Source organism: Eubalaena glacialis, chromosome 13, assembly GCF_028564815.1.
Source record: "Eubalaena glacialis isolate mEubGla1 chromosome 13, mEubGla1.1.hap2.+ XY, whole genome shotgun sequence".
In the NCBI taxonomy this organism is placed as follows: Eukaryota; Metazoa; Chordata; class Mammalia; order Artiodactyla; family Balaenidae; genus Eubalaena; species Eubalaena glacialis.
Window position 1 is genome coordinate 34,235,963 of NC_083728.1, and position 71,149 is coordinate 34,307,111.

The following is a 71,149-nucleotide window of genomic DNA, read 5'->3' on the forward strand; positions in this document are numbered from 1 at the left end:
TGTCGAGCGATCCGGGCAGGGCTTTGCCATTACCGCTGCACATTCACAGCGTTAAAGCAAACGAACCCGTTTGCCTCCTGGGACTCAAAGGCAAGAGAAGAGTTGGCGGCGTTCAGTGCCCCTTCACAGATGTTACAAAGAACGTGAGTGCCCAACGAGTCGAAATATGTAACCGTGTTGCAGCTTTCCTTTAACACATGCTTCTTCGCTACTATGGCACAACTAAGCTTGCAATGGGAGAAATCTGGACTTTTCCATGAGGCCTGGGGTGCCATTTCTTTGGCTGGTAAGTTCCAGAGTGCTCCTGGAGGAGCTTCCAGCAAGGAACTGAGACAGCATGCCTCATACGAGTACACTCATAGTACTTTGGTGACGCCTTCAGGCAGCAAAGAGAAGATGGGCAGCAGGAGTGTTTTTCAGGCAGCTTTCAAACCGCAACTGTCTCGCCTACCGCGGAGGAAAATAAGGTTTTGCCAGGGTAGCCTGCTTTCAACCATGAGCTCCTATAGTTACCCTCAGTCGTTTCTGACTACCTCAAGGAAACACACGGAACTCACAGGGCCCTTCCATGGAGATCCTTTGACAACAGAGTCCTCTGCCTAGGCTGAACTGGGGAAGTATTTCAGTACCTTAGGTAGGCCTCGGTGACCATGGCTCTTGCACATCCCAACAGAGTTAAGTGTGAAAAGTGTACTCGTCTTCAGGCTGGACGCAGAGCTCAGCTTTCGCTTCTGCCTGCGTGCTGTCCTGAGTCCAGGCCTCAATCGTCAGCACACTGTGTATTAGCAGTGGAATTCCCTTTCAGTCACTGAGGCCAGTCGACTTGCAAACAGAGTCTGCCCAGCACTGCTTTCGCGAGGCTCTTTGACGACTGGGACACTCTTCCTTGGCAACCCAGAAAGCAGTACTTTTCCCTTGCTATGAATGGGAAGAGTGCTTCCCAGGGGCCTATTTCGCCTAGGGTTCCTCAGAAGCCAGAGGACGCTCTTCAGGCACACAGTGGTCATCATGCGAAATGGGTGCACGATCCACTGTCCTATGTGTCGCCAGGGGCATAGCAGAGTTAAGGCACTCCATTTCAGAGTATGGTTTCGTGGATACAATGCACACCCAGCTCTGCTGATATGAAACACTGGATCTTACCTTGTGGCCTTAGGTCACCTTTCATTGGCCGGAGCTGAATTTGGAGTGCAGTAGGATGAGTTTCTAGAAGGGAATTGTCAGCACATTTTTGGCATTGAGAGAACGCAGCCTTGGCCCACAGCGAAAGTCCTGCAGTGAAGAGAACGTGGGCCGCTAGTGCTGTTCAGGCAGCTTTGAAGCCAAAAGCAAGTCGCTTGCAAAGCGGGAAAATGTGATCTTTCCCATCAGTGTCCCACTTTCAAGCTCGATGACAAAGCATGTTTATCTGATGATTCTGCCTAGCTACCTAGTACAAGGGAAAGACTGCCTCCATCTGCTAAGAAAGGTTTTCACGTGGGGAATGCTGTACATGCACAAGAGCATTCCCCCGCCGTGCAAAAGTTAGGCCTTGGTGAATCTGGATGGTCCCAGAAGTCCAGCATTGTCACAGGGAAAGCTGTTCGTTGTTTTCAGGCTGGAACTCAACATCTAGCTTCCGACTGCCGTAGGGAGACGTCCGTTGGGAGTTCACAGGTTTCATTTGTGAGGCACAGTGGCGTTTCTCAGAACCCAAATTCCTCCTTGGGGCACACCAGCATGGAATGTAAGGCTGCTTAGAACGGCGTTCCTGAGGCCATTTGAATGCTGTACAAACGAGAGCTGTGGAGCGATCCGGGCAGGGCTTTGCCATTACCGCTGCACATTCACAGCGTTAAAGCAAACGAACCCTTTTGCCTCCTGGGACTCAAAGGCAACAAAAGAGTTGGCGGCGTTCAGTGCCCCTTCACAGATGTTACAACGAATGTGAGTGCACAACGCGTCGTGAAATACATAACAGAGTGGAAGCATTCCTTTAACACATGCTTCTTCGCTACTATGGCACACCTAAGCTAACAATGGGAGACATCTGGACTTTTACTTGATGCCTGGGGTGCCATTTCTTTGGCTGGTAATTTCCAGAGTGCTCCTGGAGGAGCTCCCAGCAAGGAACTGAGATAGCATGCCTCATACGAGTACACTCAGAGTACTTTCGTGACGCCTTCAGGCAGCAAAGAGAAGATGGGCAGCAGGAGTGTTTTTCAGGCAGCTTTCAAACCGCAACTGTCTCGCCTACCGCGGAGGAAAATAAGGTTTTGCCAGGGTAGCCTGCTTTCAACCATGAGCTCCTATAGTTACCCTCAGTCGTTTCTGACTCCCTCAAGGAAACACACGGAACCCACAGGGCCCTTCCATGGAGATCCTTTGGCAACAGAGTCCTCTGCCTAGGCTGAACTGGGGAAGTATTTCAGTACCTTAGGTAGGCCTCGGTGACCATGGCTCTTGCACATCCCAACAGAGTTAAGTGTGAAAAGTGAACTGGTCATCAGGCTGGACGCAGAGCTTAGCTTTCGCTTCTGCCTGCGTGCTGTCCTGAGTCCAGGCCTCAATCGTCAGCACACTGTGTATTAGCAGTGGAGTTCTCTTTCAGTCACTGAGGCCAGTCGACTTGCAAACAGAGTCTGCCCAGCACTGCTTTCGCGAGGCTCTTTGACGACTGGGACACTCTTCCTTGGCAACCCAGAAAGCAGTACTTTTCCCTTGCTATGAATGGGAAGAGTGCTTCCCAGGGGCCTATTTCGCCTAGGGTTCCTCAGAAGCCAGAGGACGCTCTTCAGGCACACAGTGGTCATCATGCGAAATGGGTGCATGATCCACTGTCCTATGTGTCCACAGGGGCATAGCAGAGTTAAGGCACTCCATTTCAGAGTATGGTTTCGTGGATACAATGCACACCCAGCTCTGCTGATATGAAACACTGGATCTTACCTTGTGGCCTTAGGTCACCTTTCATTGGCCGGAGCTGAATTTGGAGTGCAGTAGGATGAGTTTCTAGAAGGGAATTGTCAGCACATTTTTGGCATTGAGAGAACGCAACCTTGGCCCACAGCGAAAGTCCTGCAGTGAAGAGAAGGTGGGCCGCTAGTGCTGTTCAGGCAGCTTTGAAGCCAAAAGCAAGTCGCTTGCAAATGGGAAAATGTGAACTTTCCCATCAGTGTCCCACTTTCAAGCTCGATGACAAAGCATGTTTATCTGATGATTCTGCCTAGCTACCTAGTACAAGGGAAAGACTGCCTCCATCTGCTAAGAAAGGTTTTCACGTGGGGAATGCTGTACATGCACAAGAGCATTCCCCCGCCGTGCAAAAGTTAGGCCTTGTGAATCTGGATGGTCCCAGAATTCCAACAAAGACACAGGGAAAGCTGTCCGGTGTTTTCAGTCTGGAACTCAACATCTAGCTTCCGACTGCCGTAGGGAGAGGTCCTTTGGGTTTTCACAGGTTTCATTAGTGAGGCACAGTGGTGTTTCTCAGAAGAATCCAAATTCCTCCTTGGGCACACCAGCATGGAATGTAAGGCTGCTTAGAACGGCGTTCCTGAGGCCGTTTGAATGCTGTACAAACGAGAGCTGTCGAGCGATCCGGGCAGGGCTTTGCCATTACCGCTGCACATTCACAGCGTTAAAGCAAACGAACCCGTTTGCCTCCTGGGACTCAAAGGCAAGAGAAGAGTTGGCGGCGTTCAGTGCCCCTTCACAGATGTTACAAAGAACGTGAGTGCCCAACGAGTCGAAATATGTCACCGTGTTGCAGCTTTCCTTTAACACATGCTTCTTCGCTACTATGGCACAACTAAGCTTGCAATGGGAGAAATCTGGACTTTTCCATGAGGCCTGGGGTGCCATTTCTTTGGCTGGTAAGTTCCAGAGTGCTCCTGGAGGAGCTTCCAGCAAGGAACTGAGACAGCATGCCTCATACGAGTACACTCATAGTACTTTGGTGACGCCTTCAGGCAGCAAAGAGAAGATGGGCAGCAGGAGTGTTTTTCAGGCAGCTTTCAAACCGCAACTGTCTCGCCTACCGCGGAGGAAAATAAGGTTTTGCCAGGGTAGCCTGCTTTCAACCATGAGCTCCTATAGTTACCCTCAGTCGTTTCTGACTACCTCAAGGAAACACACGGAACTCACAGGGCCCTTCCATGGAGATCCTTTGACAACAGAGTCCTCTGCCTAGGCTGAACTGGGGAAGTATTTCAGTACCTTAGGTAGGCCTCGGTGACCATGGCTCTTGCACATCCCAACAGAGTTAAGTGTGAAAAGTGTACTGGTCTTCAGGCTGGACGCAGAGCTCAGCTTTCGCTTCTGCCTGCGTGCTGCCCTGAGTCCAGGCCTCAATCGTCAGCACACTGTGTATTAGCAGTGGAATTCCATTTCAGTCACTGAGGCCAGTCGACTTGCAAACAGAGTCTGCCCAGCACTGCTTTCGCGAGGCTCTTTGACGACTGGGACACTCTTCCTTGGCAACCCAGAAAGCAGTACTTTTCCCTTGCTATGAATGGGAAGAGTGCTTCCCAGGGGCCTATTTCGCCTAGGGTTCCTCAGAAGCCAGAGGACGCTCTTCAGGCACACAGTGGTCATCATGCGAAATGGGTGCACGATCCACTGTCCTATGTGTCGCCAGGGGCATAGCAGAGTTAAGGCACTCCATTTCAGAGTATGGTTTCGTGGATACAATGCACACCCAGCTCTGCTGATATGAAACACTGGATCTTACCTTGTGGCCTTAGGTCACCTTTCATTGGCCGGAGCTGAATTTGGAGTGCAGTAGGATGAGTTTCTAGAAGGGAATTGTCAGCACATTTTTGGCATTGAGAGAACGCAGCCTTGGCCCACAGCGAAACTCCTGCAGTGAAGAGAACGTGGGCCGCTAGTGCTGTTCAGGCAGCTTTGAAGCCAAAAGCAAGTCGCTTGCAAAGCGGGAAAATGTGATCTTTCCCATCAGTGTCCCACTTTCAAGCTCGATGACAAAGCATGTTTATCTGATGATTCTGCCTAGCTACCTAGTACAAGGGAAAGACTGCCTCCATCTGCTAAGAAAGGTTTTCACGTGGGGAATGCTGTACATGCACAAGAGCATTCCCCCGCCGTGCAAAAGTTAGGCCTTGTGAATCTGGATGGTCCCAGAATTCCAACAAAGACACAGGGAAAGCTGTCCGGTGTTTTCAGTCTGGAACTCAACATCTAGCTTCCGACTGCCGTAGGGAGAGGTCCTTTGGGTTTTCACAGGTTTCATTAGTGAGGCACAGTGGTGTTTCTCAGAAGAATCCAAATTCCTCCTTGGGCACACCAGCATGGAATGTAAGGCTGCTTAGAACGGCGTTCCTGAGGCCGTTTGAATGCTGTACAAACGAGAGCTGTCGAGCGATCCGGGCAGGGCTTTGCCATTACCGCTGCACATTCACAGCGTTAAAGCAAACGAACCCGTTTGCCTCCTGGGACTCAAAGGCAAGAGAAGAGTTGGCGGCGTTCAGTGCCCCTTCACAGATGTTACAAAGAACGTGAGTGCCCAACGAGTCGAAATATGTAACCGTGTTGCAGCTTTCCTTTAACACATGCTTCTTCGCTACTATGGCACAACTAAGCTTGCAATGGGAGAAATCTGGACTTTTCCATGAGGCCTGGGGTGCCATTTCTTTGGCTGGTAAGTTCCAGAGTGCTCCTGGAGGAGCTTCCAGCAAGGAACTGAGACAGCATGCCTCATACGAGTACACTCATAGTACTTTGGTGACGCCTTCAGGCAGCAAAGAGAAGATGGGCAGCAGGAGTGTTTTTCAGGCAGCTTTCAAACCGCAACTGTCTCGCCTACCGCGGAGGAAAATAAGGTTTTGCCAGGGTAGCCTGCTTTCAACCATGAGCTCCTATAGTTACCCTCAGTCGTTTCTGACTACCTCAAGGAAACACACGGAACTCACAGGGCCCTTCCATGGAGATCCTTTGACAACAGAGTCCTCTGCCTAGGCTGAACTGGGGAAGTATTTCAGTACCTTAGGTAGGCCTCGGTGACCATGGCTCTTGCACATCCCAACAGAGTTAAGTGTGAAAAGTGTACTGGTCTTCAGGCTGGACGCAGAGCTCAGCTTTCGCTTCTGCCTGCGTGCTGTCCTGAGTCCAGGCCTCAATCGTCAGCACACTGTGTATTAGCAGTGGAATTCCATTTCAGTCACTGAGGCCAGTCGACTTGCAAACAGAGTCTGCCCAGCACTGCTTTCGCGAGGCTCTTTGACGACTGGGACACTCTTCCTTGGCAACCCAGAAAGCAGTACTTTTCCCTTGCTATGAATGGGAAGAGTGCTTCCCAGGGGCCTATTTCGCCTAGGGTTCCTCAGAAGCCAGAGGACGCTCTTCAGGCACACAGTGGTCATCATGCGAAATGGGTGCACGATCCACTGTCCTATGTGTCGCCAGGGGCATAGCAGAGTTAAGGCACTCCATTTCAGAGTATGGTTTCGTGGATACAATGCACACCCAGCTCTGCTGATATGAAACACTGGATCTTACCTTGTGGCCTTAGGTCACCTTTCATTGGCCGGAGCTGAATTTGGAGTGCAGTAGGATGAGTTTCTAGAAGGGAATTGTCAGCACATTTTTGGCATTGAGAGAACGCAGCCTTGGCCCACAGCGACAGTCCTGCAGTGAAGAGAACGTGGGCCGCTAGTGCTGTTCAGGCAGCTTTGAAGCCAAAAGCAAGTCGCTTGCAAAGCGGGAAAATGTGATCTTTCCCATCAGTGTCCCACTTTCAAGCTCGATGACAAAGCATGTTTATCTGATGATTCTGCCTAGCTACCTAGTACAAGGGAAAGACTGCCTCCATCTGCTAAGAAAGGTTTTCACGTGGGGAATGCTGTACATGCACAAGAGCATTCCCCCGCCGTGCAAAAGTTAGGCCTTGTGAATCTGGATGGTCCCAGAATTCCAACAAAGACACAGGGAAAGCTGTCCGGTGTTTTCAGTCTGGAACTCAACATCTAGCTTCCGACTGCCGTAGGGAGAGGTCCTTTGGGTTTTCACAGGTTTCATTAGTGAGGCACAGTGGTGTTTCTCAGAAGAATCCAAATTCCTCCTTGGGCACACCAGCATGGAATGTAAGGCTGCTTAGAACGGCGTTCCTGAGGCCGTTTGAATGCTGTACAAACGAGAGCTGTCGAGCGATCCGGGCAGGGCTTTGCCATTACCGCTGCACATTCACAGCGTTAAAGCAAACGAACCCGTTTGCCTCCTGGGACTCAAAGGCAAGAGAAGAGTTGGCGGCGTTCAGTGCCCCTTCACAGATGTTACAAAGAACGTGAGTGCCCAACGAGTCGAAATATGTAACCGTGTTGCAGCTTTCCTTTAACACATGCTTCTTCGCTACTATGGCACAACTAAGCTTGCAATGGGAGAAATCTGGACTTTTCCATGAGGCCTGGGGTGCCATTTCTTTGGCTGGTAAGTTCCAGAGTGCTCCTGGAGGAGCTTCCAGCAAGGAACTGAGACAGCATGCCTCATACGAGTACACTCATAGTACTTTGGTGACGCCTTCAGGCAGCAAAGAGAAGATGGGCAGCAGGAGTGTTTTTCAGGCAGCTTTCAAACCGCAACTGTCTCGCCTACCGCGGAGGAAAATAAGGTTTTGCCAGGGTAGCCTGCTTTCAACCATGAGCTCCTATAGTTACCCTCAGTCGTTTCTGACTACCTCAAGGAAACACACGGAACTCACAGGGCCCTTCCATGGAGATCCTTTGGCAACAGAGTCCTCTGCCTAGGCTGAACTGGGGAAGTATTTCAGTACCTTAGGTAGGCCTCGGTGACCATGGCTCTTGCACATCCCAACAGAGTTAAGTGTGAAAAGTGTACTCGTCTTCAGGCTGGACGCAGAGCTCAGCTTTCGCTTCTGCCTGCGTGCTGCCCTGAGTCCAGGCCTCAATCGTCAGCACACTGTGTATTAGCAGTGGAATTCCATTTCAGTCACTGAGGCCAGTCGACTTGCAAACAGAGTCTGCCCAGCACTGCTTTCGCGAGGCTCTTTGACGACTGGGACACTCTTCCTTGGCAACCCAGAAAGCAGTACTTTTCCCTTGCTATGAATGGGAAGAGTGCTTCCCAGGGGCCTATTTCGCCTAGGGTTCCTCAGAAGCCAGAGGACGCTCTTCAGGCACACAGTGGTCATCATGCGAAATGGGTGCACGATCCACTGTCCTATGTGTCGCCAGGGGCATAGCAGAGTTAAGGCACTCCATTTCAGAGTATGGTTTCGTGGATACAATGCACACCCAGCTCTGCTGATATGAAACACTGGATCTTACCTTGTGGCCTTAGGTCACCTTTCATTGGCCGGAGCTGAATTTGGAGTGCAGTAGGATGAGTTTCTAGAAGGGAATTGTCAGCACATTTTTGGCATTGAGAGAACGCAGCCTTGGCCCACAGCGAAACTCCTGCAGTGAAGAGAACGTGGGCCGCTAGTGCTGTTCAGGCAGCTTTGAAGCCAAAAGCAAGTCGCTTGCAAAGCGGGAAAATGTGATCTTTCCCATCAGTGTCCCACTTTCAAGCTCGATGACAAAGCATGTTTATCTGATGATTCTGCCTAGCTACCTAGTACAAGGGAAAGACTGCCTCCATCTGCTAAGAAAGGTTTTCACGTGGGGAATGCTGTACATGCACAAGAGCATTCCCCCGCCGTGCAAAAGTTAGGCCTTGTGAATCTGGATGGTCCCAGAATTCCAACAAAGACACAGGGAAAGCTGTCCGGTGTTTTCAGTCTGGAACTCAACATCTAGCTTCCGACTGCCGTAGGGAGAGGTCCTTTGGGTTTTCACAGGTTTCATTAGTGAGGCACAGTGGTGTTTCTCAGAAGAATCCAAATTCCTCCTTGGGCACACCAGCATGGAATGTAAGGCTGCTTAGAACGGCGTTCCTGAGGCCGTTTGAATGCTGTACAAACGAGAGCTGTCGAGCGATCCGGGCAGGGCTTTGCCATTACCGCTGCACATTCACAGCGTTAAAGCAAACGAACCCGTTTGCCTCCTGGGACTCAAAGGCAAGAGAAGAGTTGGCGGCGTTCAGTGCCCCTTCACAGATGTTACAAAGAACGTGAGTGCCCAACGAGTCGAAATATGTAACCGTGTTGCAGCTTTCCTTTAACACATGCTTCTTCGCTACTATGGCACAACTAAGCTTGCAATGGGAGAAATCTGGACTTTTCCATGAGGCCTGGGGTGCCATTTCTTTGGCTGGTAAGTTCCAGAGTGCTCCTGGAGGAGCTTCCAGCAAGGAACTGAGACAGCATGCCTCATACGAGTACACTCATAGTACTTTGGTGACGCCTTCAGGCAGCAAAGAGAAGATGGGCAGCAGGAGTGTTTTTCAGGCAGCTTTCAAACCGCAACTGTCTCGCCTACCGCGGAGGAAAATAAGGTTTTGCCAGGGTAGCCTGCTTTCAACCATGAGCTCCTATAGTTACCCTCAGTCGTTTCTGACTACCTCAAGGAAACACACGGAACTCACAGGGCCCTTCCATGGAGATCCTTTGACAACAGAGTCCTCTGCCTAGGCTGAACTGGGGAAGTATTTCAGTACCTTAGGTAGGCCTCGGTGACCATGGCTCTTGCACATCCCAACAGAGTTAAGTGTGAAAAGTGTACTCGTCTTCAGGCTGGACGCAGAGCTCAGCTTTCGCTTCTGCCTGCGTGCTGTCCTGAGTCCAGGCCTCAATCGTCAGCACACTGTGTATTAGCAGTGGAATTCCATTTCAGTCACTGAGGCCAGTCGACTTGCAAACAGAGTCTGCCCAGCACTGCTTTCGCGAGGCTCTTTGACGACTGGGACACTCTTCCTTGGCAACCCAGAAAGCAGTACTTTTCCCTTGCTATGAATGGGAAGAGTGCTTCCCAGGGGCCTATTTCGCCTAGGGTTCCTCAGAAGCCAGAGGACGCTCTTCAGGCACACAGTGGTCATCATGCGAAATGGGTGCACGATCCACTGTCCTATGTGTCGCCAGGGGCATAGCAGAGTTAAGGCACTCCATTTCAGAGTATGGTTTCGTGGATACAATGCACACCCAGCTCTGCTGATATGAAACACTGGATCTTACCTTGTGGCCTTAGGTCACCTTTCATTGGCCGGAGCTGAATTTGGAGTGCAGTAGGATGAGTTTCTAGAAGGGAATTGTCAGCACATTTTTGGCATTGAGAGAACGCAGCCTTGGCCCACAGCGAAACTCCTGCAGTGAAGAGAACGTGGGCCGCTAGTGCTGTTCAGGCAGCTTTGAAGCCAAAAGCAAGTCGCTTGCAAAGCGGGAAAATGTGATCTTTCCCATCAGTGTCCCACTTTCAAGCTCGATGACAAAGCATGTTTATCTGATGATTCTGCCTAGCTACCTAGTACAAGGGAAAGACTGCCTCCATCTGCTAAGAAAGGTTTTCACGTGGGGAATGCTGTACATGCACAAGAGCATTCCCCCGCCGTGCAAAAGTTAGGCCTTGTGAATCTGGATGGTCCCAGAATTCCAACAAAGACACAGGGAAAGCTGTCCGGTGTTTTCAGTCTGGAACTCAACATCTAGCTTCCGACTGCCGTAGGGAGAGGTCCTTTGGGTTTTCACAGGTTTCATTAGTGAGGCACAGTGGTGTTTCTCAGAAGAATCCAAATTCCTCCTTGGGCACACCAGCATGGAATGTAAGGCTGCTTAGAACGGCGTTCCTGAGGCCGTTTGAATGCTGTACAAACGAGAGCTGTCGAGCGATCCGGGCAGGGCTTTGCCATTACCGCTGCACATTCACAGCGTTAAAGCAAACGAACCCGTTTGCCTCCTGGGACTCAAAGGCAAGAGAAGAGTTGGCGGCGTTCAGTGCCCCTTCACAGATGTTACAAAGAACGTGAGTGCCCAACGAGTCGAAATATGTAACCGTGTTGCAGCTTTCCTTTAACACATGCTTCTTCGCTACTATGGCACAACTAAGCTTGCAATGGGAGAAATCTGGACTTTTCCATGAGGCCTGGGGTGCCATTTCTTTGGCTGGTAAGTTCCAGAGTGCTCCTGGAGGAGCTTCCAGCAAGGAACTGAGACAGCATGCCTCATACGAGTACACTCATAGTACTTTGGTGACGCCTTCAGGCAGCAAAGAGAAGATGGGCAGCAGGAGTGTTTTTCAGGCAGCTTTCAAACCGCAACTGTCTCGCCTACCGCGGAGGAAAATAAGGTTTTGCCAGGGTAGCCTGCTTTCAACCATGAGCTCCTATAGTTACCCTCAGTCGTTTCTGACTACCTCAAGGAAACACACGGAACTCACAGGGCCCTTCCATGGAGATCCTTTGGCAACAGAGTCCTCTGCCTAGGCTGAACTGGGGAAGTATTTCAGTACCTTAGGTAGGCCTCGGTGACCATGGCTCTTGCACATCCCAACAGAGTTAAGTGTGAAAAGTGTACTCGTCTTCAGGCTGGACGCAGAGCTCAGCTTTCGCTTCTGCCTGCGTGCTGCCCTGAGTCCAGGCCTCAATCGTCAGCACACTGTGTATTAGCAGTGGAATTCCATTTCAGTCACTGAGGCCAGTCGACTTGCAAACAGAGTCTGCCCAGCACTGCTTTCGCGAGGCTCTTTGACGACTGGGACACTCTTCCTTGGCAACCCAGAAAGCAGTACTTTTCCCTTGCTATGAATGGGAAGAGTGCTTCCCAGGGGCCTATTTCGCCTAGGGTTCCTCAGAAGCCAGAGGACGCTCTTCAGGCACACAGTGGTCATCATGCGAAATGGGTGCACGATCCACTGTCCTATGTGTCGCCAGGGGCATAGCAGAGTTAAGGCACTCCATTTCAGAGTATGGTTTCGTGGATACAATGCACACCCAGCTCTGCTGATATGAAACACTGGATCTTACCTTGTGGCCTTAGGTCACCTTTCATTGGCCGGAGCTGAATTTGGAGTGCAGTAGGATGAGTTTCTAGAAGGGAATTGTCAGCACATTTTTGGCATTGAGAGAACGCAGCCTTGGCCCACAGCGAAACTCCTGCAGTGAAGAGAACGTGGGCCGCTAGTGCTGTTCAGGCAGCTTTGAAGCCAAAAGCAAGTCGCTTGCAAAGCGGGAAAATGTGATCTTTCCCATCAGTGTCCCACTTTCAAGCTCGATGACAAAGCATGTTTATCTGATGATTCTGCCTAGCTACCTAGTACAAGGGAAAGACTGCCTCCATCTGCTAAGAAAGGTTTTCACGTGGGGAATGCTGTACATGCACAAGAGCATTCCCCCGCCGTGCAAAAGTTAGGCCTTGTGAATCTGGATGGTCCCAGAATTCCAACAAAGACACAGGGAAAGCTGTCCGGTGTTTTCAGTCTGGAACTCAACATCTAGCTTCCGACTGCCGTAGGGAGAGGTCCTTTGGGTTTTCACAGGTTTCATTAGTGAGGCACAGTGGTGTTTCTCAGAAGAATCCAAATTCCTCCTTGGGCACACCAGCATGGAATGTAAGGCTGCTTAGAACGGCGTTCCTGAGGCCGTTTGAATGCTGTACAAACGAGAGCTGTCGAGCGATCCGGGCAGGGCTTTGCCATTACCGCTGCACATTCACAGCGTTAAAGCAAACGAACCCGTTTGCCTCCTGGGACTCAAAGGCAAGAGAAGAGTTGGCGGCGTTCAGTGCCCCTTCACAGATGTTACAAAGAACGTGAGTGCCCAACGAGTCGAAATATGTAACCGTGTTGCAGCTTTCCTTTAACACATGCTTCTTCGCTACTATGGCACAACTAAGCTTGCAATGGGAGAAATCTGGACTTTTCCATGAGGCCTGGGGTGCCATTTCTTTGGCTGGTAAGTTCCAGAGTGCTCCTGGAGGAGCTTCCAGCAAGGAACTGAGACAGCATGCCTCATACGAGTACACTCATAGTACTTTGGTGACGCCTTCAGGCAGCAAAGAGAAGATGGGCAGCAGGAGTGTTTTTCAGGCAGCTTTCAAACCGCAACTGTCTCGCCTACCGCGGAGGAAAATAAGGTTTTGCCAGGGTAGCCTGCTTTCAACCATGAGCTCCTATAGTTACCCTCAGTCGTTTCTGACTACCTCAAGGAAACACACGGAACTCACAGGGCCCTTCCATGGAGATCCTTTGACAACAGAGTCCTCTGCCTAGGCTGAACTGGGGAAGTATTTCAGTACCTTAGGTAGGCCTCGGTGACCATGGCTCTTGCACATCCCAACAGAGTTAAGTGTGAAAAGTGTACTCGTCTTCAGGCTGGACGCAGAGCTCAGCTTTCGCTTCTGCCTGCGTGCTGTCCTGAGTCCAGGCCTCAATCGTCAGCACACTGTGTATTAGCAGTGGAATTCCATTTCAGTCACTGAGGCCAGTCGACTTGCAAACAGAGTCTGCCCAGCACTGCTTTCGCGAGGCTCTTTGACGACTGGGACACTCTTCCTTGGCAACCCAGAAAGCAGTACTTTTCCCTTGCTATGAATGGGAAGAGTGCTTCCCAGGGGCCTATTTCGCCTAGGGTTCCTCAGAAGCCAGAGGACGCTCTTCAGGCACACAGTGGTCATCATGCGAAATGGGTGCACGATCCACTGTCCTATGTGTCGCCAGGGGCATAGCAGAGTTAAGGCACTCCATTTCAGAGTATGGTTTCGTGGATACAATGCACACCCAGCTCTGCTGATATGAAACACTGGATCTTACCTTGTGGCCTTAGGTCACCTTTCATTGGCCGGAGCTGAATTTGGAGTGCAGTAGGATGAGTTTCTAGAAGGGAATTGTCAGCACATTTTTGGCATTGAGAGAACGCAGCCTTGGCCCACAGCGAAACTCCTGCAGTGAAGAGAACGTGGGCCGCTAGTGCTGTTCAGGCAGCTTTGAAGCCAAAAGCAAGTCGCTTGCAAAGCGGGAAAATGTGATCTTTCCCATCAGTGTCCCACTTTCAAGCTCGATGACAAAGCATGTTTATCTGATGATTCTGCCTAGCTACCTAGTACAAGGGAAAGACTGCCTCCATCTGCTAAGAAAGGTTTTCACGTGGGGAATGCTGTACATGCACAAGAGCATTCCCCCGCCGTGCAAAAGTTAGGCCTTGTGAATCTGGATGGTCCCAGAATTCCAACAAAGACACAGGGAAAGCTGTCCGGTGTTTTCAGTCTGGAACTCAACATCTAGCTTCCGACTGCCGTAGGGAGAGGTCCTTTGGGTTTTCACAGGTTTCATTAGTGAGGCACAGTGGTGTTTCTCAGAAGAATCCAAATTCCTCCTTGGGCACACCAGCATGGAATGTAAGGCTGCTTAGAACGGCGTTCCTGAGGCCGTTTGAATGCTGTACAAACGAGAGCTGTCGAGCGATCCGGGCAGGGCTTTGCCATTACCGCTGCACATTCACAGCGTTAAAGCAAACGAACCCGTTTGCCTCCTGGGACTCAAAGGCAAGAGAAGAGTTGGCGGCGTTCAGTGCCCCTTCACAGATGTTACAAAGAACGTGAGTGCCCAACGAGTCGAAATATGTAACCGTGTTGCAGCTTTCCTTTAACACATGCTTCTTCGCTACTATGGCACAACTAAGCTTGCAATGGGAGAAATCTGGACTTTTCCATGAGGCCTGGGGTGCCATTTCTTTGGCTGGTAAGTTCCAGAGTGCTCCTGGAGGAGCTTCCAGCAAGGAACTGAGACAGCATGCCTCATACGAGTACACTCATAGTACTTTGGTGACGCCTTCAGGCAGCAAAGAGAAGATGGGCAGCAGGAGTGTTTTTCAGGCAGCTTTCAAACCGCAACTGTCTCGCCTACCGCGGAGGAAAATAAGGTTTTGCCAGGGTAGCCTGCTTTCAACCATGAGCTCCTATAGTTACCCTCAGTCGTTTCTGACTACCTCAAGGAAACACACGGAACTCACAGGGCCCTTCCATGGAGATCCTTTGGCAACAGAGTCCTCTGCCTAGGCTGAACTGGGGAAGTATTTCAGTACCTTAGGTAGGCCTCGGTGACCATGGCTCTTGCACATCCCAACAGAGTTAAGTGTGAAAAGTGTACTCGTCTTCAGGCTGGACGCAGAGCTCAGCTTTCGCTTCTGCCTGCGTGCTGCCCTGAGTCCAGGCCTCAATCGTCAGCACACTGTGTATTAGCAGTGGAATTCCATTTCAGTCACTGAGGCCAGTCGACTTGCAAACAGAGTCTGCCCAGCACTGCTTTCGCGAGGCTCTTTGACGACTGGGACACTCTTCCTTGGCAACCCAGAAAGCAGTACTTTTCCCTTGCTATGAATGGGAAGAGTGCTTCCCAGGGGCCTATTTCGCCTAGGGTTCCTCAGAAGCCAGAGGACGCTCTTCAGGCACACAGTGGTCATCATGCGAAATGGGTGCACGATCCACTGTCCTATGTGTCGCCAGGGGCATAGCAGAGTTAAGGCACTCCATTTCAGAGTATGGTTTCGTGGATACAATGCACACCCAGCTCTGCTGATATGAAACACTGGATCTTACCTTGTGGCCTTAGGTCACCTTTCATTGGCCGGAGCTGAATTTGGAGTGCAGTAGGATGAGTTTCTAGAAGGGAATTGTCAGCACATTTTTGGCATTGAGAGAACGCAGCCTTGGCCCACAGCGAAACTCCTGCAGTGAAGAGAACGTGGGCCGCTAGTGCTGTTCAGGCAGCTTTGAAGCCAAAAGCAAGTCGCTTGCAAAGCGGGAAAATGTGATCTTTCCCATCAGTGTCCCACTTTCAAGCTCGATGACAAAGCATGTTTATCTGATGATTCTGCCTAGCTACCTAGTACAAGGGAAAGACTGCCTCCATCTGCTAAGAAAGGTTTTCACGTGGGGAATGCTGTACATGCACAAGAGCATTCCCCCGCCGTGCAAAAGTTAGGCCTTGTGAATCTGGATGGTCCCAGAATTCCAACAAAGACACAGGGAAAGCTGTCCGGTGTTTTCAGTCTGGAACTCAACATCTAGCTTCCGACTGCCGTAGGGAGAGGTCCTTTGGGTTTTCACAGGTTTCATTAGTGAGGCACAGTGGTGTTTCTCAGAAGAATCCAAATTCCTCCTTGGGCACACCAGCATGGAATGTAAGGCTGCTTAGAACGGCGTTCCTGAGGCCGTTTGAATGCTGTACAAACGAGAGCTGTCGAGCGATCCGGGCAGGGCTTTGCCATTACCGCTGCACATTCACAGCGTTAAAGCAAACGAACCCGTTTGCCTCCTGGGACTCAAAGGCAAGAGAAGAGTTGGCGGCGTTCAGTGCCCCTTCACAGATGTTACAAAGAACGTGAGTGCCCAACGAGTCGAAATATGTAACCGTGTTGCAGCTTTCCTTTAACACATGCTTCTTCGCTACTATGGCACAACTAAGCTTGCAATGGGAGAAATCTGGACTTTTCCATGAGGCCTGGGGTGCCATTTCTTTGGCTGGTAAGTTCCAGAGTGCTCCTGGAGGAGCTTCCAGCAAGGAACTGAGACAGCATGCCTCATACGAGTACACTCATAGTACTTTGGTGACGCCTTCAGGCAGCAAAGAGAAGATGGGCAGCAGGAGTGTTTTTCAGGCAGCTTTCAAACCGCAACTGTCTCGCCTACCGCGGAGGAAAATAAGGTTTTGCCAGGGTAGCCTGCTTTCAACCATGAGCTCCTATAGTTACCCTCAGTCGTTTCTGACTACCTCAAGGAAACACACGGAACTCACAGGGCCCTTCCATGGAGATCCTTTGACAACAGAGTCCTCTGCCTAGGCTGAACTGGGGAAGTATTTCAGTACCTTAGGTAGGCCTCGGTGACCATGGCTCTTGCACATCCCAACAGAGTTAAGTGTGAAAAGTGTACTCGTCTTCAGGCTGGACGCAGAGCTCAGCTTTCGCTTCTGCCTGCGTGCTGTCCTGAGTCCAGGCCTCAATCGTCAGCACACTGTGTATTAGCAGTGGAATTCCATTTCAGTCACTGAGGCCAGTCGACTTGCAAACAGAGTCTGCCCAGCACTGCTTTCGCGAGGCTCTTTGACGACTGGGACACTCTTCCTTGGCAACCCAGAAAGCAGTACTTTTCCCTTGCTATGAATGGGAAGAGTGCTTCCCAGGGGCCTATTTCGCCTAGGGTTCCTCAGAAGCCAGAGGACGCTCTTCAGGCACACAGTGGTCATCATGCGAAATGGGTGCACGATCCACTGTCCTATGTGTCGCCAGGGGCATAGCAGAGTTAAGGCACTCCATTTCAGAGTATGGTTTCGTGGATACAATGCACACCCAGCTCTGCTGATATGAAACACTGGATCTTACCTTGTGGCCTTAGGTCACCTTTCATTGGCCGGAGCTGAATTTGGAGTGCAGTAGGATGAGTTTCTAGAAGGGAATTGTCAGCACATTTTTGGCATTGAGAGAACGCAGCCTTGGCCCACAGCGAAACTCCTGCAGTGAAGAGAACGTGGGCCGCTAGTGCTGTTCAGGCAGCTTTGAAGCCAAAAGCAAGTCGCTTGCAAAGCGGGAAAATGTGATCTTTCCCATCAGTGTCCCACTTTCAAGCTCGATGACAAAGCATGTTTATCTGATGATTCTGCCTAGCTACCTAGTACAAGGGAAAGACTGCCTCCATCTGCTAAGAAAGGTTTTCACGTGGGGAATGCTGTACATGCACAAGAGCATTCCCCCGCCGTGCAAAAGTTAGGCCTTGTGAATCTGGATGGTCCCAGAATTCCAACAAAGACACAGGGAAAGCTGTCCGGTGTTTTCAGTCTGGAACTCAACATCTAGCTTCCGACTGCCGTAGGGAGAGGTCCTTTGGGTTTTCACAGGTTTCATTAGTGAGGCACAGTGGTGTTTCTCAGAAGAATCCAAATTCCTCCTTGGGCACACCAGCATGGAATGTAAGGCTGCTTAGAACGGCGTTCCTGAGGCCGTTTGAATGCTGTACAAACGAGAGCTGTCGAGCGATCCGGGCAGGGCTTTGCCATTACCGCTGCACATTCACAGCGTTAAAGCAAACGAACCCGTTTGCCTCCTGGGACTCAAAGGCAAGAGAAGAGTTGGCGGCGTTCAGTGCCCCTTCACAGATGTTACAAAGAACGTGAGTGCCCAACGAGTCGAAATATGTAACCGTGTTGCAGCTTTCCTTTAACACATGCTTCTTCGCTACTATGGCACAACTAAGCTTGCAATGGGAGAAATCTGGACTTTTCCATGAGGCCTGGGGTGCCATTTCTTTGGCTGGTAAGTTCCAGAGTGCTCCTGGAGGAGCTTCCAGCAAGGAACTGAGACAGCATGCCTCATACGAGTACACTCATAGTACTTTGGTGACGCCTTCAGGCAGCAAAGAGAAGATGGGCAGCAGGAGTGTTTTTCAGGCAGCTTTCAAACCGCAACTGTCTCGCCTACCGCGGAGGAAAATAAGGTTTTGCCAGGGTAGCCTGCTTTCAACCATGAGCTCCTATAGTTACCCTCAGTCGTTTCTGACTACCTCAAGGAAACACACGGAACTCACAGGGCCCTTCCATGGAGATCCTTTGGCAACAGAGTCCTCTGCCTAGGCTGAACTGGGGAAGTATTTCAGTACCTTAGGTAGGCCTCGGTGACCATGGCTCTTGCACATCCCAACAGAGTTAAGTGTGAAAAGTGTACTCGTCTTCAGGCTGGACGCAGAGCTCAGCTTTCGCTTCTGCCTGCGTGCTGTCCTGAGTCCAGGCCTCAATCGTCAGCACACTGTGTATTAGCAGTGGAATTCCATTTCAGTCACTGAGGCCAGTCGACTTGCAAACAGAGTCTGCCCAGCACTGCTTTCGCGAGGCTCTTTGACGACTGGGACACTCTTCCTTGGCAACCCAGAAAGCAGTACTTTTCCCTTGCTATGAATGGGAAGAGTGCTTCCCAGGGGCCTATTTCGCCTAGGGTTCCTCAGAAGCCAGAGGACGCTCTTCAGGCACACAGTGGTCATCATGCGAAATGGGTGCACGATCCACTGTCCTATGTGTCGCCAGGGGCATAGCAGAGTTAAGGCACTCCATTTCAGAGTATGGTTTCGTGGATACAATGCACACCCAGCTCTGCTGATATGAAACACTGGATCTTACCTTGTGGCCTTAGGTCACCTTTCATTGGCCGGAGCTGAATTTGGAGTGCAGTAGGATGAGTTTCTAGAAGGGAATTGTCAGCACATTTTTGGCATTGAGAGAACGCAGCCTTGGCCCACAGCGAAACTCCTGCAGTGAAGAGAACGTGGGCCGCTAGTGCTGTTCAGGCAGCTTTGAAGCCAAAAGCAAGTCGCTTGCAAAGCGGGAAAATGTGATCTTTCCCATCAGTGTCCCACTTTCAAGCTCGATGACAAAGCATGTTTATCTGATGATTCTGCCTAGCTACCTAGTACAAGGGAAAGACTGCCTCCATCTGCTAAGAAAGGTTTTCACGTGGGGAATGCTGTACATGCACAAGAGCATTCCCCCGCCGTGCAAAAGTTAGGCCTTGTGAATCTGGATGGTCCCAGAATTCCAACAAAGACACAGGGAAAGCTGTCCGGTGTTTTCAGTCTGGAACTCAACATCTAGCTTCCGACTGCCGTAGGGAGAGGTCCTTTGGGTTTTCACAGGTTTCATTAGTGAGGCACAGTGGTGTTTCTCAGAAGAATCCAAATTCCTCCTTGGGCACACCAGCATGGAATGTAAGGCTGCTTAGAACGGCGTTCCTGAGGCCGTTTGAATGCTGTACAAACGAGAGCTGTCGAGCGATCCGGGCAGGGCTTTGCCATTACCGCTGCACATTCACAGCGTTAAAGCAAACGAACCCGTTTGCCTCCTGGGACTCAAAGGCAAGAGAAGAGTTGGCGGCGTTCAGTGCCCCTTCACAGATGTTACAAAGAACGTGAGTGCCCAACGAGTCGAAATATGTAACCGTGTTGCAGCTTTCCTTTAACACATGCTTCTTCGCTACTATGGCACAACTAAGCTTGCAATGGGAGAAATCTGGACTTTTCCATGAGGCCTGGGGTGCCATTTCTTTGGCTGGTAAGTTCCAGAGTGCTCCTGGAGGAGCTTCCAGCAAGGAACTGAGACAGCATGCCTCATACGAGTACACTCATAGTACTTTGGTGACGCCTTCAGGCAGCAAAGAGAAGATGGGCAGCAGGAGTGTTTTTCAGGCAGCTTTCAAACCGCAACTGTCTCGCCTACCGCGGAGGAAAATAAGGTTTTGCCAGGGTAGCCTGCTTTCAACCATGAGCTCCTATAGTTACCCTCAGTCGTTTCTGACTACCTCAAGGAAACACACGGAACTCACAGGGCCCTTCCATGGAGATCCTTTGGCAACAGAGTCCTCTGCCTAGGCTGAACTGGGGAAGTATTTCAGTACCTTAGGTAGGCCTCGGTGACCATGGCTCTTGCACATCCCAACAGAGTTAAGTGTGAAAAGTGTACTCGTCTTCAGGCTGGACGCAGAGCTCAGCTTTCGCTTCTGCCTGCGTGCTGTCCTGAGTCCAGGCCTCAATCGTCAGCACACTGTGCATTAGCAGTGGAATTCCATTTCAGTCACTGAGGCCAGTCGACTTGCAAACAGAGTCTGCCCAGCACTGCTTTCGCGAGGCTCTTTGACGACTGGGACACTCTTCCTTGGCAACCCAGAAAGCAGTACTTTTCCCTTGCTATGAATGGGAAGAGTGCTTCCCAGGGGCCTATTTCGCCTAGGGTTCCTCAGAAGCCAGAGGACGCTCTTCAGGCACACAGTGGTCATCATGCGAAATGGGTGCACGATCCACTGTCCTATGTGTCGCCAGGGGCATAGCAGAGTTAAGGCACTCCATTTCAGAGTATGGTTTCGTGGATACAATGCACACCCAGCTCTGCTGATATGAAACACTGGATCTTACCTTGTGGCCTTAGGTCACCTTTCATTGGCCGGAGCTGAATTTGGAGTGCAGTAGGATGAGTTTCTAGAAGGGAATTGTCAGCACATTTTTGGCATTGAGAGAACGCAGCCTTGGCCCACAGCGACACTCCTGCAGTGAAGAGAAGGTGGGCCGCTAGTGCTGTTCAGGCAGCTTTGAAGCCAAAAGCAAGTCGCTTGCAAAGCGGGAAAATGTGATCTTTCCCATCAGTGTCCCACTTTCAAGCTCGATGACAAAGCATGTTTATCTGATGATTCTGCCTAGCTACCTAGTACAAGGGAAAGACTGCCTCCATCTGCTAAGAAAGGTTTTCACGTGGGGAATGCTGTACATGCACAAGAGCATTCCCCCGCCGTGCAAAAGTTAGGCCTTGTGAATCTGGATGGTCCCAGAATTCCAACAAAGACACAGGGAAAGCTGTCCGGTGTTTTCAGTCTGGAACTCAACATCTAGCTTCCGACTGCCGTAGGGAGAGGTCCTTTGAGTTTTCACAGGTTTCATTAGTGAGGCACAGTGGTGTTTCTCAGAAGAATCCAAATTCCTCCTTGGGCACACCAGCATGGAATGTAAGGCTGCTTAGAACGGCGTTCCTGAGGCCGTTTGAATGCTGTACAAACGAGAGCTGTCGAGCGATCCGGGCAGGGCTTTGCCATTACCGCTGCACATTCACAGCGTTAAAGCAAACGAACCCGTTTGCCTCCTGGGACTCAAAGGCAAGAGAAGAGTTGGCGGCGTTCAGTGCCCCTTCACAGATGTTACAAAGAACGTGAGTGCCCAACGAGTCGAAATATGTAACCGTGTTGCAGCTTTCCTTTAACACATGCTTCTTCGCTACTATGGCACAACTAAGCTTGCAATGGGAGAAATCTGGACTTTTCCATGAGGCCTGGGGTGCCATTTCTTTGGCTGGTAAGTTCCAGAGTGCTCCTGGAGGAGCTTCCAGCAAGGAACTGAGACAGCATGCCTCATACGAGTACACTCATAGTACTTTGGTGACGCCTTCAGGCAGCAAAGAGAAGATGGGCAGCAGGAGTGTTTTTCAGGCAGCTTTCAAACCGCAACTGTCTCGCCTACCGCGGAGGAAAATAAGGTTTTGCCAGGGTAGCCTGCTTTCAACCATGAGCTCCTATAGTTACCCTCAGTCGTTTCTGACTACCTCAAGGAAACACACGGAACTCACAGGGCCCTTCCATGGAGATCCTTTGGCAACAGAGTCCTCTGCCTAGGCTGAACTGGGGAAGTATTTCAGTACCTTAGGTAGGCCTCGGTGACCATGGCTCTTGCACATCCCAACAGAGTTAAGTGTGAAAAGTGTACTGGTCTTCAGGCTGGACGCAGAGCTCAGCTTTCGCTTCTGCCTGCGTGCTGTCCTGAGTCCAGGCCTCAATCGTCAGCACACTGTGTATTAGCAGTGGAATTCCCTTTCAGTCACTGAGGCCAGTCGACTTGCAAACAGAGTCTGCCCAGCACTGCTTTCGCGAGGCTCTTTGACGACTGGGACACTCTTCCTTGGCAACCCAGAAAGCAGTACTTTTCCCTTGCTATGAATGGGAAGAGTGCTTCCCAGGGGCCTATTTCGCCTAGGGTTCCTCAGAAGCCAGAGGACGCTCTTCAGGCACACAGTGGTCATCATGCGAAATGGGTGCACGATCCACTGTCCTATGTGTCCACAGGGGCATAGCAGAGTTAAGGCACTCCATTTCAGAGTATGGTTTCGTGGATACAATGCACACCCAGCTCTGCTGATATGAAACACTGGATCTTACCTTGTGGCCTTAGGTCACCTTTCATTGGCCGGAGCTGAATTTGGAGTGCAGTAGGATGAGTTTCTAGAAGGGAATTGTCAGCACATTTTTGGCATTGAGAGAACGCAGCCTTGGCCCACAGCGAAAGTCCTGCAGTGAAGAGAACGTGGGCCGCTAGTGCTGTTCAGGCAGCTTTGAAGCCAAAAGCAAGTCGCTTGCAAAGCGGGAAAATGTGAACTTTCCCATCAGTGTCCCACTTTCAAGCTCGATGACAAAGCATGTTTATCTGATGATTCTGCCTAGCTACCTAGTACAAGGGAAAGACTGCCTCCATCTGCTAAGAAAGGTTTTCACGTGGGGAATGCTGTACATGCACAAGAGCATTCCCCCGCCGTGCAAAAGTTAGGCCTTGTGAATCTGGATGGTCCCAGAATTCCAACAAAGACACAGGGAAAGCTGTCCGGTGTTTTCAGTCTGGAACTCAACATCTAGCTTCCGACTGCCGTAGGGAGAGGTCCTTTGGGTTTTCACAGGTTTCATTAGTGAGGCACAGTGGTGTTTCTCAGAAGAATCCAAATTCCTCCTTGGGCACACCAGCATGGAATGTAAGGCTGCTTAGAACGGCGTTCCTGAGGCCGTTTGAATGCTGTACAAACGAGAGCTGTCGAGCGATCCGGGCAGGGCTTTGCCATTACCGCTGCACATTCACAGCGTTAAAGCAAACGAACCCGTTTGCCTCCTGGGACTCAAAGGCAAGAGAAGAGTTGGCGGCGTTCAGTGCCCCTTCACAGATGTTACAAAGAACGTGAGTGCCCAACGAGTCGAAATATGTAACCGTGTTGCAGCTTTCCTTTAACACATGCTTCTTCGCTACTATGGCACAACTAAGCTTGCAATGGGAGAAATCTGGACTTTTCCATGAGGCCTGGGGTGCCATTTCTTTGGCTGGTAAGTTCCAGAGTGCTCCTGGAGGAGCTTCCAGCAAGGAACTGAGACAGCATGCCTCATACGAGTACACTCATAGTACTTTGGTGACGCCTTCAGGCAGCAAAGAGAAGATGGGCAGCAGGAGTGTTTTTCAGGCAGCTTTCAAACCGCAACTGTCTCGCCTACCGCGGAGGAAAATAAGGTTTTGCCAGGGTAGCCTGCTTTCAACCATGAGCTCCTATAGTTACCCTCAGTCGTTTCTGACTACCTCAAGGAAACACACGGAACTCACAGGGCCCTTCCATGGAGATCCTTTGGCAACAGAGTCCTCTGCCTAGGCTGAACTGGGGAAGTATTTCAGTACCTTAGGTAGGCCTCGGTGACCATGGCTCTTGCACATCCCAACAGAGTTAAGTGTGAAAAGTGTACTCGTCTTCAGGCTGGACGCAGAGCTCAGCTTTCGCTTCTGCCTGCGTGCTGTCCTGAGTCCAGGCCTCAATCGTCAGCACACTGTGTATTAGCAGTGGAATTCCCTTTCAGTCACTGAGGCCAGTCGACTTGCAAACAGAGTCTGCCCAGCACTGCTTTCGCGAGGCTCTTTGACGACTGGGACACTCTTCCTTGGCAACCCAGAAAGCAGTACTTTTCCCTTGCTATGAATGGGAAGAGTGCTTCCCAGGGGCCTATTTCGCCTAGGGTTCCTCAGAAGCCAGAGGACGCTCTTCAGGCACACAGTGGTCATCATGCGAAATGGGTGCACGATCCACTGTCCTATGTGTCCACAGGGGCATAGCAGAGTTAAGGCACTCCATTTCAGAGTATGGTTTCGTGGATACAATGCACACCCAGCTCTGCTGATATGAAACACTGGATCTTACCTTGTGGCCTTAGGTCACCTTTCATTGGCCGGAGCTGAATTTGGAGTGCAGTAGGATGAGTTTCTAGAAGGGAATTGTCAGCACATTTTTGGCATTGAGAGAACGCAGCCTTGGCCCACAGCGAAACTCCTGCAGTGAAGAGAACGTGGGCCGCTAGTGCTGTTCAGGCAGCTTTGAAGCCAAAAGCAAGTCGCTTGCAAAGCGGGAAAATGTGAACTTTCCCATCAGTGTCCCACTTTCAAGCTCGATGACAAAGCATGTTTATCTGATGATTCTGCCTAGCTACCTAGTACAAGGGAAAGACTGCCTCCATCTGCTAAGAAAGGTTTTCACGTGGGGAATGCTGTACATGCACAAGAGCATTCCCCCGCCGTGCAAAAGTTAGGCCTTGTGAATCTGGATGGTCCCAGAATTCCAACAAAGACACAGGGAAAGCTGTCCGGTGTTTTCAGTCTGGAACTCAACATCTAGCTTCCGACTGCCGTAGGGAGAGGTCCTTTGGGTTTTCACAGGTTTCATTAGTGAGGCACAGTGGGGTTTCTCAGAAGAATCCAAATTCCTCCTTGGGCACACCAGCATGGAATGTAAGGCTGCTTAGAACGGCGTTCCTGAGGCCGTTTGAATGCTGTACAAACGAGAGCTGTCGAGCGATCCGGGCAGGGCTTTGCCATTACCGCTGCACATTCACAGCGTTAAAGCAAACGAACCCGTTTGCCTCCTGGGACTCAAAGGCAAGAGAAGAGTTGGCGGCGTTCAGTGCCCCTTCACAGATGTTACAAAGAACGTGAGTGCCCAACGAGTCGAAATATGTCACCGTGTTGCAGCTTTCCTTTAACACATGCTTCTTCGCTACTATGGCACAACTAAGCTTGCAATGGGAGAAATCTGGACTTTTCCATGAGGCCTGGGGTGCCATTTCTTTGGCTGGTAAGTTCCAGAGTGCTCCTGGAGGAGCTTCCAGCAAGGAACTGAGACAGCATGCCTCATACGAGTACACTCATAGTACTTTGGTGACGCCTTCAGGCAGCAAAGAGAAGATGGGCAGCAGGAGTGTTTTTCAGGCAGCTTTCAAACCGCAACTGTCTCGCCTACCGCGGAGGAAAATAAGGTTTTGCCAGGGTAGCCTGCTTTCAACCATGAGCTCCTATAGTTACCCTCAGTCGTTTCTGACTACCTCAAGGAAACACACGGAACTCACAGGGCCCTTCCATGGAGATCCTTTGACAACAGAGTCCTCTGCCTAGGCTGAACTGGGGAAGTATTTCAGTACCTTAGGTAGGCCTCGGTGACCATGGCTCTTGCACATCCCAACAGAGTTAAGTGTGAAAAGTGTACTCGTCTTCAGGCTGGACGCAGAGCTCAGCTTTCGCTTCTGCCTGCGTGCTGTCCTGAGTCCAGGCCTCAATCGTCAGCACACTGTGTATTAGCAGTGGAATTCCATTTCAGTCACTGAGGCCAGTCGACTTGCAAACAGAGTCTGCCCAGCACTGCTTTCGCGAGGCTCTTTGACGACTGGGACACTCTTCCTTGGCAACCCAGAAAGCAGTACTTTTCCCTTGCTATGAATGGGAAGAGTGCTTCCCAGGGGCCTATTTCGCCTAGGGTTCCTCAGAAGCCAGAGGACGCTCTTCAGGCACACAGTGGTCATCATGCGAAATGGGTGCACGATCCACTGTCCTATGTGTCGCCAGGGGCATAGCAGAGTTAAGGCACTCCATTTCAGAGTATGGTTTCGTGGATACAATGCACACCCAGCTCTGCTGATATGAAACACTGGATCTTACCTTGTGGCCTTAGGTCACCTTTCATTGGCCGGAGCTGAATTTGGAGTGCAGTAGGATGAGTTTCTAGAAGGGAATTGTCAGCACATTTTTGGCATTGAGAGAACGCAGCCTTGGCCCACAGCGAAACTCCTGCAGTGAAGAGAACGTGGGCCGCTAGTGCTGTTCAGGCAGCTTTGAAGCCAAAAGCAAGTCGCTTGCAAAGCGGGAAAATGTGATCTTTCCCATCAGTGTCCCACTTTCAAGCTCGATGACAAAGCATGTTTATCTGATGATTCTGCCTAGCTACCTAGTACAAGGGAAAGACTGCCTCCATCTGCTAAGAAAGGTTTTCACGTGGGGAATGCTGTACATGCACAAGAGCATTCCCCCGCCGTGCAAAAGTTAGGCCTTGTGAATCTGGATGGTCCCAGAATTCCAACAAAGACACAGGGAAAGCTGTCCGGTGTTTTCAGTCTGGAACTCAACATCTAGCTTCCGACTGCCGTAGGGAGAGGTCCTTTGGGTTTTCACAGGTTTCATTAGTGAGGCACAGTGGGGTTTCTCAGAAGAATCCAAATTCCTCCTTGGGCACACCAGCATGGAATGTAAGGCTGCTTAGAACGGCGTTCCTGAGGCCGTTTGAATGCTGTACAAACGAGAGCTGTCGAGCGATCCGGGCAGGGCTTTGCCATTACCGCTGCACATTCACAGCGTTAAAGCAAACGAACCCGTTTGCCTCCTGGGACTCAAAGGCAAGAGAAGAGTTGGCGGCGTTCAGTGCCCCTTCACAGATGTTACAAAGAACGTGAGTGCCCAACGAGTCGAAATATGTAACCGTGTTGCAGCTTTCCTTTAACACATGCTTCTTCGCTACTATGGCACAACTAAGCTTGCAATGGGAGAAATCTGGACTTTTCCATGAGGCCTGGGGTGCCATTTCTTTGGCTGGTAAGTTCCAGAGTGCTCCTGGAGGAGCTTCCAGCAAGGAACTGAGACAGCATGCCTCATACGAGTACACTCATAGTACTTTGGTGACGCCTTCAGGCAGCAAAGAGAAGATGGGCAGCAGGAGTGTTTTTCAGGCAGCTTTCAAACCGCAACTGTCTCGCCTACCGCGGAGGAAAATAAGGTTTTGCCAGGGTAGCCTGCTTTCAACCATGAGCTCCTATAGTTACCCTCAGTCGTTTCTGACTACCTCAAGGAAACACACGGAACTCACAGGGCCCTTCCATGGAGATCCTTTGGCAACAGAGTCCTCTGCCTAGGCTGAACTGGGGAAGTATTTCAGTACCTTAGGTAGGCCTCGGTGACCATGGCTCTTGCACATCCCAACAGAGTTAAGTGTGAAAAGTGTACTCGTCTTCAGGCTGGACGCAGAGCTCAGCTTTCGCTTCTGCCTGCGTGCTGTCCTGAGTCCAGGCCTCAATCGTCAGCACACTGTGTATTAGCAGTGGAATTCCATTTCAGTCACTGAGGCCAGTCGACTTGCAAACAGAGTCTGCCCAGCACTGCTTTCGCGAGGCTCTTTGACGACTGGGACACTCTTCCTTGGCAACCCAGAAAGCAGTACTTTTCCCTTGCTATGAATGGGAAGAGTGCTTCCCAGGGGCCTATTTCGCCTAGGGTTCCTCAGAAGCCAGAGGACGCTCTTCAGGCACACAGTGGTCATCATGCGAAATGGGTGCACGATCCACTGTCCTATGTGTCGCCAGGGGCATAGCAGAGTTAAGGCACTCCATTTCAGAGTATGGTTTCGTGGATACAATGCACACCCAGCTCTGCTGATATGAAACACTGGATCTTACCTTGTGGCCTTAGGTCACCTTTCATTGGCCGGAGCTGAATTTGGAGTGCAGTAGGATGAGTTTCTAGAAGGGAATTGTCAGCACATTTTTGGCATTGAGAGAACGCAGCCTTGGCCCACAGCGAAACTCCTGCAGTGAAGAGAACGTGGGCCGCTAGTGCTGTTCAGGCAGCTTTGAAGCCAAAAGCAAGTCGCTTGCAAAGCGGGAAAATGTGATCTTTCCCATCAGTGTCCCACTTTCAAGCTCGATGACAAAGCATGTTTATCTGATGATTCTGCCTAGCTACCTAGTACAAGGGAAAGACTGCCTCCATCTGCTAAGAAAGGTTTTCACGTGGGGAATGCTGTACATGCACAAGAGCATTCCCCCGCCGTGCAAAAGTTAGGCCTTGTGAATCTGGATGGTCCCAGAATTCCAACAAAGACACAGGGAAAGCTGTCCGGTGTTTTCAGTCTGGAACTCAACATCTAGCTTCCGACTGCCGTAGGGAGAGGTCCTTTGGGTTTTCACAGGTTTCATTAGTGAGGCACAGTGGTGTTTCTCAGAAGAATCCAAATTCCTCCTTGGGCACACCAGCATGGAATGTAAGGCTGCTTAGAACGGCGTTCCTGAGGCCGTTTGAATGCTGTACAAACGAGAGCTGTCGAGCGATCCGGGCAGGGCTTTGCCATTACCGCTGCACATTCACAGCGTTAAAGCAAACGAACCCGTTTGCCTCCTGGGACTCAAAGGCAAGAGAAGAGTTGGCGGCGTTCAGTGCCCCTTCACAGATGTTACAAAGAACGTGAGTGCCCAACGAGTCGAAATATGTAACCGTGTTGCAGCTTTCCTTTAACACATGCTTCTTCGCTACTATGGCACAACTAAGCTTGCAATGGGAGAAATCTGGACTTTTCCATGAGGCCTGGGGTGCCATTTCTTTGGCTGGTAAGTTCCAGAGTGCTCCTGGAGGAGCTTCCAGCAAGGAACTGAGACAGCATGCCTCATACGAGTACACTCATAGTACTTTGGTGACGCCTTCAGGCAGCAAAGAGAAGATGGGCAGCAGGAGTGTTTTTCAGGCAGCTTTCAAACCGCAACTGTCTCGCCTACCGCGGAGGAAAATAAGGTTTTGCCAGGGTAGCCTGCTTTCAACCATGAGCTCCTATAGTTACCCTCAGTCGTTTCTGACTACCTCAAGGAAACACACGGAACTCACAGGGCCCTTCCATGGAGATCCTTTGGCAACAGAGTCCTCTGCCTAGGCTGAACTGGGGAAGTATTTCAGTACCTTAGGTAGGCCTCGGTGACCATGGCTCTTGCACATCCCAACAGAGTTAAGTGTGAAAAGTGTACTCGTCTTCAGGCTGGACGCAGAGCTCAGCTTTCGCTTCTGCCTGCGTGCTGTCCTGAGTCCAGGCCTCAATCGTCAGCACACTGTGTATTAGCAGTGGAATTCCATTTCAGTCACTGAGGCCAGTCGACTTGCAAACAGAGTCTGCCCAGCACTGCTTTCGCGAGGCTCTTTGACGACTGGGACACTCTTCCTTGGCAACCCAGAAAGCAGTACTTTTCCCTTGCTATGAATGGGAAGAGTGCTTCCCAGGGGCCTATTTCGCCTAGGGTTCCTCAGAAGCCAGAGGACGCTCTTCAGGCACACAGTGGTCATCATGCGAAATGGGTGCACCATCCACTGTCCTATGTGTCGCCAGGGGCATAGCAGAGTTAAGGCACTCCATTTCAGAGTATGGTTTCGTGGATACAATGCACACCCAGCTCTGCTGATATGAAACACTGGATCTTACCTTGTGGCCTTAGGTCACCTTTCATTGGCCGGAGCTGAATTTGGAGTGCAGTAGGATGAGTTTCTAGAAGGGAATTGTCAGCACATTTTTGGCATTGAGAGAACGCAGCCTTGGCCCACAGCGAAACTCCTGCAGTGAAGAGAACGTGGGCCGCTAGTGCTGTTCAGGCAGCTTTGAAGCCAAAAGCAAGTCGCTTGCAAAGCGGGAAAATGTGATCTTTCCCATCAGTGTCCCACTTTCAAGCTCGATGACAAAGCATGTTTATCTGATGATTCTGCCTAGCTACCTAGTACAAGGGAAAGACTGCCTCCATCTGCTAAGAAAGGTTTTCACGTGGGGAATGCTGTACATGCACAAGAGCATTCCCCCGCCGTGCAAAAGTTAGGCCTTGTGAATCTGGATGGTCCCAGAATTCCAACAAAGACACAGGGAAAGCTGTCCGGTGTTTTCAGTCTGGAACTCAACATCTAGCTTCCGACTGCCGTAGGGAGAGGTCCTTTGGGTTTTCACAGGTTTCATTAGTGAGGCACAGTGGTGTTTCTCAGAAGAATCCAAATTCCTCCTTGGGCACACCAGCATGGAATGTAAGGCTGCTTAGAACGGCGTTCCTGAGGCCGTTTGAATGCTGTACAAACGAGAGCTGTCGAGCGATCCGGGCAGGGCTTTGCCATTACCGCTGCACATTCACAGCGTTAAAGCAAACGAACCCGTTTGCCTCCTGGGACTCAAAGGCAAGAGAAGAGTTGGCGGCGTTCAGTGCCCCTTCACAGATGTTACAAAGAACGTGAGTGCCCAACGAGTCGAAATATGTAACCGTGTTGCAGCTTTCCTTTAACACATGCTTCTTCGCTACTATGGCACAACTAAGCTTGCAATGGGAGAAATCTGGACTTTTCCATGAGGCCTGGGGTGCCATTTCTTTGGCTGGTAAGTTCCAGAGTGCTCCTGGAGGAGCTTCCAGCAAGGAACTGAGACAGCATGCCTCATACGAGTACACTCATAGTACTTTGGTGACGCCTTCAGGCAGCAAAGAGAAGATGGGCAGCAGGAGTGTTTTTCAGGCAGCTTTCAAACCGCAACTGTCTCGCCTACCGCGGAGGAAAATAAGGTTTTGCCAGGGTAGCCTGCTTTCAACCATGAGCTCCTATAGTTACCCTCAGTCGTTTCTGACTACCTCAAGGAAACACACGGAACTCACAGGGCCCTTCCATGGAGATCCTTTGGCAACAGTGTCCTCTGCCTAGGCTGAACTGGGGAAGTATTTCAGTACCTTAGGTAGGCCTCGGTGACCATGGCTCTTGCACATCCCAACAGAGTTAAGTGTGAAAAGTGTACTCGTCTTCAGGCTGGACGCAGAGCTCAGCTTTCGCTTCTGCCTGCGTGCTGTCCTGAGTCCAGGCCTCAATCGTCAGCACACTGTGTATTAGCAGTGGAATTCCCTTTCAGTCACTGAGGCCAGTCGACTTGCAAACAGAGTCTGCCCAGCACTGCTTTCGCGAGGCTCTTTGACGACTGGGACACTCTTCCTTGGCAACCCAGAAAGCAGTACTTTTCCCTTGCTATGAATGGGAAGAGTGCTTCCCAGGGGCCTATTTCGCCTAGGGTTCCTCAGAAGCCAGAGGACGCTCTTCAGGCACACAGTGGTCATCATGCGAAATGGGTGCACCATCCACTGTCCTATGTGTAGCCAGGGGCATAGCAGAGTTAAGGCACTCCATTTCAGAGTATGGTTTCGTGGATACAATGCACACCCAGCTCTGCTGATATGAAACACTGGATCTTACCTTGTGGCCTTAGGTCACCTTTCATTGGCCGGAGCTGAATTTGGAGTGCAGTAGGATGAGTTTCTAGAAGGGAATTGTCAGCACATTTTTGGCATTGAGAGAACGCAGCCTTGGCCCACAGCGAAACTCCTGCAGTGAAGAGAACGTGGGCCGCTAGTGCTGTTCAGGCAGCTTTGAAGCCAAAAGCAAGTCGCTTGCAAAGCGGGAAAATGTGATCTTTCCCATCAGTGTCCCACTTTCAAGCTCGATGACAAAGCATGTTTATCTGATGATTCTGCCTAGCTACCTAGTACAAGGGAAAGACTGCCTCCATCTGCTAAGAAAGGTTTTCACGTGGGGAATGCTGTACATGCACAAGAGCATTCCCCCGCCGTGCAAAAGTTAGGCCTTGTGAATCTGGATGGTCCCAGAATTCCAACAAAGACACAGGGAAAGCTGTCCGGTGTTTTCAGTCTGGAACTCAACATCTAGCTTCCGACTGCCGTAGGGAGAGGTCCTTTGGGTTTTCACAGGTTTCATTAGTGAGGCACAGTGGTGTTTCTCAGAAGAATCCAAATTCCTCCTTGGGCACACCAGCATGGAATGTAAGGCTGCTTAGAACGGCGTTCCTGAGGCCGTTTGAATGCTGTACAAACGAGAGCTGTCGAGCGATCCGGGCAGGGCTTTGCCATTACCGCTGCACATTCACAGCGTTAAAGCAAACGAACCCGTTTGCCTCCTGGGACTCAAAGGCAAGAGAAGAGTTGGCGGCGTTCAGTGCCCCTTCACAGATGTTACAAAGAACGTGAGTGCCCAACGAGTCGAAATATGTCACCGTGTTGCAGCTTTCCTTTAACACATGCTTCTTCGCTACTATGGCACAACTAAGCTTGCAATGGGAGAAATCTGGACTTTTCCATGAGGCCTGGGGTGCCATTTCTTTGGCTGGTAAGTTCCAGAGTGCTCCTGGAGGAGCTTCCAGCAAGGAACTGAGACAGCATGCCTCATACGAGTACACTCATAGTACTTTGGTGACGCCTTCAGGCAGCAAAGAGAAGATGGGCAGCAGGAGTGTTTTTCAGGCAGCTTTCAAACCGCAACTGTCTCGCCTACCGCGGAGGAAAATAAGGTTTTGCCAGGGTAGCCTGCTTTCAACCATGAGCTCCTATAGTTACCCTCAGTCGTTTCTGACTACCTCAAGGAAACACACGGAACTCACAGGGCCCTTCCATGGAGATCCTTTGACAACAGAGTCCTCTGCCTAGGCTGAACTGGGGAAGTATTTCAGTACCTTAGGTAGGCCTCGGTGACCATGGCTCTTGCACATCCCAACAGAGTTAAGTGTGAAAAGTGTACTGGTCTTCAGGCTGGACGCAGAGCTCAGCTTTCGCTTCTGCCTGCATGCTGTCCTGAGTCCAGGCCTCAATCGTCAGCACACTGTGTATTAGCAGTGGAATTCCATTTCAGTCACTGAGGCCAGTCGACTTGCAAACAGAGTCTGCCCAGCACTGCTTTCGCGAGGCTCTTTGACGACTGGGACACTCTTCCTTGGCAACCCAGAAAGCAGTACTTTTCCCTTGCTATGAATGGGAAGAGTGCTTCCCAGGGGCCTATTTCGCCTAGGGTTCCTCAGAAGCCAGAGGACGCTCTTCAGGCACACAGTGGTCATCATGCGAAATGGGTGCACGATCCACTGTCCTATGTGTCGCCAGGGGCATAGCAGAGTTAAGGCACTCCATTTCAGAGTATGGTTTCGTGGATACAATGCACACCCAGCTCTGCTGATATGAAACACTGGATCTTACCTTGTGGCCTTAGGTCACCTTTCATTGGCCGGAGCTGAATTTGGAGTGCAGTAGGATGAGTTTCTAGAAGGGAATTGTCAGCACATTTTTGGCATTGAGAGAACGCAGCCTTGGCCCACAGCGAAACTCCTGCAGTGAAGAGAACGTGGGCCGCTAGTGCTGTTCAGGCAGCTTTGAAGCCAAAAGCAAGTCGCTTGCAAAGCGGGAAAATGTGATCTTTCCCATCAGTGTCCCACTTTCAAGCTCGATGACAAAGCATGTTTATCTGATGATTCTGCCTAGCTACCTAGTACAAGGGAAAGACTGCCTCCATCTGCTAAGAAAGGTTTTCACGTGGGGAATGCTGTACATGCACAAGAGCATTCCCCCGCCGTGCAAAAGTTAGGCCTTGTGAATCTGGATGGTCCCAGAATTCCAACAAAGACACAGGGAAAGCTGTCCGGTGTTTTCAGTCTGGAACTCAACATCTAGCTTCCGACTGCCGTAGGGAGAGGTCCTTTGGGTTTTCACAGGTTTCATTAGTGAGGCACAGTGGGGTTTCTCAGAAGAATCCAAATTCCTCCTTGGGCACACCAGCATGGAATGTAAGGCTGCTTAGAACGGCGTTCCTGAGGCCGTTTGAATGCTGTACAAACGAGAGCTGTCGAGCGATCCGGGCAGGGCTTTGCCATTACCGCTGCACATTCACAGCGTTAAAGCAAACGAACCCGTTTGCCTCCTGGGACTCAAAGGCAAGAGAAGAGTTGGCGGCGTTCAGTGCCCCTTCACAGATGTTACAAAGAACGTGAGTGCCCAACGAGTCGAAATATGTAACCGTGTTGCAGCTTTCCTTTAACACATGCTTCTTCGCTACTATGGCACAACTAAGCTTGCAATGGGAGAAATCTGGACTTTTCCATGAGGCCTGGGGTGCCATTTCTTTGGCTGGTAAGTTCCAGAGTGCTCCTGGAGGAGCTTCCAGCAAGGAACTGAGACAGCATGCCTCATACGAGTACACTCATAGTACTTTGGTGACGCCTTCAGGCAGCAAAGAGAAGATGGGCAGCAGGAGTGTTTTTCAGGCAGCTTTCAAACCGCAACTGTCTCGCCTACCGCGGAGGAAAATAAGGTTTTGCCAGGGTAGCCTGCTTTCAACCATGAGCTCCTATAGTTACCCTCAGTCGTTTCTGACTACCTCAAGGAAACACACGGAACTCACAGGGCCCTTCCATGGAGATCCTTTGGCAACAGAGTCCTCTGCCTAGGCTGAACTGGGGAAGTATTTCAGTACCTTAGGTAGGCCTCGGTGACCATGGCTCTTGCACATCCCAACAGAGTTAAGTGTGAAAAGTGTACTGGTCTTCAGGCTGGACGCAGAGCTCAGCTTTCGCTTCTGCCTGCGTGCTGTCCTGAGTCCAGGCCTCAATCGTCAGCACACTGTGTATTAGCAGTGGAATTCCCTTTCAGTCACTGAGGCCAGTCGACTTGCAAACAGAGTCTGCCCAGCACTGCTTTCGCGAGGCTCTTTGACGACTGGGACACTCTTCCTTGGCAACCCAGAAAGCAGTACTTTTCCCTTGCTATGAATGGGAAGAGTGCTTCCCAGGGGCCTATTTCGCCTAGGGTTCCTCAGAAGCCAGAGGACGCTCTTCAGGCACACAGTGGTCATCATGCGAAATGGGTGCACGATCCACTGTCCTATGTGTCCACAGGGGCATAGCAGAGTTAAGGCACTCCATTTCAGAGTATGGTTTCGTGGATACAATGCACACCCAGCTCTGCTGATATGAAACACTGGATCTTACCTTGTGGCCTTAGGTCACCTTTCATTGGCCGGAGCTGAATTTGGAGTGCAGTAGGATGAGTTTCTAGAAGGGAATTGTCAGCACATTTTTGGCATTGAGAGAACGCAGCCTTGGCCCACAGCGAAAGTCCTGCAGTGAAGAGAACGTGGGCCGCTAGTGCTGTTCAGGCAGCTTTGAAGCCAAAAGCAAGTCGCTTGCAAAGCGGGAAAATGTGAACTTTCCCATCAGTGTCCCACTTTCAAGCTCGATGACAAAGCATGTTTATCTGATGATTCTGCCTAGCTACCTAGTACAAGGGAAAGACTGCCTCCATCTGCTAAGAAAGGTTTTCACGTGGGGAATGCTGTACATGCACAAGAGCATTCCCCCGCCGTGCAAAAGTTAGGCCTTGTGAATCTGGATGGTCCCAGAATTCCAACAAAGACACAGGGAAAGCTGTCCGGTGTTTTCAGTCTGGAACTCAACATCTAGCTTCCGACTGCCGTAGGGAGAGGTCCTTTGGGTTTTCACAGGTTTCATTAGTGAGGCACAGTGGTGTTTCTCAGAAGAATCCAAATTCCTCCTTGGGCACACCAGCATGGAATGTAAGGCTGCTTAGAACGGCGTTCCTGAGGCCGTTTGAATGCTGTACAAACGAGAGCTGTCGAGCGATCCGGGCAGGGCTTTGCCATTACCGCTGCACATTCACAGCGTTAAAGCAAACGAACCCGTTTGCCTCCTGGGACTCAAAGGCAAGAGAAGAGTTGGCGGCGTTCAGTGCCCCTTCACAGATGTTACAAAGAACGTGAGTGCCCAACGAGTCGAAATATGTAACCGTGTTGCAGCTTTCCTTTAACACATGCTTCTTCGCTACTATGGCACAACTAAGCTTGCAATGGGAGAAATCTGGACTTTTCCATGAGGCCTGGGGTGCCATTTCTTTGGCTGGTAAGTTCCAGAGTGCTCCTGGAGGAGCTTCCAGCAAGGAACTGAGACAGCATGCCTCATACGAGTACACTCATAGTACTTTGGTGACGCCTTCAGGCAGCAAAGAGAAGATGGGCAGCAGGAGTGTTTTTCAGGCAGCTTTCAAACCGCAACTGTCTCGCCTACCGCGGAGGAAAATAAGGTTTTGCCAGGGTAGCCTGCTTTCAACCATGAGCTCCTATAGTTACCCTCAGTCGTTTCTGACTACCTCAAGGAAACACACGGAACTCACAGGGCCCTTCCATGGAGATCCTTTGGCAACAGAGTCCTCTGCCTAGGCTGAACTGGGGAAGTATTTCAGTACCTTAGGTAGGCCTCGGTGACCATGGCTCTTGCACATCCCAACAGAGTTAAGTGTGAAAAGTGTACTCGTCTTCAGGCTGGACGCAGAGCTCAGCTTTCGCTTCTGCCTGCGTGCTGTCCTGAGTCCAGGCCTCAATCGTCAGCACACTGTGTATTAGCAGTGGAATTCCCTTTCAGTCACTGAGGCCAGTCGACTTGCAAACAGAGTCTGCCCAGCACTGCTTTCGCGAGGCTCTTTGACGACTGGGACACTCTTCCTTGGCAACCCAGAAAGCAGTACTTTTCCCTTGCTATGAATGGGAAGAGTGCTTCCCAGGGGCCTATTTCGCCTAGGGTTCCTCAGAAGCCAGAGGACGCTCTTCAGGCACACAGTGGTCATCATGCGAAATGGGTGCACGATCCACTGTCCTATGTGTCCACAGGGGCATAGCAGAGTTAAGGCACTCCATTTCAGAGTATGGTTTCGTGGATACAATGCACACCCAGCTCTGCTGATATGAAACACTGGATCTTACCTTGTGGCCTTAGGTCACCTTTCATTGGCCGGAGCTGAATTTGGAGTGCAGTAGGATGAGTTTCTAGAAGGGAATTGTCAGCACATTTTTGGCATTGAGAGAACGCAGCCTTGGCCCACAGCGAAACTCCTGCAGTGAAGAGAACGTGGGCCGCTAGTGCTGTTCAGGCAGCTTTGAAGCCAAAAGCAAGTCGCTTGCAAAGCGGGAAAATGTGAACTTTCCCATCAGTGTCCCACTTTCAAGCTCGATGACAAAGCATGTTTATCTGATGATTCTGCCTAGCTACCTAGTACAAGGGAAAGACTGCCTCCATCTGCTAAGAAAGGTTTTCACGTGGGGAATGCTGTACATGCACAAGAGCATTCCCCCGCCGTGCAAAAGTTAGGCCTTGTGAATCTGGATGGTCCCAGAATTCCAACAAAGACACAGGGAAAGCTGTCCGGTGTTTTCAGTCTGGAACTCAACATCTAGCTTCCGACTGCCGTAGGGAGAGGTCCTTTGGGTTTTCACAGGTTTCATTAGTGAGGCACAGTGGGGTTTCTCAGAAGAATCCAAATTCCTCCTTGGGCACACCAGCATGGAATGTAAGGCTGCTTAGAACGGCGTTCCTGAGGCCGTTTGAATGCTGTACAAACGAGAGCTGTCGAGCGATCCGGGCAGGGCTTTGCCATTACCGCTGCACATTCACAGCGTTAAAGCAAACGAACCCGTTTGCCTCCTGGGACTCAAAGGCAAGAGAAGAGTTGGCGGCGTTCAGTGCCCCTTCACAGATGTTACAAAGAACGTGAGTGCCCAACGAGTCGAAATATGTCACCGTGTTGCAGCTTTCCTTTAACACATGCTTCTTCGCTACTATGGCACAACTAAGCTTGCAATGGGAGAAATCTGGACTTTTCCATGAGGCCTGGGGTGCCATTTCTTTGGCTGGTAAGTTCCAGAGTGCTCCTGGAGGAGCTTCCAGCAAGGAACTGAGACAGCATGCCTCATACGAGTACACTCATAGTACTTTGGTGACGCCTTCAGGCAGCAAAGAGAAGATGGGCAGCAGGAGTGTTTTTCAGGCAGCTTTCAAACCGCAACTGTCTCGCCTACCGCGGAGGAAAATAAGGTTTTGCCAGGGTAGCCTGCTTTCAACCATGAGCTCCTATAGTTACCCTCAGTCGTTTCTGACTACCTCAAGGAAACACACGGAACTCACAGGGCCCTTCCATGGAGATCCTTTGACAACAGAGTCCTCTGCCTAGGCTGAACTGGGGAAGTATTTCAGTACCTTAGGTAGGCCTCGGTGACCATGGCTCTTGCACATCCCAACAGAGTTAAGTGTGAAAAGTGTACTCGTCTTCAGGCTGGACGCAGAGCTCAGCTTTCGCTTCTGCCTGCGTGCTGTCCTGAGTCCAGGCCTCAATCGTCAGCACACTGTGTATTAGCAGTGGAATTCCATTTCAGTCACTGAGGCCAGTCGACTTGCAAACAGAGTCTGCCCAGCACTGCTTTCGCGAGGCTCTTTGACGACTGGGACACTCTTCCTTGGCAACCCAGAAAGCAGTACTTTTCCCTTGCTATGAATGGGAAGAGTGCTTCCCAGGGGCCTATTTCGCCTAGGGTTCCTCAGAAGCCAGAGGACGCTCTTCAGGCACACAGTGGTCATCATGCGAAATGGGTGCACGATCCACTGTCCTATGTGTCGCCAGGGGCATAGCAGAGTTAAGGCACTCCATTTCAGAGTATGGTTTCGTGGATACAATGCACACCCAGCTCTGCTGATATGAAACACTGGATCTTACCTTGTGGCCTTAGGTCACCTTTCATTGGCCGGAGCTGAATTTGGAGTGCAGTAGGATGAGTTTCTAGAAGGGAATTGTCAGCACATTTTTGGCATTGAGAGAACGCAGCCTTGGCCCACAGCGAAACTCCTGCAGTGAAGAGAACGTGGGCCGCTAGTGCTGTTCAGGCAGCTTTGAAGCCAAAAGCAAGTCGCTTGCAAAGCGGGAAAATGTGATCTTTCCCATCAGTGTCCCACTTTCAAGCTCGATGACAAAGCATGTTTATCTGATGATTCTGCCTAGCTACCTAGTACAAGGGAAAGACTGCCTCCATCTGCTAAGAAAGGTTTTCACGTGGGGAATGCTGTACATGCACAAGAGCATTCCCCCGCCGTGCAAAAGTTAGGCCTTGTGAATCTGGATGGTCCCAGAATTCCAACAAAGACACAGGGAAAGCTGTCCGGTGTTTTCAGTCTGGAACTCAACATCTAGCTTCCGACTGCCGTAGGGAGAGGTCCTTTGGGTTTTCACAGGTTTCATTAGTGAGGCACAGTGGGGTTTCTCAGAAGAATCCAAATTCCTCCTTGGGCACACCAGCATGGAATGTAAGGCTGCTTAGAACGGCGTTCCTGAGGCCGTTTGAATGCTGTACAAACGAGAGCTGTCGAGCGATCCGGGCAGGGCTTTGCCATTACCGCTGCACATTCACAGCGTTAAAGCAAACGAACCCGTTTGCCTCCTGGGACTCAAAGGCAAGAGAAGAGTTGGCGGCGTTCAGTGCCCCTTCACAGATGTTACAAAGAACGTGAGTGCCCAACGAGTCGAAATATGTAACCGTGTTGCAGCTTTCCTTTAACACATGCTTCTTCGCTACTATGGCACAACTAAGCTTGCAATGGGAGAAATCTGGACTTTTCCATGAGGCCTGGGGTGCCATTTCTTTGGCTGGTAAGTTCCAGAGTGCTCCTGGAGGAGCTTCCAGCAAGGAACTGAGACAGCATGCCTCATACGAGTACACTCATAGTACTTTGGTGACGCCTTCAGGCAGCAAAGAGAAGATGGGCAGCAGGAGTGTTTTTCAGGCAGCTTTCAAACCGCAACTGTCTCGCCTACCGCGGAGGAAAATAAGGTTTTGCCAGGGTAGCCTGCTTTCAACCATGAGCTCCTATAGTTACCCTCAGTCGTTTCTGACTACCTCAAGGAAACACACGGAACTCACAGGGCCCTTCCATGGAGATCCTTTGGCAACAGAGTCCTCTGCCTAGGCTGAACTGGGGAAGTATTTCAGTACCTTAGGTAGGCCTCGGTGACCATGGCTCTTGCACATCCCAACAGAGTTAAGTGTGAAAAGTGTACTCGTCTTCAGGCTGGACGCAGAGCTCAGCTTTCGCTTCTGCCTGCGTGCTGTCCTGAGTCCAGGCCTCAATCGTCAGCACACTGTGTATTAGCAGTGGAATTCCATTTCAGTCACTGAGGCCAGTCGACTTGCAAACAGAGTCTGCCCAGCACTGCTTTCGCGAGGCTCTTTGACGACTGGGACACTCTTCCTTGGCAACCCAGAAAGCAGTACTTTTCCCTTGCTATGAATGGGAAGAGTGCTTCCCAGGGGCCTATTTCGCCTAGGGTTCCTCAGAAGCCAGAGGACGCTCTTCAGGCACACAGTGGTCATCATGCGAAATGGGTGCACGATCCACTGTCCTATGTGTCGCCAGGGGCATAGCAGAGTTAAGGCACTCCATTTCAGAGTATGGTTTCGTGGATACAATGCACACCCAGCTCTGCTGATATGAAACACTGGATCTTACCTTGTGGCCTTAGGTCACCTTTCATTGGCCGGAGCTGAATTTGGAGTGCAGTAGGATGAGTTTCTAGAAGGGAATTGTCAGCACATTTTTGGCATTGAGAGAACGCAGCCTTGGCCCACAGCGAAACTCCTGCAGTGAAGAGAACGTGGGCCGCTAGTGCTGTTCAGGCAGCTTTGAAGCCAAAAGCAAGTCGCTTGCAAAGCGGGAAAATGTGATCTTTCCCATCAGTGTCCCACTTTCAAGCTCGATGACAAAGCATGTTTATCTGATGATTCTGCCTAGCTACCTAGTACAAGGGAAAGACTGCCTCCATCTGCTAAGAAAGGTTTTCACGTGGGGAATGCTGTACATGCACAAGAGCATTCCCCCGCCGTGCAAAAGTTAGGCCTTGTGAATCTGGATGGTCCCAGAATTCCAACAAAGACACAGGGAAAGCTGTCCGGTGTTTTCAGTCTGGAACTCAACATCTAGCTTCCGACTGCCGTAGGGAGAGGTCCTTTGGGTTTTCACAGGTTTCATTAGTGAGGCACAGTGGTGTTTCTCAGAAGAATCCAAATTCCTCCTTGGGCACACCAGCATGGAATGTAAGGCTGCTTAGAACGGCGTTCCTGAGGCCGTTTGAATGCTGTACAAACGAGAGCTGTCGAGCGATCCGGGCAGGGCTTTGCCATTACCGCTGCACATTCACAGCGTTAAAGCAAACGAACCCGTTTGCCTCCTGGGACTCAAAGGCAAGAGAAGAGTTGGCGGCGTTCAGTGCCCCTTCACAGATGTTACAAAGAACGTGAGTGCCCAACGAGTCGAAATATGTAACCGTGTTGCAGCTTTCCTTTAACACATGCTTCTTCGCTACTATGGCACAACTAAGCTTGCAATGGGAGAAATCTGGACTTTTCCATGAGGCCTGGGGTGCCATTTCTTTGGCTGGTAAGTTCCAGAGTGCTCCTGGAGGAGCTTCCAGCAAGGAACTGAGACAGCATGCCTCATACGAGTACACTCATAGTACTTTGGTGACGCCTTCAGGCAGCAAAGAGAAGATGGGCAGCAGGAGTGTTTTTCAGGCAGCTTTCAAACCGCAACTGTCTCGCCTACCGCGGAGGAAAATAAGGTTTTGCCAGGGTAGCCTGCTTTCAACCATGAGCTCCTATAGTTACCCTCAGTCGTTTCTGACTACCTCAAGGAAACACACGGAACTCACAGGGCCCTTCCATGGAGATCCTTTGGCAACAGAGTCCTCTGCCTAGGCTGAACTGGGGAAGTATTTCAGTACCTTAGGTAGGCCTCGGTGACCATGGCTCTTGCACATCCCAACAGAGTTAAGTGTGAAAAGTGTACTCGTCTTCAGGCTGGACGCAGAGCTCAGCTTTCGCTTCTGCCTGCGTGCTGTCCTGAGTCCAGGCCTCAATCGTCAGCACACTGTGTATTAGCAGTGGAATTCCATTTCAGTCACTGAGGCCAGTCGACTTGCAAACAGAGTCTGCCCAGCACTGCTTTCGCGAGGCTCTTTGACGACTGGGACACTCTTCCTTGGCAACCCAGAAAGCAGTACTTTTCCCTTGCTATGAATGGGAAGAGTGCTTCCCAGGGGCCTATTTCGCCTAGGGTTCCTCAGAAGCCAGAGGACGCTCTTCAGGCACACAGTGGTCATCATGCGAAATGGGTGCACCATCCACTGTCCTATGTGTCGCCAGGGGCATAGCAGAGTTAAGGCACTCCATTTCAGAGTATGGTTTCGTGGATACAATGCACACCCAGCTCTGCTGATATGAAACACTGGATCTTACCTTGTGGCCTTAGGTCACCTTTCATTGGCCGGAGCTGAATTTGGAGTGCAGTAGGATGAGTTTCTAGAAGGGAATTGTCAGCACATTTTTGGCATTGAGAGAACGCAGCCTTGGCCCACAGCGAAACTCCTGCAGTGAAGAGAACGTGGGCCGCTAGTGCTGTTCAGGCAGCTTTGAAGCCAAAAGCAAGTCGCTTGCAAAGCGGGAAAATGTGATCTTTCCCATCAGTGTCCCACTTTCAAGCTCGATGACAAAGCATGTTTATCTGATGATTCTGCCTAGCTACCTAGTACAAGGGAAAGACTGCCTCCATCTGCTAAGAAAGGTTTTCACGTGGGGAATGCTGTACATGCACAAGAGCATTCCCCCGCCGTGCAAAAGTTAGGCCTTGTGAATCTGGATGGTCCCAGAATTCCAACAAAGACACAGGGAAAGCTGTCCGGTGTTTTCAGTCTGGAACTCAACATCTAGCTTCCGACTGCCGTAGGGAGAGGTCCTTTGGGTTTTCACAGGTTTCATTAGTGAGGCACAGTGGTGTTTCTCAGAAGAATCCAAATTCCTCCTTGGGCACACCAGCATGGAATGTAAGGCTGCTTAGAACGGCGTTCCTGAGGCCGTTTGAATGCTGTACAAACGAGAGCTGTCGAGCGATCCGGGCAGGGCTTTGCCATTACCGCTGCACATTCACAGCGTTAAAGCAAACGAACCCGTTTGCCTCCTGGGACTCAAAGGCAAGAGAAGAGTTGGCGGCGTTCAGTGCCCCTTCACAGATGTTACAAAGAACGTGAGTGCCCAACGAGTCGAAATATGTAACCGTGTTGCAGCTTTCCTTTAACACATGCTTCTTCGCTACTATGGCACAACTAAGCTTGCAATGGGAGAAATCTGGACTTTTCCATGAGGCCTGGGGTGCCATTTCTTTGGCTGGTAAGTTCCAGAGTGCTCCTGGAGGAGCTTCCAGCAAGGAACTGAGACAGCATGCCTCATACGAGTACACTCATAGTACTTTGGTGACGCCTTCAGGCAGCAAAGAGAAGATGGGCAGCAGGAGTGTTTTTCAGGCAGCTTTCAAACCGCAACTGTCTCGCCTACCGCGGAGGAAAATAAGGTTTTGCCAGGGTAGCCTGCTTTCAACCATGAGCTCCTATAGTTACCCTCAGTCGTTTCTGACTACCTCAAGGAAACACACGGAACTCACAGGGCCCTTCCATGGAGATCCTTTGGCAACAGTGTCCTCTGCCTAGGCTGAACTGGGGAAGTATTTCAGTACCTTAGGTAGGCCTCGGTGACCATGGCTCTTGCACATCCCAACAGAGTTAAGTGTGAAAAGTGTACTCGTCTTCAGGCTGGACGCAGAGCTCAGCTTTCGCTTCTGCCTGCGTGCTGTCCTGAGTCCAGGCCTCAATCGTCAGCACACTGTGTATTAGCAGTGGAATTCCCTTTCAGTCACTGAGGCCAGTCGACTTGCAAACAGAGTCTGCCCAGCACTGCTTTCGCGAGGCTCTTTGACGACTGGGACACTCTTCCTTGGCAACCCAGAAAGCAGTACTTTTCCCTTGCTATGAATGGGAAGAGTGCTTCCCAGGGGCCTATTTCGCCTAGGGTTCCTCAGAAGCCAGAGGACGCTCTTCAGGCACACAGTGGTCATCATGCGAAATGGGTGCACCATCCACTGTCCTATGTGTAGCCAGGGGCATAGCAGAGTTAAGGCACTCCATTTCAGAGTATGGTTTCGTGGATACAATGCACACCCAGCTCTGCTGATATGAAACACTGGATCTTACCTTGTGGCCTTAGGTCACCTTTCATTGGCCGGAGCTGAATTTGGAGTGCAGTAGGATGAGTTTCTAGAAGGGAATTGTCAGCACATTTTTGGCATTGAGAGAACGCAGCCTTGGCCCACAGCGAAACTCCTGCAGTGAAGAGAACGTGGGCCGCTAGTGCTGTTCAGGCAGCTTTGAAGCCAAAAGCAAGTCGCTTGCAAAGCGGGAAAATGTGATCTTTCCCATCAGTGTCCCACTTTCAAGCTCGATGACAAAGCATGTTTATCTGATGATTCTGCCTAGCTACCTAGTACAAGGGAAAGACTGCCTCCATCTGCTAAGAAAGGTTTTCACGTGGGGAATGCTGTACATGCACAAGAGCATTCCCCCGCCGTGCAAAAGTTAGGCCTTGTGAATCTGGATGGTCCCAGAATTCCAACAAAGACACAGGGAAAGCTGTCCGGTGTTTTCAGTCTGGAACTCAACATCTAGCTTCCGACTGCCGTAGGGAGAGGTCCTTTGGGTTTTCACAGGTTTCATTAGTGAGGCACAGTGGTGTTTCTCAGAAGAATCCAAATTCCTCCTTGGGCACACCAGCATGGAATGTAAGGCTGCTTAGAACGGCGTTCCTGAGGCCGTTTGAATGCTGTACAAACGAGAGCTGTCGAGCGATCCGGGCAGGGCTTTGCCATTACCGCTGCACATTCACAGCGTTAAAGCAAACGAACCCGTTTGCCTCCTGGGACTCAAAGGCAAGAGAAGAGTTGGCGGCGTTCAGTGCCCCTTCACAGATGTTACAAAGAACGTGAGTGCCCAACGAGTCGAAATATGTCACCGTGTTGCAGCTTTCCTTTAACACATGCTTCTTCGCTACTATGGCACAACTAAGCTTGCAATGGGAGAAATCTGGACTTTTCCATGAGGCCTGGGGTGCCATTTCTTTGGCTGGTAAGTTCCAGAGTGCTCCTGGAGGAGCTTCCAGCAAGGAACTGAGACAGCATGCCTCATACGAGTACACTCATAGTACTTTGGTGACGCCTTCAGGCAGCAAAGAGAAGATGGGCAGCAGGAGTGTTTTTCAGGCAGCTTTCAAACCGCAACTGTCTCGCCTACCGCGGAGGAAAATAAGGTTTTGCCAGGGTAGCCTGCTTTCAACCATGAGCTCCTATAGTTACCCTCAGTCGTTTCTGACTACCTCAAGGAAACACACGGAACTCACAGGGCCCTTCCATGGAGATCCTTTGACAACAGAGTCCTCTGCCTAGGCTGAACTGGGGAAGTATTTCAGTACCTTAGGTAGGCCTCGGTGACCATGGCTCTTGCACATCCCAACAGAGTTAAGTGTGAAAAGTGTACTGGTCTTCAGGCTGGACGCAGAGCTCAGCTTTCGCTTCTGCCTGCATGCTGTCCTGAGTCCAGGCCTCAATCGTCAGCACACTGTGTATTAGCAGTGGAATTCCATTTCAGTCACTGAGGCCAGTCGACTTGCAAACAGAGTCTGCCCAGCACTGCTTTCGCGAGGCTCTTTGACGACTGGGACACTCTTCCTTGGCAACCCAGAAAGCAGTACTTTTCCCTTGCTATGAATGGGAAGAGTGCTTCCCAGGGGCCTATTTCGCCTAGGGTTCCTCAGAAGCCAGAGGACGCTCTTCAGGCACACAGTGGTCATCATGCGAAATGGGTGCACGATCCACTGTCCTATGTGTCGCCAGGGGCATAGCAGAGTTAAGGCACTCCATTTCAGAGTATGGTTTCGTGGATACAATGCACACCCAGCTCTGCTGATATGAAACACTGGATCTTACCTTGTGGCCTTAGGTCACCTTTCATTGGCCGGAGCTGAATTTGGAGTGCAGTAGGATGAGTTTCTAGAAGGGAATTGTCAGCACATTTTTGGCATTGAGAGAACGCAGCCTTGGCCCACAGCGAAACTCCTGCAGTGAAGAGAACGTGGGCCGCTAGTGCTGTTCAGGCAGCTTTGAAGCCAAAAGCAAGTCGCTTGCAAAGCGGGAAAATGTGATCTTTCCCATCAGTGTCCCACTTTCAAGCTCGATGACAAAGCATGTTTATCTGATGATTCTGCCTAGCTACCTAGTACAAGGGAAAGACTGCCTCCATCTGCTAAGAAAGGTTTTCACGTGGGGAATGCTGTACATGCACAAGAGCATTCCCCCGCCGTGCAAAAGTTAGGCCTTGTGAATCTGGATGGTCCCAGAATTCCAACAAAGACACAGGGAAAGCTGTCCGGTGTTTTCAGTCTGGAACTCAACATCTAGCTTCCGACTGCCGTAGGGAGAGGTCCTTTGGGTTTTCACAGGTTTCATTAGTGAGGCACAGTGGGGTTTCTCAGAAGAATCCAAATTCCTCCTTGGGCACACCAGCATGGAATGTAAGGCTGCTTAGAACGGCGTTCCTGAGGCCGTTTGAATGCTGTACAAACGAGAGCTGTCGAGCGATCCGGGCAGGGCTTTGCCATTACCGCTGCACATTCACAGCGTTAAAGCAAACGAACCCGTTTGCCTCCTGGGACTCAAAGGCAAGAGAAGAGTTGGCGGCGTTCAGTGCCCCTTCACAGATGTTACAAAGAACGTGAGTGCCCAACGAGTCGAAATATGTAACCGTGTTGCAGCTTTCCTTTAACACATGCTTCTTCGCTACTATGGCACAACTAAGCTTGCAATGGGAGAAATCTGGACTTTTCCATGAGGCCTGGGGTGCCATTTCTTTGGCTGGTAAGTTCCAGAGTGCTCCTGGAGGAGCTTCCAGCAAGGAACTGAGACAGCATGCCTCATACGAGTACACTCATAGTACTTTGGTGACGCCTTCAGGCAGCAAAGAGAAGATGGGCAGCAGGAGTGTTTTTCAGGCAGCTTTCAAACCGCAACTGTCTCGCCTACCGCGGAGGAAAATAAGGTTTTGCCAGGGTAGCCTGCTTTCAACCATGAGCTCCTATAGTTACCCTCAGTCGTTTCTGACTACCTCAAGGAAACACACGGAACTCACAGGGCCCTTCCATGGAGATCCTTTGACAACAGAGTCCTCTGCCTAGGCTGAACTGGGGAAGTATTTCAGTACCTTAGGTAGGCCTCGGTGACCATGGCTCTTGCACATCCCAACAGAGTTAAGTGTGAAAAGTGTACTCGTCTTCAGGCTGGACGCAGAGCTCAGCTTTCGCTTCTGCCTGCGTGCTGTCCTGAGTCCAGGCCTCAATCGTCAGCACACTGTGTATTAGCAGTGGAATTCCATTTCAGTCACTGAGGCCAGTCGACTTGCAAACAGAGTCTGCCCAGCACTGCTTTCGCGAGGCTCTTTGACGACTGGGACACTCTTCCTTGGCAACCCAGAAAGCAGTACTTTTCCCTTGCTATGAATGGGAAGAGTGCTTCCCAGGGGCCTATTTCGCCTAGGGTTCCTCAGAAGCCAGAGGACGCTCTTCAGGCACACAGTGGTCATCATGCGAAATGGGTGCACGATCCACTGTCCTATGTGTCGCCAGGGGCATAGCAGAGTTAAGGCACTCCATTTCAGAGTATGGTTTCGTGGATACAATGCACACCCAGCTCTGCTGATATGAAACACTGGATCTTACCTTGTGGCCTTAGGTCACCTTTCATTGGCCGGAGCTGAATTTGGAGTGCAGTAGGATGAGTTTCTAGAAGGGAATTGTCAGCACATTTTTGGCATTGAGAGAACGCAGCCTTGGCCCACAGCGAAACTCCTGCAGTGAAGAGAACGTGGGCCGCTAGTGCTGTTCAGGCAGCTTTGAAGCCAAAAGCAAGTCGCTTGCAAAGCGGGAAAATGTGATCTTTCCCATCAGTGTCCCACTTTCAAGCTCGATGACAAAGCATGTTTATCTGATGATTCTGCCTAGCTACCTAGTACAAGGGAAAGACTGCCTCCATCTGCTAAGAAAGGTTTTCACGTGGGGAATGCTGTACATGCACAAGAGCATTCCCCCGCCGTGCAAAAGTTAGGCCTTGGTGAATCTGGATGGTCCCAGAAGTCCAGCATTGTCACAGGGAAAGCTGTTCGTTGTTTTCAGGCTGGAACTCAACATCTAACTTCCGACTGCCGTAGGGAGACGTCCGTTGGGAGTTCACAGGTTTCATTTGTGAGGCACAGTGGCGTTTCTCAGAACCCAAATTCCTCCTTGGGGCACACCAGCATGGAATGTAAGGCTGCTTAGAACGGCGTTCCTGAGGCCATTTGAATGCTGTACAAACGAGAGCTGTGGAGCGATCCGGGCAGGGCTTTGCCATTACCGCTGCACATTCACAGCGTTAAAGCAAACGAACCCTTTTGCCTCCTGGGACTCAAAGGCAACAAAAGAGTTGGCGGCGTTCAGTGCCCCTTCACAGATGTTACAACGAATGTGAGTGCACAACGCGTCGTGAAATACATAACAGAGTGGAAGCATTCCTTTAACACATGCTTCTTCGCTACTATGGCACACCTAAGCTAACAATGGGAGACATCTGGACTTTTACTTGATGCCTGGGGTGCCATTTCTTTGGCTGGTAATTTCCAGAGTGCTCCTGGAGGAGCTCCCAGCAAGGAACTGAGATAGCATGCCTCATACGAGTACACTCATAGTACTTTCGTGACGCCTTCAGGCAGCAAAGAGAAGATGGGCAGCAGGAGTGTTTTTCAGGCAGCTTTCAAACCGCAACTGTCTCGCCTACCGCGGAGGAAAATAAGGTTTTGCCAGGGTAGCCTGCTTTCAACCATGAGCTCCTATAGTTACCCTCAGTCGTTTCTGACTCCCTCAAGGAAACACACGGAACCCACAAGGCCCTTCCATGGAGATCCTTTGGCAACAGAGTCCTCTGCCTAGGCTGAACTGGGGAAGTATTTCAGTACCTTAGGTAGGCCTCGGTGACCATGGCTCTTGCACATCCCAACAGAGTTAAGTGTGAAAAGTGAACTGGTCATCAGGCTGGACGCAGAGCTTAGCTTTCGCTTCTGCCTGCGTTCTGTCCTGAGTCCAGGCCTCAATCGTCAGCACACTGTGTATTAGCAGTGGAGTTCTCTTTCAGTCACTGAGGCCAGTCGACTTGCAAACAGAGTCTGCCCAGCACTGCTTTCGCGAGGCTCTTTGACGACTGGGACACTCTTCCTTGGCAACCCAGAAAGCAGTACTTTTCCCTTGCTATGAATGGGAAGAGTGCTTCCCAGGGGCCTATTTCGCCTAGGGTTCCTCAGAAGCCAGAGGACGCTCTTCAGGCACACAGTGGTCATCATGCGAAATGGGTGCATGATCCACTGTCCTATGTGTCCACAGGGGCATAGCAGAGTTAAGGCACTCCATTTCAGAGTATGGTTTCGTGGATACAATGCACACCCAGCTCTGCTGATATGAAACACTGGATCTTACCTTGTGGCCTTAGGTCACCTTTCATTGGCCGGAGCTGAATTTGGAGTGCAGTAGGATGAGTTTCTAGAAGGGAATTGTCAGCACATTTTTGGCATTGAGAGAACGCAACCTTGGCCCACAGCGAAAGTCCTGCAGTGAAGAGAAGGTGGGCCGCTAGTGCTGTTCAGGCAGCTTTGAAGCCAAAAGCAAGTCGCTTGCAAATGGGAAAATGTGAACTTTCCCATCAGTGTCCCACTTTCAAGCTCGATGACAAAGCATGTTTATCTGATGATTCTGCCTAGCTACCTAGTACAAGGGAAAGACTGCCTCCATCTGCTAAGAAAGGTTTTCACGTGGGGAATGCTGTACATGCACAAGAGCATTCCCCCGCCGTGCAAAAGTTAGGCCTTGTGAATCTGGATGGTCCCAGAATTCCAACAAAGACACAGGGAAAGCTGTCCGGTGTTTTCAGTCTGGAACTCAACATCTAGCTTCCGACTGCCGTAGGGAGAGGTCCTTTGGGTTTTCACAGGTTTCATTAGTGAGGCACAGTGGTGTTTCTCAGAAGAATCCAAATTCCTCCTTGGGCACACCAGCATGGAATGTAAGGCTGCTTAGAACGGCGTTCCTGAGGCCGTTTGAATGCTGTACAAACGAGAGCTGTCGAGCGATCCGGGCAGGGCTTTGCCATTACCGCTGCACATTCACAGCGTTAAAGCAAACGAACCCGTTTGCCTCCTGGGACTCAAAGGCAAGAGAAGAGTTGGCGGCGTTCAGTGCCCCTTCACAGATGTTACAAAGAACGTGAGTGCCCAACGAGTCGAAATATGTAACCGTGTTGCAGCTTTCCTTTAACACATGCTTCTTCGCTACTATGGCACAACTAAGCTTGCAATGGGAGAAATCTGGACTTTTCCATGAGGCCTGGGGTGCCATTTCTTTGGCTGGTAAGTTCCAGAGTGCTCCTGGAGGAGCTTCCAGCAAGGAACTGAGACAGCATGCCTCATACGAGTACACTCATAGTACTTTGGTGACGCCTTCAGGCAGCAAAGAGAAGATGGGCAGCAGGAGTGTTTTTCAGGCAGCTTTCAAACCGCAACTGTCTCGCCTACCGCGGAGGAAAATAAGGTTTTGCCAGGGTAGCCTGCTTTCAACCATGAGCTCCTATAGTTACCCTCAGTCGTTTCTGACTACCTCAAGGAAACACACGGAACTCACAGGGCCCTTCCATGGATATCCTTTGACAACAGAGTCCTCTGCCTAGGCTGAACTGGGGAAGTATTTCAGTACCTTAGGTAGGCCTCGGTGACCATGGCTCTTGCACATCCCAACAGAGTTAAGTGTGAAAAGTGTACTGGTCTTCAGGCTGGACGCAGAGCTCAGCTTTCGCTTCTGCCTGCGTGCTGTCCTGAGTCCAGGCCTCAATCGTCAGCACACTGTGTATTAGCAGTGGAATTCCCTTTCAGTCACTGAGGCCAGTCGACTTGCAAACAGAGTCTGCCCAGCACTGCTTTCGCGAGGCTCTTTGACGACTGGGACACTCTTCCTTGGCAACCCAGAAAGCAGTACTTTTCCCTTGCTATGAATGGGAAGAGTGCTTCCCAGGGGCCTATTTCGCCTAGGGTTCCTCAGAAGCCAGAGGACGCTCTTCAGGCACACAGTGGTCATCATGCGAAATGGGTGCACGATCCACTGTCCTATGTGTCGCCAGGGGCATAGCAGAGTTAAGGCACTCCATTTCAGAGTATGGTTTCGTGGATACAATGCACACCCAGCTCTGCTGATATGAAACACTGGATCTTACCTTGTGGCCTTAGGTCACCTTTCATTGGCCGGAGCTGAATTTGGAGTGCAGTAGGATGAGTTTCTAGAAGGGAATTGTCAGCACATTTTTGGCATTGAGAGAACGCAGCCTTGGCCCACAGCGAAACTCCTGCAGTGAAGAGAACGTGGGCCGCTAGTGCTGTTCAGGCAGCTTTGAAGCCAAAAGCAAGTCGCTTGCAAAGCGGGAAAATGTGATCTTTCCCATCAGTGTCCCACTTTCAAGCTCGATGACAAAGCATGTTTATCTGATGATTCTGCCTAGCTACCTAGTACAAGGGAAAGACTGCCTCCATCTGCTAAGAAAGGTTTTCACGTGGGGAATGCTGTACATGCACAAGAGCATTCCCCCGCCGTGCAAAAGTTAGGCCTTGTGAATCTGGATGGTCCCAGAATTCCAACAAAGACACAGGGAAAGCTGTCCGGTGTTTTCAGTCTGGAACTCAACATCTAGCTTCCGACTGCCGTAGGGAGAGGTCCTTTGGGTTTTCACAGGTTTCATTAGTGAGGCACAGTGGTGTTTCTCAGAAGAATCCAAATTCCTCCTTGGGCACACCAGCATGGAATGTAAGGCTGCTTAGAACGGCGTTCCTGAGGCCGTTTGAATGCTGTACAAACGAGAGCTGTCGAGCGATCCGGGCAGGGCTTTGCCATTACCGCTGCACATTCACAGCGTTAAAGCAAACGAACCCGTTTGCCTCCTGGGACTCAAAGGCAAGAGAAGAGTTGGCGGCGTTCAGTGCCCCTTCACAGATGTTACAAAGAACGTGAGTGCCCAACGAGTCGAAATATGTAACCGTGTTGCAGCTTTCCTTTAACACATGCTTCTTCGCTACTATGGCACAACTAAGCTTGCAATGGGAGAAATCTGGACTTTTCCATGAGGCCTGGGGTGCCATTTCTTTGGCTGGTAAGTTCCAGAGTGCTCCTGGAGGAGCTTCCAGCAAGGAACTGAGACAGCATGCCTCATACGAGTACACTCATAGTACTTTGGTGACGCCTTCAGGCAGCAAAGAGAAGATGGGCAGCAGGAGTGTTTTTCAGGCAGCTTTCAAACCGCAACTGTCTCGCCTACCGCGGAGGAAAATAAGGTTTTGCCAGGGTAGCCTGCTTTCAACCATGAGCTCCTATAGTTACCCTCAGTCGTTTCTGACTACCTCAAGGAAACACACGGAACTCACAGGGCCCTTCCATGGAGATCCTTTGACAACAGAGTCCTCTGCCTAGGCTGAACTGGGGAAGTATTTCAGTACCTTAGGTAGGCCTCGGTGACCATGGCTCTTGCACATCCCAACAGAGTTAAGTGTGAAAAGTGTACTGGTCTTCAGGCTGGACGCAGAGCTCAGCTTTCGCTTCTGCCTGCGTGCTGTCCTGAGTCCAGGCCTCAATCGTCAGCACACTGTGTATTAGCAGTGGAATTCCCTTTCAGTCACTGAGGCCAGTCGACTTGCAAACAGAGTCTGCCCAGCACTGCTTTCGCGAGGCTCTTTGACGACTGGGACACTCTTCCTTGGCAACCCAGAAAGCAGTACTTTTCCCTTGCTATGAATGGGAAGAGTGCTTCCCAGGGGCCTATTTCGCCTAGGGTTCCTCAGAAGCCAGAGGACGCTCTTCAGGCACACAGTGGTCATCATGCGAAATGGGTGCACGATCCACTGTCCTATGTGTCGCCAGGGGCATAGCAGAGTTAAGGCACTCCATTTCAGAGTATGGTTTCGTGGATACAATGCACACCCAGCTCTGCTGATATGAAACACTGGATCTTACCTTGTGGCCTTAGGTCACCTTTCATTGGCCGGAGCTGAATTTGGAGTGCAGTAGGATGAGTTTCTAGAAGGGAATTGTCAGCACATTTTTGGCATTGAGAGAACGCAGCCTTGGCCCACAGCGAAACTCCTGCAGTGAAGAGAACGTGGGCCGCTAGTGCTGTTCAGGCAGCTTTGAAGCCAAAAGCAAGTCGCTTGCAAAGCGGGAAAATGTGATCTTTCCCATCAGTGTCCCACTTTCAAGCTCGATGACAAAGCATGTTTATCTGATGATTCTGCCTAGCTACCTAGTACAAGGGAAAGACTGCCTCCATCTGCTAAGAAAGGTTTTCACGTGGGGAATGCTGTACATGCACAAGAGCATTCCCCCGCCGTGCAAAAGTTAGGCCTTGTGAATCTGGATGGTCCCAGAATTCCAACAAAGACACAGGGAAAGCTGTCCGGTGTTTTCAGTCTGGAACTCAACATCTAGCTTCCGACTGCCGTAGGGAGAGGTCCTTTGGGTTTTCACAGGTTTCATTAGTGAGGCACAGTGGTGTTTCTCAGAAGAATCCAAATTCCTCCTTGGGCACACCAGCATGGAATGTAAGGCTGCTTAGAACGGCGTTCCTGAGGCCGTTTGAATGCTGTACAAACGAGAGCTGTCGAGCGATCCGGGCAGGGCTTTGCCATTACCGCTGCACATTCACAGCGTTAAAGCAAACGAACCCGTTTGCCTCCTGGGACTCAAAGGCAAGAGAAGAGTTGGCGGCGTTCAGTGCCCCTTCACAGATGTTACAAAGAACGTGAGTGCCCAACGAGTCGAAATATGTAACCGTGTTGCAGCTTTCCTTTAACACATGCTTCTTCGCTACTATGGCACAACTAAGCTTGCAATGGGAGAAATCTGGACTTTTCCATGAGGCCTGGGGTGCCATTTCTTTGGCTGGTAAGTTCCAGAGTGCTCCTGGAGGAGCTTCCAGCAAGGAACTGAGACAGCATGCCTCATACGAGTACACTCATAGTACTTTGGTGACGCCTTCAGGCAGCAAAGAGAAGATGGGCAGCAGGAGTGTTTTTCAGGCAGCTTTCAAACCGCAACTGTCTCGCCTACCGCGGAGGAAAATAAGGTTTTGCCAGGGTAGCCTGCTTTCAACCATGAGCTCCTATAGTTACCCTCAGTCGTTTCTGACTACCTCAAGGAAACACACGGAACTCACAGGGCCCTTCCATGGAGATCCTTTGGCAACAGAGTCCTCTGCCTAGGCTGAACTGGGGAAGTATTTCAGTACCTTAGGTAGGCCTCGGTGACCATGGCTCTTGCACATCCCAACAGAGTTAAGTGTGAAAAGTGTACTGGTCTTCAGGCTGGACGCAGAGCTCAGCTTTCGCTTCTGCCTGCATGCTGTCCTGAGTCCAGGCCTCAATCGTCAGCACACTGTGTATTAGCAGTGGAATTCCATTTCAGTCACTGAGGCCAGTCGACTTGCAAACAGAGTCTGCCCAGCACTGCTTTCGCGAGGCTCTTTGACGACTGGGACACTCTTCCTTGGCAACCCAGAAAGCAGTACTTTTCCCTTGCTATGAATGGGAAGAGTGCTTCCCAGGGGCCTATTTCGCCTAGGGTTCCTCAGAAGCCAGAGGACGCTCTTCAGGCACACAGTGGTCATCATGCGAAATGGGTGCACGATCGACTGTCCTATGTATCGCCAGGGGCATAGCAGAGTTAAGGCACTCCATTTCAGAGTATGGTTTCGTGGATACAATGCACACCCAGCTCTGCTGATATGAAACACTGGATCTTACCTTGTGGCCTTAGGTCACCTTTCATTGGCCGGAGCTGAATTTGGAGTGCAGTAGGATGAGTTTCTAGAAGGGAATTGTCAGCACATTTTTGGCATTGAGAGAACGCAACCTTGGCCCACAGCGAAAGTCCTGCAGTGAAGAGAAGGTGGGCCGCTAGTGCTGTTCAGGCAGCTTTGAAGCCAAAAGCAAGTCGCTTGCAAAGCGGGAAAATGTGAACTTTCCCATCAGTGTCCCACTTTCAAGCTCGATGACAAAGCATGTTTATCTGATGATTCTGCCTAGCTACCTAGTACAAGGGAAAGACTGCCTCCATCTGCTAAGAAAGGTTTTCACGTGGGGAATGCTGTACATGCACAAGAGCATTCCCCCGCCGTGCAAAAGTTAGGCCTTGTGAATCTGGATGGTCCCAGAATTCCAACAAAGACACAGGGAAAGCTGTCCGGTGTTTTCAGTCTGGAACTCAACATCTAGCTTCCGACTGCCGTAGGGAGAGGTCCTTTGGGTTTTCACAGGTTTCATTAGTGAGGCACAGTGGTGTTTCTCAGAAGAATCCAAATTCCTCCTTGGGCACACCAGCATGGAATGTAAGGCTGCTTAGAACGGCGTTCCTGAGGCCGTTTGAATGCTGTACAAACGAGAGCTGTCGAGCGATCCGGGCAGGGCTTTGCCATTACCGCTGCACATTCACAGCGTTAAAGCAAACGAACCCGTTTGCCTCCTGGGACTCAAAGGCAAGAGAAGAGTTGGCGGCGTTCAGTGCCCCTTCACAGATGTTACAAAGAACGTGAGTGCCCAACGAGTCGAAATATGTAACCGTGTTGCAGCTTTCCTTTAACACATGCTTCTTCGCTACTATGGCACAACTAAGCTTGCAATGGGAGAAATCTGGACTTTTCCATGAGGCCTGGGGTGCCATTTCTTTGGCTGGTAAGTTCCAGAGTGCTCCTGGAGGAGCTTCCAGCAAGGAACTGAGACAGCATGCCTCATACGAGTACACTCATAGTACTTTGGTGACGCCTTCAGGCAGCAAAGAGAAGATGGGCAGCAGGAGTGTTTTTCAGGCAGCTTTCAAACCGCAACTGTCTCGCCTACCGCGGAGGAAAATAAGGTTTTGCCAGGGTAGCCTGCTTTCAACCATGAGCTCCTATAGTTACCCTCAGTCGTTTCTGACTACCTCAAGGAAACACACGGAACTCACAGGGCCCTTCCATGGAGATCCTTTGGCAACAGAGTCCTCTGCCTAGGCTGAACTGGGGAAGTATTTCAGTACCTTAGGTAGGCCTCGGTGACCATGGCTCTTGCACATCCCAACAGAGTTAAGTGTGAAAAGTGTACTGGTCTTCAGGCTGGACGCAGAGCTCAGCTTTCGCTTCTGCCTGCGTGCTGTCCTGAGTCCAGGCCTCAATCGTCAGCACACTGTGTATTAGCAGTGGAATTCCCTTTCAGTCACTGAGGCCAGTCGACTTGCCAACAGAGTCTGCCCAGCACTGCTTTCGCGAGGCTCTTTGACGACTGGGACACTCTTCCTTGGCAACCCAGAAATCAGTACTTTTCCCTTGCTATGAATGGGAAGAGTGCTTCCCAGGGGCCTATTTCGCCTAGGGTTCCTCAGAAGCCAGAGGACGCTCTTCAGGCACACAGTGGTCATCATGCGAAATGGGTGCACCATCCACTGTCCTATGTGTCGCCAGGGGCATAGCAGAGTTAAGGCACTCCATTTCAGAGTATGGTTTCGTGGATACAATGCACACCCAGCTCTGCTGATATGAAACACTGGATCTTACCTTGTGGCCTTAGGTCACCTTTCATTGGCCGGAGCTGAATTTGGAGTGCAGTAGGATGAGTTTCTAGAAGGGAATTGTCAGCACATTTTTGGCATTGAGAGAACGCAGCCTTGGCCCACAGCGAAAGTCCTGCAGTGAAGAGAAGGTGGGCCGCTAGTGCTGTTCAGGCAGCTTTGAAGCCAAAAGCAAGTCGCTTGCAAAGCGGGAAAATGTGAACTTTCCCATCAGTGTCCCACTTTCAAGCTCGATGACAAAGCATGTTTATCTGATGATTCTGCCTAGCTACCTAGTACAAGGGAAAGACTGCCTCCATCTGCTAAGAAAGGTTTTCACGTGGGGAATGCTGTACATGCACAAGAGCATTCCCCCGCCGTGCAAAAGTTAGGCCTTGTGAATCTGGATGGTCCCAGAATTCCAACAAAGACACAGGGAAAGCTGTCCGGTGTTTTCAGTCTGGAACTCAACATCTAGCTTCCGACTGCCGTAGGGAGAGGTCCTTTGGGTTTTCACAGGTTTCATTAGTGAGGCACAGTGGTGTTTCTCAGAAGAATCCAAATTCCTCCTTGGGCACACCAGCATGGAATGTAAGGCTGCTTAGAACGGCGTTCCTGAGGCCGTTTGAATGCTGTACAAACGAGAGCTGTCGAGCGATCCGGGCAGGGCTTTGCCATTACCGCTGCACATTCACAGCGTTAAAGCAAACGAACCCGTTTGCCTCCTGGGACTCAAAGGCAAGAGAAGAGTTGGCGGCGTTCAGTGCCCCTTCACAGATGTTACAAAGAACGTGAGTGCCCAACGAGTCGAAATATGTCACCGTGTTGCAGCTTTCCTTTAACACATGCTTCTTCGCTACTATGGCACAACTAAGCTTGCAATGGGAGAAATCTGGACTTTTCCATGAGGCCTGGGGTGCCATTTCTTTGGCTGGTAAGTTCCAGAGTGCTCCTGGAGGAGCTTCCAGCAAGGAACTGAGACAGCATGCCTCATACGAGTACACTCATAGTACTTTGGTGACGCCTTCAGGCAGCAAAGAGAAGATGGGCAGCAGGAGTGTTTTTCAGGCAGCTTTCAAACCGCAACTGTCTCGCCTACCGCGGAGGAAAATAAGGTTTTGCCAGGGTAGCCTGCTTTCAACCATGAGCTCCTATAGTTACCCTCAGTCGTTTCTGACTACCTCAAGGAAACACACGGAACTCACAGGGCCCTTCCATGGAGATCCTTTGGCAACAGAGTCCTCTGCCTAGGCTGAACTGGGGAAGTATTTCAGTACCTTAGGTAGGCCTCGGTGACCATGGCTCTTGCACATCCCAACAGAGTTAAGTGTGAAAAGTGTACTCGTCTTCAGGCTGGACGCAGAGCTCAGCTTTCGCTTCTGCCTGCGTGCTGTCCTGAGTCCAGGCCTCAATCGTCAGCACACTGTGTATTAGCAGTGGAATTCCCTTTCAGTCACTGAGGCCAGTCGACTTGCAAACAGAGTCTGCCCAGCACTGCTTTCGCGAGGCTCTTTGACGACTGGGACACTCTTCCTTGGCAACCCAGAAAGCAGTACTTTTCCCTTGCTATGAATGGGAAGAGTGCTTCCCAGGGGCCTATTTCGCCTAGGGTTCCTCAGAAGCCAGAGGACGCTCTTCAGGCACACAGTGGTCATCATGCGAAATGGGTGCACGATCCACTGTCCTATGTGTCGCCAGGGGCATAGCAGAGTTAAGGCACTCCATTTCAGAGTATGGTTTCGTGGATACAATGCACACCCAGCTCTGCTGATATGAAACACTGGATCTTACCTTGTGGCCTTAGGTCACCTTTCATTGGCCGGAGCTGAATTTGGAGTGCAGTAGGATGAGTTTCTAGAAGGGAATTGTCAGCACATTTTTGGCATTGAGAGAACGCAGCCTTGGCCCACAGCGAAACTCCTGCAGTGAAGAGAACGTGGGCCGCTAGTGCTGTTCAGGCAGCTTTGAAGCCAAAAGCAAGTCGCTTGCAAAGCGGGAAAATGTGAACTTTCCCATCAGTGTCCCACTTTCAAGCTCGATGACAAAGCATGTTTATCTGATGATTCTGCCTAGCTACCTAGTACAAGGGAAAGACTGCCTCCATCTGCTAAGAAAGGTTTTCACGTGGGGAATGCTGTACATGCACAAGAGCATTCCCCCGCCGTGCAAAAGTTAGGCCTTGTGAATCTGGATGGTCCCAGAATTCCAACAAAGACACAGGGAAAGCTGTCCGGTGTTTTCAGTCTGGAACTCAACATCTAGCTTCCGACTGCCGTAGGGAGAGGTCCTTTGGGTTTTCACAGGTTTCATTAGTGAGGCACAGTGGTGTTTCTCAGAAGAATCCAAATTCCTCCTTGGGCACACCAGCATGGAATGTAAGGCTGCTTAGAACGGCGTTCCTGAGGCCGTTTGAATGCTGTACAAACGAGAGCTGTCGAGCGATCCGGGCAGGGCTTTGCCATTACCGCTGCACATTCACAGCGTTAAAGCAAACGAACCCGTTTGCCTCCTGGGACTCAAAGGCAAGAGAAGAGTTGGCGGCGTTCAGTGCCCCTTCACAGATGTTACAAAGAACGTGAGTGCCCAACGAGTCGAAATATGTCACCGTGTTGCAGCTTTCCTTTAACACATGCTTCTTCGCTACTATGGCACAACTAAGCTTGCAATGGGAGAAATCTGGACTTTTCCATGAGGCCTGGGGTGCCATTTCTTTGGCTGGTAAGTTCCAGAGTGCTCCTGGAGGAGCTTCCAGCAAGGAACTGAGACAGCATGCCTCATACGAGTACACTCATAGTACTTTGGTGACGCCTTCAGGCAGCAAAGAGAAGATGGGCAGCAGGAGTGTTTTTCAGGCAGCTTTCAAACCGCAACTGTCTCGCCTACCGCGGAGGAAAATAAGGTTTTGCCAGGGTAGCCTGCTTTCAACCATGAGCTCCTATAGTTACCCTCAGTCGTTTCTGACTACCTCAAGGAAACACACGGAACTCACAGGGCCCTTCCATGGAGATCCTTTGGCAACAGAGTCCTCTGCCTAGGCTGAACTGGGGAAGTATTTCAGTACCTTAGGTAGGCCTCGGTGACCATGGCTCTTGCACATCCCAACAGAGTTAAGTGTGAAAAGTGTACTCGTCTTCAGGCTGGACGCAGAGCTCAGCTTTCGCTTCTGCCTGCGTGCTGTCCTGAGTCCAGGCCTCAATCGTCAGCACACTGTGTATTAGCAGTGGAATTCCATTTCAGTCACTGAGGCCAGTCGACTTGCAAACAGAGTCTGCCCAGCACTGCTTTCGCGAGGCTCTTTGACGACTGGGACACTCTTCCTTGGCAACCCAGAAAGCAGTACTTTTCCCTTGCTATGAATGGGAAGAGTGCTTCCCAGGGGCCTATTTCGCCTAGGGTTCCTCAGAAGCCAGAGGACGCTCTTCAGGCACACAGTGGTCATCATGCGAAATGGGTGCACGATCCACTGTCCTATGTGTCGCCAGGGGCATAGCAGAGTTAAGGCACTCCATTTCAGAGTATGGTTTCGTGGATACAATGCACACCCAGCTCTGCTGATATGAAACACTGGATCTTACCTTGTGGCCTTAGGTCACCTTTCATTGGCCGGAGCTGAATTTGGAGTGCAGTAGGATGAGTTTCTAGAAGGGAATTGTCAGCACATTTTTGGCATTGAGAGAACGCAGCCTTGGCCCACAGCGAAACTCCTGCAGTGAAGAGAACGTGGGCCGCTAGTGCTGTTCAGGCAGCTTTGAAGCCAAAAGCAAGTCGCTTGCAAAGCGGGAAAATGTGATCTTTCCCATCAGTGTCCCACTTTCAAGCTCGATGACAAAGCATGTTTATCTGATGATTCTGCCTAGCTACCTAGTACAAGGGAAAGACTGCCTCCATCTGCTAAGAAAGGTTTTCACGTGGGGAATGCTGTACATGCACAAGAGCATTCCCCCGCCGTGCAAAAGTTAGGCCTTGTGAATCTGGATGGTCCCAGAATTCCAACAAAGACACAGGGAAAGCTGTCCGGTGTTTTCAGTCTGGAACTCAACATCTAGCTTCCGACTGCCGTAGGGAGAGGTCCTTTGGGTTTTCACAGGTTTCATTAGTGAGGCACAGTGGTGTTTCTCAGAAGAATCCAAATTCCTCCTTGGGCACACCAGCATGGAATGTAAGGCTGCTTAGAACGGCGTTCCTGAGGCCGTTTGAATGCTGTACAAACGAGAGCTGTCGAGCGATCCGGGCAGGGCTTTGCCATTACCGCTGCACATTCACAGCGTTAAAGCAAACGAACCCGTTTGCCTCCTGGGACTCAAAGGCAAGAGAAGAGTTGGCGGCGTTCAGTGCCCCTTCACAGATGTTACAAAGAACGTGAGTGCCCAACGAGTCGAAATATGTCACCGTGTTGCAGCTTTCCTTTAACACATGCTTCTTCGCTACTATGGCACAACTAAGCTTGCAATGGGAGAAATCTGGACTTTTCCATGAGGCCTGGGGTGCCATTTCTTTGGCTGGTAAGTTCCAGAGTGCTCCTGGAGGAGCTTCCAGCAAGGAACTGAGACAGCATGCCTCATACGAGTACACTCATAGTACTTTGGTGACGCCTTCAGGCAGCAAAGAGAAGATGGGCAGCAGGAGTGTTTTTCAGGCAGCTTTCAAACCGCAACTGTCTCGCCTACCGCGGAGGAAAATAAGGTTTTGCCAGGGTAGCCTGCTTTCAACCATGAGCTCCTATAGTTACCCTCAGTCGTTTCTGACTACCTCAAGGAAACACACGGAACTCACAGGGCCCTTCCATGGAGATCCTTTGACAACAGAGTCCTCTGCCTAGGCTGAACTGGGGAAGTATTTCAGTACCTTAGGTAGGCCTCGGTGACCATGGCTCTTGCACATCCCAACAGAGTTAAGTGTGAAAAGTGTACTCGTCTTCAGGCTGGACGCAGAGCTCAGCTTTCGCTTCTGCCTGCGTGCTGTCCTGAGTCCAGGCCTCAATCGTCAGCACACTGTGTATTAGCAGTGGAATTCCATTTCAGTCACTGAGGCCAGTCGACTTGCAAACAGAGTCTGCCCAGCACTGCTTTCGCGAGGCTCTTTGACGACTGGGACACTCTTCCTTGGCAACCCAGAAATCAGTACTTTTCCCTTGCTATGAATGGGAAGAGTGCTTCCCAGGGGCCTATTTCGCCTAGGGTTCCTCAGAAGCCAGAGGACGCTCTTCAGGCACACAGTGGTCATCATGCGAAATGGGTGCACGATCCACTGTCCTATGTGTCGCCAGGGGCATAGCAGAGTTAAGGCACTCCATTTCAGAGTATGGTTTCGTGGATACAATGCACACCCAGCTCTGCTGATATGAAACACTGGATCTTACCTTGTGGCCTTAGGTCACCTTTCATTGGCCGGAGCTGAATTTGGAGTGCAGTAGGATGAGTTTCTAGAAGGGAATTGTCAGCACATTTTTGGCATTGAGAGAACGCAGCCTTGGCCCACAGCGAAACTCCTGCAGTGAAGAGAACGTGGGCCGCTAGTGCTGTTCAGGCAGCTTTGAAGCCAAAAGCAAGTCGCTTGCAAAGCGGGAAAATGTGATCTTTCCCATCAGTGTCCCACTTTCAAGCTCGATGACAAAGCATGTTTATCTGATGATTCTGCCTAGCTACCTAGTACAAGGGAAAGACTGCCTCCATCTGCTAAGAAAGGTTTTCACGTGGGGAATGCTGTACATGCACAAGAGCATTCCCCCGCCGTGCAAAAGTTAGGCCTTGTGAATCTGGATGGTCCCAGAATTCCAACAAAGACACAGGGAAAGCTGTCCGGTGTTTTCAGTCTGGAACTCAACATCTAGCTTCCGACTGCCGTAGGGAGAGGTCCTTTGGGTTTTCACAGGTTTCATTAGTGAGGCACAGTGGTGTTTCTCAGAAGAATCCAAATTCCTCCTTGGGCACACCAGCATGGAATGTAAGGCTGCTTAGAACGGCGTTCCTGAGGCCGTTTGAATGCTGTACAAACGAGAGCTGTCGAGCGATCCGGGCAGGGCTTTGCCATTACCGCTGCACATTCACAGCGTTAAAGCAAACGAACCCGTTTGCCTCCTGGGACTCAAAGGCAAGAGAAGAGTTGGCGGCGTTCAGTGCCCCTTCACAGATGTTACAAAGAACGTGAGTGCCCAACGAGTCGAAATATGTCACCGTGTTGCAGCTTTCCTTTAACACATGCTTCTTCGCTACTATGGCACAACTAAGCTTGCAATGGGAGAAATCTGGACTTTTCCATGAGGCCTGGGGTGCCATTTCTTTGGCTGGTATGTTCCAGAGTGCTCCTGGAGGAGCTTCCAGCAAGGAACTGAGACAGCATGCCTCATACGAGTACACTCATAGTACTTTGGTGACGCCTTCAGGCAGCAAAGAGAAGATGGGCAGCAGGAGTGTTTTTCAGGCAGCTTTCAAACCGCAACTGTCTCGCCTACCGCGGAGGAAAATAAGGTTTTGCCAGGGTAGCCTGCTTTCAACCATGAGCTCCTATAGTTACCCTCAGTCGTTTCTGACTACCTCAAGGAAACACACGGAACTCACAGGGCCCTTCCATGGAGATCCTTTGGCAACAGAGTCCTCTGCCTAGGCTGAACTGGGGAAGTATTTCAGTACCTTAGGTAGGCCTCGGTGACCATGGCTCTTGCACATCCCAACAGAGTTAAGTGTGAAAAGTGTACTGGTCTTCAGGCTGGACGCAGAGCTCAGCTTTCGCTTCTGCCTGCATGCTGTCCTGAGTCCAGGCCTCAATCGTCAGCACACTGTGTATTAGCAGTGGAATTCCATTTCAGTCACTGAGGCCAGTCGACTTGCAAACAGAGTCTGCCCAGCACTGCTTTCGCGAGGCTCTTTGACGACTGGGACACTCTTCCTTGGCAACCCAGAAATCAGTACTTTTCCCTTGCTATGAATGGGAAGAGTGCTTCCCAGGGGCCTATTTCGCCTAGGGTTCCTCAGAAGCCAGAGGACGCTCTTCAGGCACACAGTGGTCATCATGCGAAATGGGTGCACGATCCACTGTCCTATGTGTCGCCAGGGGCATAGCAGAGTTAAGGCACTCCATTTCAGAGTATGGTTTCGTGGATACAATGCACACCCAGCTCTGCTGATATGAAACACTGGATCTTACCTTGTGGCCTTAGGTCACCTTTCATTGGCCGGAGCTGAATTTGGAGTGCAGTAGGATGAGTTTCTAGAAGGGAATTGTCAGCACATTTTTGGCATTGAGAGAACGCAGCCTTGGCCCACAGCGAAACTCCTGCAGTGAAGAGAAGGTGGGCCGCTAGTGCTGTTCAGGCAGCTTTGAAGCCAAAAGCAAGTCGCTTGCAAAGCGGGAAAATGTGATCTTTCCCATCAGTGTCCCACTTTCAAGCTCGATGACAAAGCATGTTTATCTGATGATTCTGCCTAGCTACCTAGTACAAGGGAAAGACTGCCTCCATCTGCTAAGAAAGGTTTTCACGTGGGGAATGCTGTACATGCACAAGAGCATTCCCCCGCCGTGCAAAAGTTAGGCCTTGTGAATCTGGATGGTCCCAGAATTCCAACAAAGACACAGGGAAAGCTGTCCGGTGTTTTCAGTCTGGAACTCAACATCTAGCTTCCGACTGCCGTAGGGAGAGGTCCTTTGGGTTTTCACAGGTTTCATTAGTGAGGCACAGTGGTGTTTCTCAGAAGAATCCAAATTCCTCCTTGGGCACACCAGCATGGAATGTAAGGCTGCTTAGAACGGCGTTCCTGAGGCCGTTTGAATGCTGTACAAACGAGAGCTGTCGAGCGATCCGGGCAGGGCTTTGCCATTACCGCTGCACATTCACAGCGTTAAAGCAAACGAACCCGTTTGCCTCCTGGGACTCAAAGGCAAGAGAAGAGTTGGCGGCATTCAGTGCCCCTTCACAGATGTTACAAAGAACGTGAGTGCCCAACGAGTCGAAATATGTAACCGTGTTGCAGCTTTCCTTTAACACATGCTTCTTCGCTACTATGGCACAACTAAGCTTGCAATGGGAGAAATCTGGACTTTTCCATGAGGCCTGGGGTGCCATTTCTTTGGCTGGTAAGTTCCAGAGTGCTCCTGGAGGAGCTTCCAGCAAGGAACTGAGACAGCATGCCTCATACGAGTACACTCATAGTACTTTGGTGACGCCTTCAGGCAGCAAAGAGAAGATGGGCAGCAGGAGTGTTTTTCAGGCAGCTTTCAAACCGCAACTGTCTCGCCTACCGCGGAGGAAAATAAGGTTTTGCCAGGGTAGCCTGCTTTCAACCATGAGCTCCTATAGTTACCCTCAGTCGTTTCTGACTACCTCAAGGAAACACACGGAACTCACAGGGCCCTTCCATGGAGATCCTTTGACAACAGAGTCCTCTGCCTAGGCTGAACTGGGGAAGTATTTCAGTACCTTAGGTAGGCCTCGGTGACCATGGCTCTTGCACATCCCAACAGAGTTAAGTGTGAAAAGTGTACTGGTCTTCAGGCTGGACGCAGAGCTCAGCTTTCGCTTCTGCCTGCGTGCTGTCCTGAGTCCAGGCCTCAATAGTCAGCACACTGTGTATTAGCAGTGGAATTCCATTTCAGTCACTGAGGCCAGTCGACTTGCAAACAGAGTCTGCCCAGCACTGCTTTCGCGAGGCTCTTTGACGACTGGGACACTCTTCCTTGGCAACCCAGAAAGCAGTACTTTTCCCTTGCTATGAATGGGAAGAGTGCTTCCCAGGGGCCTATTTCGCCTAGGGTTCCTCAGAAGCCAGAGGATGCTCTTCAGGCACACAGTGGTCATCATGCGAAATGGGTGCACGATCCACTGTCCTATGTGTCGCCAGGGGCATAGCAGAGTTAAGGCACTCCATTTCAGAGTATGGTTTCGTGGATACAATGCACACCCAGCTCTGCTGATATGAAACACTGGATCTTACCTTGTGGCCTTAGGTCACCTTTCATTGGCCGGAGCTGAATTTGGAGTGCAGTAGGATGAGTTTCTAGAAGGGAATTGTCAGCACATTTTTGGCATTGAGAGAACGCAGCCTTGGCCCACAGCGAAACTCCTGCAGTGAAGAGAACGTGGGCCGCTAGTGCTGTTCAGGCAGCTTTGAAGCCAAAAGCAAGTCGCTTGCAAAGCGGGAAAATGTGATCTTTCCCATCAGTGTCCCACTTTCAAGCTCGATGACAAAGCATGTTTATCTGATGATTCTGCCTAGCTACCTAGTACAAGGGAAAGACTGCCTCCATCTGCTAAGAAAGGTTTTCACGTGGGGAATGCTGTACATGCACAAGAGCATTCCCCCGCCGTGCAAAAGTTAGGCCTTGTGAATCTGGATGGTCCCAGAATTCCAACAAAGACACAGGGAAAGCTGTCCGGTGTTTTCAGTCTGGAACTCAACATCTAGCTTCCGACTGCCGTAGGGAGAGGTCCTTTGGGTTTTCACAGGTTTCATTAGTGAGGCACAGTGGTGTTTCTCAGAAGAATCCAAATTCCTCCTTGGGCACACCAGCATGGAATGTAAGGCTGCTTAGAACGGCGTTCCTGAGGCCGTTTGAATGCTGTACAAACGAGAGCTGTCGAGCGATCCGGGCAGGGCTTTGCCATTACCGCTGCACATTCACAGCGTTAAAGCAAACGAACCCGTTTGCCTCCTGGGACTCAAAGGCAAGAGAAGAGTTGGCGGCGTTCAGTGCCCCTTCACAGATGTTACAAAGAACGTGAGTGCCCAACGAGTCGAAATATGTCACCGTGTTGCAGCTTTCCTTTAACACATGCTTCTTCGCTACTATGGCACAACTAAGCTTGCAATGGGAGAAATCTGGACTTTTCCATGAGGCCTGGGGTGCCATTTCTTTGGCTGGTAAGTTCCAGAGTGCTCCTGGAGGAGCTTCCAGCAAGGAACTGAGACAGCATGCCTCATACGAGTACACTCATAGTACTTTGGTGACGCCTTCAGGCAGCAAAGAGAAGATGGGCAGCAGGAGTGTTTTTCAGGCAGCTTTCAAACCGCAACTGTCTCGCCTACCGCGGAGGAAAATAAGGTTTTGCCAGGGTAGCCTGCTTTCAACCATGAGCTCCTATAGTTACCCTCAGTCGTTTCTGACTACCTCAAGGAAACACACGGAACTCACAGGGCCCTTCCATGGAGATCCTTTGGCAACAGAGTCCTCTGCCTAGGCTGAACTGGGGAAGTATTTCAGTACCTTAGGTAGGCCTCGGTGACCATGGCTCTTGCACATCCCAACAGAGTTAAGTGTGAAAAGTGTACTGGTCTTCAGGCTGGACGCAGAGCTCAGCTTTCGCTTCTGCCTGCATGCTGTCCTGAGTCCAGGCCTCAATCGTCAGCACACTGTGTATTAGCAGTGGAATTCCATTTCAGTCACTGAGGCCAGTCGACTTGCAAACAGAGTCTGCCCAGCACTGCTTTCGCGAGGCTCTTTGACGACTGGGACACTCTTCCTTGGCAACCCAGAAAGCAGTACTTTTCCCTTGCTATGAATGGGAAGAGTGCTTCCCAGGGGCCTATTTCGCCTAGGGTTCCTCAGAAGCCAGAGGACGCTCTTCAGGCACACAGTGGTCATCATGCGAAATGGGTGCACCATCCACTGTCCTATGTGTCGCCAGGGGCATAGCAGAGTTAAGGCACTCCATTTCAGAGTATGGTTTCGTGGATACAATGCACACCCAGCTCTGCTGATATGAAACACTGGATCTTACCTTGTGGCCTTAGGTCACCTTTCATTGGCCGGAGCTGAATTTGGAGTGCAGTAGGATGAGTTTCTAGAAGGGAATTGTCAGCACATTTTTGGCATTGAGAGAACGCAACCTTGGCCCACAGCGAAAGTCCTGCAGTGAAGAGAAGGTGGGCCGCTAGTGCTGTTCAGGCAGCTTTGAAGCCAAAAGCAAGTCGCTTGCAAAGCGGGAAAATGTGAACTTTCCCATCAGTGTCCCACTTTCAAGCTCGATGACAAAGCATGTTTATCTGATGATTCTGCCTAGCTACCTAGTACAAGGGAAAGACTGCCTCCATCTGCTAAGAAAGGTTTTCACGTGGGGAATGCTGTACATGCACAAGAGCATTCCCCCGCCGTGCAAAAGTTAGGCCTTGTGAATCTGGATGGTCCCAGAATTCCAACAAAGACACAGGGAAAGCTGTCCGGTGTTTTCAGTCTGGAACTCAACATCTAGCTTCCGACTGCCGTAGGGAGAGGTCCTTTGGGTTTTCACAGGTTTCATTAGTGAGGCACAGTGGTGTTTCTCAGAAGAATCCAAATTCCTCCTTGGGCACACCAGCATGGAATGTAAGGCTGCTTAGAACGGCGTTCCTGAGGCCGTTTGAATGCTGTACAAACGAGAGCTGTCGAGCGATCCGGGCAGGGCTTTGCCATTACCGCTGCACATTCACAGCGTTAAAGCAAACGAACCCGTTTGCCTCCTGGGACTCAAAGGCAAGAGAAGAGTTGGCGGCGTTCAGTGCCCCTTCACAGATGTTACAAAGAACGTGAGTGCCCAACGAGTCGAAATATGTCACCGTGTTGCAGCTTTCCTTTAACACATGCTTCTTCGCTACTATGGCACAACTAAGCTTGCAATGGGAGAAATCTGGACTTTTCCATGAGGCCTGGGGTGCCATTTCTTTGGCTGGTAAGTTCCAGAGTGCTCCTGGAGGAGCTTCCAGCAAGGAACTGAGACAGCATGCCTCATACGAGTACACTCATAGTACTTTGGTGACGCCTTCAGGCAGCAAAGAGAAGATGGGCAGCAGGAGTGTTTTTCAGGCAGCTTTCAAACCGCAACTGTCTCGCCTACCGCGGAGGAAAATAAGGTTTTGCCAGGGTAGCCTGCTTTCAACCATGAGCTCCTATAGTTACCCTCAGTCGTTTCTGACTACCTCAAGGAAACACACGGAACTCACAGGGCCCTTCCATGGAGATCCTTTGACAACAGAGTCCTCTGCCTAGGCTGAACTGGGGAAGTATTTCAGTACCTTAGGTAGGCCTCGGTGACCATGGCTCTTGCACATCCCAACAGAGTTAAGTGTGAAAAGTGTACTGGTCTTCAGGCTGGACGCAGAGCTCAGCTTTCGCTTCTGCCTGCGTGCTGTCCTGAGTCCAGGCCTCAATCGTCAGCACACTGTGTATTAGCAGTGGAATTCCCTTTCAGTCACTGAGGCCAGTCGACTTGCAAACAGAGTCTGCCCAGCACTGCTTTCGCGAGGCTCTTTGACGACTGGGACACTCTTCCTTGGCAACCCAGAAAGCAGTACTTTTCCCTTGCTATGAATGGGAAGAGTGCTTCCCAGGGGCCTATTTCGCCTAGGGTTCCTCAGAAGCCAGAGGACGCTCTTCAGGCACACAGTGGTCATCATGCGAAATGGGTGCACGATCCACTGTCCTATGTGTCGCCAGGGGCATAGCAGAGTTAAGGCACTCCATTTCAGAGTATGGTTTCGTGGATACAATGCACACCCAGCTCTGCTGATATGAAACACTGGATCTTACCTTGTGGCCTTAGGTCACCTTTCATTGGCCGGAGCTGAATTTGGAGTGCAGTAGGATGAGTTTCTAGAAGGGAATTGTCAGCACATTTTTGGCATTGAGAGAACGCAGCCTTGGCCCACAGCGAAAGTCCTGCAGTGAAGAGAAGGTGGGCCGCTAGTGCTGTTCAGGCAGCTTTGAAGCCAAAAGCAAGTCGCTTGCAAAGCGGGAAAATGTGAACTTTCCCATCAGTGTCCCACTTTCAAGCTCGATGACAAAGCATGTTTATCTGATGATTCTGCCTAGCTACCTAGTACAAGGGAAAGACTGCCTCCATCTGCTAAGAAAGGTTTTCACGTGGGGAATGCTGTACATGCACAAGAGCATTCCCCCGCCGTGCAAAAGTTAGGCCTTGTGAATCTGGATGGTCCCAGAATTCCAACAAAGACACAGGGAAAGCTGTCCGGTGTTTTCAGTCTGGAACTCAACATCTAGCTTCCGACTGCCGTAGGGAGAGGTCCTTTGGGTTTTCACAGGTTTCATTAGTGAGGCACAGTGGTGTTTCTCAGAAGAATCCAAATTCCTCCTTGGGCACACCAGCATGGAATGTAAGGCTGCTTAGAACGGCGTTCCTGAGGCCGTTTGAATGCTGTACAAACGAGAGCTGTCGAGCGATCCGGGCAGGGCTTTGCCATTACCGCTGCACATTCACAGCGTTAAAGCAAACGAACCCGTTTGCCTCCTGGGACTCAAAGGCAAGAGAAGAGTTGGCGGCGTTCAGTGCCCCTTCACAGATGTTACAAAGAACGTGAGTGCCCAACGAGTCGAAATATGTAACCGTGTTGCAGCTTTCCTTTAACACATGCTTCTTCGCTACTATGGCACAACTAAGCTTGCAATGGGAGAAATCTGGACTTTTCCATGAGGCCTGGGGTGCCATTTCTTTGGCTGGTAAGTTCCAGAGTGCTCCTGGAGGAGCTTCCAGCAAGGAACTGAGACAGCATGCCTCATACGAGTACACTCATAGTACTTTGGTGACGCCTTCAGGCAGCAAAGAGAAGATGGGCAGCAGGAGTGTTTTTCAGGCAGCTTTCAAACCGCAACTGTCTCGCCTACCGCGGAGGAAAATAAGGTTTTGCCAGGGTAGCCTGCTTTCAACCATGAGCTCCTATAGTTACCCTCAGTCGTTTCTGACTACCTCAAGGAAACACACGGAACTCACAGGGCCCTTCCATGGAGATCCTTTGACAACAGAGTCCTCTGCCTAGGCTGAACTGGGGAAGTATTTCAGTACCTTAGGTAGGCCTCGGTGACCATGGCTCTTGCACATCCCAACAGAGTTAAGTGTGAAAAGTGTACTCGTCTTCAGGCTGGACGCAGAGCTCAGCTTTCGCTTCTGCCTGCGTGCTGTCCTGAGTCCAGGCCTCAATCGTCAGCACACTGTGTATTAGCAGTGGAATTCCATTTCAGTCACTGAGGCCAGTCGACTTGCAAACAGAGTCTGCCCAGCACTGCTTTCGCGAGGCTCTTTGACGACTGGGACACTCTTCCTTGGCAACCCAGAAAGCAGTACTTTTCCCTTGCTATGAATGGGAAGAGTGCTTCCCAGGGGCCTATTTCGCCTAGGGTTCCTCAGAAGCCAGAGGACGCTCTTCAGGCACACAGTGGTCATCATGCGAAATGGGTGCACGATCCACTGTCCTATGTGTCGCCAGGGGCATAGCAGAGTTAAGGCACTCCATTTCAGAGTATGGTTTCGTGGATACAATGCACACCCAGCTCTGCTGATATGAAACACTGGATCTTACCTTGTGGCCTTAGGTCACCTTTCATTGGCCGGAGCTGAATTTGGAGTGCAGTAGGATGAGTTTCTAGAAGGGAATTGTCAGCACATTTTTGGCATTGAGAGAACGCAGCCTTGGCCCACAGCGACACTCCTGCAGTGAAGAGAAGGTGGGCCGCTAGTGCTGTTCAGGCAGCTTTGAAGCCAAAAGCAAGTCGCTTGCAAAGCGGGAAAATGTGAACTTTCCCATCAGTGTCCCACTTTCAAGCTCGATGACAAAGCATGTTTATCTGATGATTCTGCCTAGCTACCTAGTACAAGGGAAAGACTGCCTCCATCTGCTAAGAAAGGTTTTCACGTGGGGAATGCTGTACATGCACAAGAGCATTCCCCCGCCGTGCAAAAGTTAGGCCTTGTGAATCTGGATGGTCCCAGAATTCCAACAAAGACACAGG